Consider the following 72,089-nt stretch of genomic DNA (forward strand, 5'->3'; position numbering starts at 1 on the left):
TAGTATTCACTAAAAGCAGGAATTACTCAGTTGAGCTTAGGAAAGGCAGTTCTTACTAAGTCTTTCTTTCTTTGAGTAAGTCAACATCTAGTAACTACATAGTAAAGTGAGAGTAACTGCACCTAACACTACATTCTTAACGCGACAGCGTACAGGGCCCCGTGCCACAGAAAATGCTGCGTCGGGGCGGCATTTTCAATTGGATAAACATAATTCCGAAGGACGCATACTGGAGCATGCAGGCTCCCCGCGTGGGGCATAGGCATTACTTAACTGAATTTATCAAACTAAAATGCGGCAGAAAATGCGTAAAGTACGATATACACACAACCCACAGGCATAATAGCGCCGGATTGTAATTTAATATGAGAGAAAACATAATTCTATTGCATGGGAACTAAACACAAATCACCTCTTCCAGCTGCTGTTTGAGGTCTGTCTTAGTGGCCATGGACGCTAGGTTTGTGTACTTCAGACCAAGCGAGTATGTTGTTGTCTTTAACTGAATAAAGTGTGTTACATACATGTACTGATATATACGTGAGCAATAATGAATATTCTATGTATGAAGGACGTAATTATGATAAGTAAATGGCGAACGGGGTCAGGTAATGCCATCGCGTTCGACTCTTAAAGAAAAAGCTTAAGAATCCTCAATGTTTACTAAATTTTTCAAAGATTGTGCGAGTGCTTTTACAAAGCTGATAACAGCTTCAACTGTTTAGAGTCGTTAGAACTGTATTTTGAGCACAAATCACAAAGACGACGCTTTCCGGCAGAAAATATACCACCTATATATTTCGAGACCGCTACGGGAGACGTCAGCAAGATCCGCAATTACTCGACCTTTTCGATTGTTTTTCTTCCTTATTGAAAACCCATGACGAAATATATTTAAATCTGCACTTCTCGTGCAGTTCGCTCAACTTCAATTCAGGCAATTTTATTATGCACTTCAAAGATCAGTTAAGCTGCCACTTATTTTGAACACAATTTCCCATCATGCTCTTTCGTTATGTGTAACGTCCATTCTCAGGGCACAATCGAAAAAAAAAATGTTTCCTCTGCAAAGATCTGCAACCAACTGCAACCAACTGGCAGAATAATGTTGCAAGTTATACAGTGTGCGGCTTAGGGAGAAAGTTGAACACCTTTCTAATTCATGCTCGTTTTTTTATTCTCACAGCATTCGAGATGTCCGGAACGGAGTGCAAGTGTTCTCTCCACGTCATCGTTCCACGTGACCTGCATTCGCCGCTTTCACGGGACCTCAGTGACTAAATTAGTGCTTAGCTCGTCCGACATACTTCCATAGCAATAGGTGTATTCTTAAAAAAAATTGATGTGCACTTCCATATGCATTCCGCACAGGTCTTCGCAGCTTGTCTGTTTGGATGGGCATTCCATTAAAGAAACACTTTGATTAAGCGAATTGAGTCACTTACGCATGCATTTCTCACTAAACTTGTGTTAAAGGTTGCGCAAACAATACACATGTGGCGAAGGTATTACTCTTGTCGAGGTGACGCGACATTACAAAGACCGAATGAAATGACACATCTACATGAAGCATGGGAAAACCAAATACGTAGTAATGGCGCTGCATCATGTATTTCGCCATTTTTGGGGGCAACCACCTGACTAAATTACCTTGAACATAACACATCTGATCTTACATATCTTTAACATTTTATTGATTCAAGGACGAGCAAATTAGTTATATATTTTTTGCCGCAATAGAGAGGATCACAAAAGTAAGCGTTCTTTTCCCGAAGTTCGTGTAGACTTGAGGCAACACTCTTGTTTCATGACTTGAGTGAGCTCAGGTCTAATGGAGCAAGTGAAAAATATTGGCCATAGCGCAAAATCATAAAAAGCCTATGGTTCGTGTTTCCGTGAGGGAAGTTAGCATACCTGTACGCACACATAGGACCGGCATCATCTAGTAACCGGACCGGCATCATCATCTAGTAATCCGTACAGGCATTCGTCGGCAATAAAGGCACTCACGGTTTCGTACAATAGTAAATCACCTCAATTTTCGGTACCCCTTAAAGGGACACTAAAGGTCACTATGAAGTCAAGCTAAAGTGATAAAGCAATGCTCTAGAACGTCTAAGGCGTCAATCTAAATGCGAACAGCGCTTTAGTAACTGAGAGATTGAGGTAAATGCATGACACCACTTGAGACCCCCAGCGACATTCCGGTACTAGTCTGATGACGAAGGCACTCCTCATCATAAATTGTCACTAGTACTGATCTACTCGCATTAAAAAGATCATTTCATTAGGTTATAAGAAGGAAGAAAACGCTACTTGTCTACTTCTGTACGATTCTAAGAAAAAATGACATTTTGACGTTACCCTTCAGTAGTATGGTTTTGTTTTCGCTCGACTCTGAGAGCTCCACTCTGCGCCGTGCGCGCTTTGGAGTTTCTGTTGTTTCGTTATGGCGTCGTGCTTCGCTGGTTCTGCTGGCTCATGAAACTTTCATTTGGAACAAGCAGCGAGAATGCCATGTCCATGTGATGTCGTCGGATGCGCGAACAGTCCGCGGAACTTGGCCAAGGGCAGCTGCAGCGGCGAATCCAACGTTACTTATCACTGTGTGCCAATGAGTGAACCTCTCCGTTCGAAGTGGTTAAGTGCCGTACCTCTGCCACAGCGCGTTGACAAAGAGTGGAAAAATCACATAGTGTGCTCACTGCACTTTCGTCCAGAGGATTACGAGTTCAACGCCGACTTGTTGAAGTCGTGTGGAGCGTCTTTCAAAGCAATGTTTTCCCGTAGCGCTGTTCCGTCGGTCTTGCCTGCATTCTCCGAAGCGCAAGAACAACTGCAGGTGGAAGACCTGCAGTGTGAGTGCGGCCTGTGGGTGCGGCATTTGGTTTTCACAAAGGAAAAGCTACAAATGGGCGAATATATGTATGTAGTATGTATATGTATGTATATGTATGTAATATATGTATATAATATGTAGTACGCAACGACGCCGGCAGCGCGAGCCCTCAGCAACAGGTTACGTTCATCAGTGCTTAAATCGCTGAAGTCGAGCCCAGCATCGCGAGCCAATGTGTGTTTGTCAGGGTCGTCCATTGCAACGAGCGTCAAAGTTGGCTTCATAAACTAAAGAACCCGCTTATCGTCACGCGCGTTCCTTTCCGCTAGGCTCCATAGTTCCGCTTTCGCGCTGCTGTCGGTTGTCTTGGCTCTGTTTCTGGCCGCGCGTTTGCGTTTTGCGCAGAGAAGCCGTAGCGCCGTCTGCAGGTGCCGTTTTACTTACCAACGGCGCAACGTCACTATGATACCATGGCGTCACCACTGCTCGATCTGAGGGCGGGCGATTTGAACTGCGCTAGAGGTACGCGGACCCTTCAGAACGCATTTTCTCTTAAGTCTATTCTTCGCATGAAACAAGCTTTTCGAGGTTTCTTGGATGGGATTTCAACAGTCCACGTTGATTCATTATTAATCTCTAGTGTCCCTTTAAGGGAGGCACAGACGTTCGTGTTTTAGGTCTGCATTGTTACGCCATTTTCCTATCATTTGCGGGAGGCATGAACTTATCAATATAGATTCCCGCACTTCAGAGCCTCTTGAATGCAATTTTCAGGAGATTGTGGCCGTCATCACTAAATGCTTATGCAGACATCGCCCAAGCCCAGCTGGGAGACATGCGGTATGGCAGCGCACATGTACATGTTGGATATTCATGCAGTCTTTCTCGGTAACGCAGGGATAGCAATCGTGCGGATCTATGGACTGCCGCGAGCTTTCCGAGCATAAGCTATCGCGTACGCGTGGGCGCATAGCACGCTTTAATAAAGGGACACTAAATCCAAATACTAAGCCGACGTAAACTGGCTAATTATAATTCCAGAAACCTCGCAGTGCTTCTTTCGTGCCAAGAAAAGACTTGGATTACGAGAAAAGTCCGTCAGAAGAGTGCGAATACCCTTATCACTATACAAATCTCCAGGCACCTAACCGGGGAGTGGCGACGTTGCATACACCGTCACTGTGTATTGAGTAAAACGGCGCCTGAAAGACGGCGCTATGGTCTTTTTGTCCAAAATACAAACGTGCGGCCGTGGAAAGACAGAGCCAAGACAGAGTGGTGGATTCGCTGCTGAAGCTGCTTTTGGTCAAGTGGCGTAGAGCGTTCGGGCTTCCCGCGGCATCACGTGGAAGTGGAATTCGCTGCCACTTCCCGTTTGCGCGAGTTTCGCGAGCCAGCAAAACCAGCGCAGCACTACGCGATAACGAAACTACTGAAACGCGCAAGCGTGGAGAGCGCAGAGTTGAGCGGGAACGAAACTTTTCAACCATCCATGTCGTTGTCGAGGGTAAGTGCAATGAGTTCTCTTTTTCAAAAAAGAAATAAAACTGTACAAATAGCATTTTCGTTCACTTTGTAATGCAATGGTGTTTTTATGACGAGTGGTTGAGAACTAGTGAGAAAATTTAAATGAGGAGTGCCTTCGTCATCGGCCACGTACTTGAATGTCCCGGGGGAGCCTCTAATCGTATCCTGCATTTACCTATATTTATCGGTTAGTAACCGCCGTATTCAAAAACGCATCCTAACATGACTCAAGTAATGTTAGGTCAAGTATATTAATGTCATGTTAAGTCAAGTCAAGTGAAGTATATCAAGTCAAGCTCATGCTTGACTTGATATAAATGACGCCTGGTGCGAACGTGCCCAAGAAGCTCATGAGCTCATTGCGTTTCTTTTGGGGCGTTGACGACAGGCGACATTTAAATCAAGCCAAGCGTGGGCTTCAAGTTAAGATGCGTTTCTGAATACGGGGTAACGCTGCGTTGGCGATATTAACGCGAAAGCGTTAAGGGCCTCGTGTCGCGGAAAATCCGGCGTCGGTGTTGCCGTCCCGCTTCCGGCATCCGAGGTCGCTTCGGAAAAAAACTATTTCGAACCAAGTTCCTAACCACGCATACCCAATTACTCTTCGACCACGAAAGTTGCTCATACCTTGTCTTTCATTCTTTACAAAGTTAAAACTAGGAATTTCGAGAATGGCAGCACGCAAACAAACGTAACGGAAAAAATGCCGACAGCGCATATCTTTTAGGTTAGCTCTTCTCAGACTTAAATATTAAAAATACGAAACAATAACAATAATCGACCCATGCAAGAGGCCACATTTCTACTGGAAAGCTTGGCTTCGTGCATAGTGTTCGCTGCGAGCGTTTCCCGGTAAACGTTACGTTTACATAACCAACAGTTGCCGGGAAGCATGAAAAGCAGTCAGGGGTCTTTCACTGCTATGGCGTTTCACTCTTAATGGCGAAACTTAAGCGGCCTCCAAATTTCGTAACGTTCGACCGAAAACGAAACCTTTCCAACGCCCATATAGGTGTTAAGGGTTATGTCAATGAGTTCTTTTTTCTAGAGATGAAATAGAGCTTGACAAGTATTTTGTTTCGTCTTATAATGCAGTGCAATGACGTTGTTATAACGAATGGTTCAGTACTGTGACAGAACTTAAATGAGGAGCGCCTTCGTCACCAGGCAAGTATTCGAAAGTCTCGGGGAGTCTCTAAATGTGTACTGCATTTATGTCAATTTCTCATTTACTAAGTTGGCGATAATACTGAAAACTTAGAGATTTCGAGCACTAATCTATTACTTTAGTTTTACTTCATATTTGCCTTTACAGTCCCTTTACACATGAAATGTTTTTAGCTCCCGTTTTCGGTGACTTCTAAGTGACCTTGAGCCAAAAGCCAGAGTTGTATGCAGGCACTCAAGCGAGAACATACCGGCAAGCTTCGAGAACAACACATAATCCGGGCAACCAGACAAAATTAAAAAAAATGCACTCTCTGGGCCGCAATCTTTTGTACAGGAGCCCATAAGATTTGTTACTCCCGGAGAAGTTACAAAAAAAATATTTCTTCCGCGTGCTTCGTAATGATTGTTCACAATATCACTCGAGCTGTAACTGCTGCTACACTGGTTTTATTTATCTTTTCCAAAAGCGACGTTCAAAAGACAGATGCAGGGCACTATATACTTCCTTGTCAACTTTTGGTGCTCAGCGCTGAACGCCAGAGGGCCACCAGTTCCGCGGCACTGATTTCGCATCGCCTCGTGCTTCTAAACGTCTAGGTGGCTAAGCACCGAGGCATCTCTACCGGGAGGGCAAGGGGGGCACTTGCCCCCCTCCCACTTTTGAAAGCGTGCACCTTCGGCTGGGCTCCGAAAAGTCCAACAAAGCAATAGGTGAAGCTAAATTTTCTTTCTTGATGGAGTGACTACCTAAGTAACCCTTTTCTTTACTACGCATCCCCTGCTTGGACATCGAGGATTGTCTTTTGCGGCTTCTCGCGACACCCTGTAGTGGACGACGCCCGGGGTTAATCATACGCACTCGCATTGCGGAGAACGCCTGACGCTGGGAACTTACCGCCCTAAGAAATGTCAGCTTGCGCAACTTGCATCACGCCCAGTATATTGAGACCACTGTTTCCGTGTTTGAAAACACAGTCAGCTTGGTACATTTAACCTGTGCGTGACGGGAAGTTCCGGATAATGTATTACCATCTGCCGCGCCCAACGACTGGTGTGCCTTACGGCATGAAATCATTGATTTATGAAATGCTGGAACCGTTTAATCTCTGTCTAGTGAAAGCCTACATAGCGTTGAAATCTTAGTATATAATCACGATAAACAATCTAATTAAATCTCTCACAGGTATAACTGCCGTATTTCATCGTGAAATTCCGATTTCTCGTAGATGTGCCCTTAAAGATGACCCTGGTTGAACGTGCAGAGCCATTTCAGTACCAATAAAACACTGACTTAAATTTTTTCTTAAAGCATGCGTCACTTCTGGCTTTCGCGATATCATTTGCAGGATGTTGCTAAATTAGAGCACGACTTTTCTTCGTTTCCCGGTAGGAGCAAAAACTGCAGATATTTCGTATTTTGAAAAATTTAGGACCACTTTTTGGTGACGTGTGCCGAAAATTTGCACTGTGTAGGTTGCTTATGTGCTTTGAACACATTTACTGAGAAGTCACTTTCTCCCAATTTTTATGCGTTATGCTCGACTTTTAGTTGCTTTGCCTGAGTATCCTCGGTAATATATATCTACATGTGGGGAACGGTGTTTGTACTTATTCGAAGTGCGTATCAGTGTTCTGACTGACGAGCGATACATGTTTATTCTGTGTAGATTCATTACGGCCTTTGTAGAAAGTTGCTCATTGAAGCAATCGAGGGTGTCATACTGCCGCTAATCGAAATGTTTGCCAGACTTCTAAAGCAACACCATGAGAGACGGTTGAAATTCCGTGACATTAGAGCGAACATTGAACGCAATGCGATGCAAAACTGTGACTTTCCTGCTTTAAATGCAAGTCTTACAGATTAGTCTACCAAACCACCCGCTTTTCCATCTGTTTTCGTGCATCATACGAAATTCGTAGTTCATTTCTCCGGTGTCCCCTGGGAGGCAAACAAGGCGTCTTCTTTATATCTGGGATAAATTAGGGGCAAGGTATGGCTAATGTGTAGGGAATGTTCCAAATGGGATGGGCTAAGTGTTCATTTTTCAGTAGAATATGTCTGGAAGTGTTCGATAGCGTTATTAGTATGTTTTACTAGCAGTGCAATACTTACACGGCTGCGCTGGCATAACTACATCCACAACTGAGGTCAAGAACGATAATCAACTACTTGTAGGTAGTTGTGTCCCTTTAACTAAACTAGTCCATTCCTACTTCTTGCCATGGTTGTTCTGGAGTCTTCGTTACCCACAATGGCTCACTTTGCGCTCTTGTGACTGCACCCTGTCTCCAGCGAGTGACACTGTGCCATATTTGCTGCGAAAGTCCATACCACCACACGGAATCCTTCGCCCTTAGTCGGCATCGGTTAGTTCGCTGGTGGCTTTCATGGATAAGTTTGAGTGTATCCTTTTGCAGCAAAGCTGGGATGACAAAGTGATTACCTTTTAGCAGGACGCCGTTGCACAAAGAGAGATCACTTCGATGGCTCCAGTACTTCTTCAGATATTCCGGAAGCCTGTCTCGACGAGGCCAGCCTTGAGTGCAGTATTTGACGAGCTGGTTGCATTCCCAGTCCAGTTTCGTTGCCTGCGAACGTCATCTACAGTAACCAGCTTCGTGTCTGTGACCATAGCAACTTGAAATTCCACAAACTCCTCTACACATCCACCAGACTGATCGAGGGCTTCTCATCCGCAGCCCTTGAAAGAGTATCCGCAGTGGCTAGCTGTTTGCCAGGAACGTAGACCACGCTAAACTGGTAGCGCATAAGTTTGATGCGAAACCTTTGCATACGTGGGGGTATCGTATCCAAGTCAGTGTTACCAAGTAGTGTTACCAGCGGCTGGTGATCGGTTTCTAGCGTGGTTTTGGCCACGCACGTATTGGTCAAAACGGTGCACTGACCATGCCACCGCCAACGCTTCTTTCTGTGTTTGGCTGTAGCGCTGCTCCGATTCAGTAAGCGACCTCGATGCGAACGCTACCGCGCGTCGCTCGCCTGATGGTTCCTGCAGAAGAACCGTGTCCAATCCAAATGAGCTCGCGTCACATGAGACAATGGTATTACGACCGGGATGATACTTAGCGACACACAGGTCCGAGGTGAGCGTCGGTTTTACCTGATTAAAAGTGGTCTCTTGAAGCGGTCCCCATTGCCATGCATTTCGCTCGCCTAGCAAGGTGCGAAAAGGGGAGGTTGCCCGCGAAAGGTTGGGCAGGAAGCGAGCAATATGATCAGCCATGCTGAGGAATCGCCTAACCCCAGCAACGTTCTTGGGTGGCTCCAAGTTGCGCAGTGCTTCGAATTTGCTGGGACTTGGCGAGATACCGTTGGCACCGATCACCACACCCAGAAAGTCTACTTTGTCTTGACCGAAGCAGCATTTTGACTTGTTGAGTTTAACTCCGGCTGTCTTCAGACGTTCAAGAACCTCCACAATTCGCCTTTCGTGCTCTTCTCGGTCTTTTCCAAAAACCAGGATGTCATTTATCACGTTGACGATGTTCGGTTGCCCCTCCAGAATTCGAGCCAATTCTCTCTGAAAATATTCCGGTAAGTCAAGCCAAAAGGTAGACGACCGTAGCACCATGGCAGTAGCGTCGAAATGGTGTACTGAATGTGGTATACTCTTGGAATTCTTGGGACAATCACACTTGGTGAAATCCTGATGGTGCGTCCAGTTTCACGAACACTCTGGCGTCGGCCAGTTGCCCGAGCACCCATTCGACCGTTGGGACAGACATGCTTTTCACGGAGAACTTCTTTGTTGAGCTTCGTTAAGTCCACACATATTCGGATGCCACCTGATGCATTTATACTGCGACCAGACCGGCACACCATGGCGTCGGCTTCGTAATGCACCTGATGACACCTTGTTTTTCCATCTGGTCCAGCTTCTCCTTTACATGGTTGTACAGAGGAATGGGAATTCTGCGAGGTACACTGAGAGCGAATGGCCTGGCATTTAGCTTTAGTCGAATAGTGCACTCCTCCCCTACGGTACCAAGCCCTTCGAAGATGTCCTGGCCAGGAGCAGGATCGCTTGTAGAGCTAGCGTGCTTTTCAGGTCACTGTGCGGCATCGTTGAACTTCACGACTCCCCATGCGAAGATAGTATGGTAGCCTAGCAGAGGTGTAGACTGCGAAGGCATGACGTATATTGACTGTACGCAGGTGCGGCTCTTCAACTCCAACGTAGCTTTGAATTGGCCTGCTACTTTCAAGGGACAATTTCCTGGAATGGTGAGAAGACCCTCCTGTTTTTCGAGTCGCGATGGTACTCCTGAAAAAGTGCTTGGAACGACGGTAACTTCCGCTCCTGATTCGACCTTGAACATGAGTGGCACTCCATTCACGTGGACCCAAAAAAACTTAGCCTTTACCTCACGACTTCTCTTGACCGCAAGCGTCTCTATGGCATGTGACTGTCGGCTTTGCGAGCGTTGTTTGGCTAAGCAAACTGCTGCGAAGTGCCCTTTCTTTTTGCAAAACTTGCAGACAGCTTTGTTGGCAGGACAAAATTTCCGTTGGTGCTCTTCTCGTCCGCAGAAGTGACACGATCTGTGCGCGCAGGCGAGGAGCGTTTCTCTTGATCCCGACGCTTGATTACGTGGCTGCCTTCTCGTCGGCCTGTGTTTCGCTACATCAACGACGACTAGCCCAGATAACTGGCTTTCTCGTTCATGTTTTTCTTGTTCGGCATCTTCGTGCAGCCGTGCATGCAGAAGCGCTCTATCAAGCGGCAAGCCGGAAGTGTGGCAGAGTTGTTCCGATAAGCTGCTGTCCAACAAATCAATAATAAATCGGTCTCGAACGAGCCTGTCCTCGATGGGCGCTGAGCCGTAGTTGAATCTTTTTACCTTGTTTCGCAGCGCGGAATAATCGTCTCCTTGCTGAGTCCGCTTGTGAAAACGATAACTCTCGTGAACTTCGTTTAGCGGGTGCACGAAATGCGAGGTGAACTTGCTTATAACAACGCTGTACGACTCAACCTCTTCGGCCGCCAAGTTGAATGACGCCAGCACGCGTCGAGCTTGAACACCCATGCAATAAAGAAGCCTTCGTACCCGAACCTCGTCGGTAGCTTGGTGCAATCCTCTAGCGTAGGCATAGTCCTCGAACTGCTCAATCCAGGTAGACCATGCACTTGGGTAGGCGAAGTCGAAGCTCGATGGCTGTTGGAGTTCAGGTATCCCGGCAAATGCAGCGTCCGCCTTGTTCGCCATTAGAGAGAGCCAACGGCGGCCACTTCGACACAATGTACGATGTGGGGGGGAGGGGGGGGGGACAGACGCTAGCCGCGTGTACACAAGTGACTCGGAGCCGAGTTGACCGAACGAACGCCCACACCTTTATTCCGCAACCACATACATGGAACGCATGGCGCGTAGCGCCCTTTACAACACTGTCTTCAAAACTACACGTCCTGTAGGCGAATGGAGCAGAATTTGAAAAATCTTCGACAACCGTAAACCTGTCACCGCTGCCCCTTGCACTGAGCAGCTATAGCTGTTCTTGAAGAGCTCGACATTACACATCTGCTGACCTGGGTGGCTGCAATAAACGTTACCATTTGGTCATAATCGCACGTAGACTTCTCCAGTACGAAAAATACTCTCTGCGTAAGATTGTTGCGCCGTTGAGTATGATGATGATTTCGATACTATGGCACATACCCGCAATGGGGCATCAGCCAAAATTTGACCGGTGCATTTAAATTAAATAAGCGTAAAAGAAGAAATACGAGCCATTATAATATGGTTGTGATAGCGTAACCCAGGTGCGCGATATTTAGAGCATTCCAATACCACTTCACATACATTCCTACATGTGCACTGGATACGCATTACTTTATTTCGTACTGCTGTAGCAACAACCCGGTAATTGGCGAGTCAGCAGTAGTGGGTATGCGCCATCCTTCGTTTCATCACCATCATTCAAATCTAACCGTTGGAAGCTCCACGGTCACGTCCGTTGTTCAGACCCGACTTAGCCTTTCCAGGTGAGACACTGGCTTTTCTGTGTGATGACGTGCTTTCAGCGTCGACGCTCTTTACTTGACTGCATGACGTATCCTGCGACAGTTTTCGCTTCGCGTCTGCGGACTTCTAGGACCAGTTTTAAAGCGAAAACATTAGTGGCCGCGAACTTGCGATTTCGCCGTCGCGGTGCTCCGAGGAGGAACATGACGTCACACCGCGTTCCTCGTCGTTGAGTTCACCTCCGCTCGCTTCCCCAGCTGCGTCGCATGCCTGATGACATGTCGGACGATTGAAAACGAGAGCTCGCGTGCACTGAAACCACAGTTGAGGCGGTAGTATGGACGGCGACAATTCTGATAAGCAGGAGGAGGCCTGGAATCGACATCGGAACAAGATGAAGATGAAACTAATCGCCCAGGAAACAGACGAACAGCGCGCCGAACGACTGGCTAAACGCCGCAACATAGCCAGACAACAAGACTAACTTCGACTTGCAATCAAGATTAACCAAGGCTAACCATGCTATGCCTTAGCTTTCGCTGCGTATATCCTGACATAGCCGAGCTAAGCCACTGTCAATTTTTTGTTGCACACGAGAATGCAACCCGTCTGGCCCTTATCGGTGTATATAGTGTAGCGCTCAACACCGAAGCTGTTACTGCCGCTTTACATGGCGAAGGATCTTTACCCAAAGACGCAGAAACGAGTTTTGGTGAAAATTTGCTTTGAGAACAATATCCCAATAATTTCAGGAATATGCAAGGAATGGTTGGAGGTAAAAGCAGGGTGTGAGACCGGGCTAGTTGGTATTCCAGACTGAAGGGACTAGCCCAAGAGTGGACACTGGACACTAAAAAGGCGGCAAGAACAAGCGCAAACTTCCAACTGGTGTTTATTACAAAAAGGTATGTGCACATACTCTCGCGCACTTGATCGTAATCAGTCACAATCGTGCAACACAAAATAGGTCATCACAAATAAACAAGAACGCACCATGGCCGCGCCGAAGCTTAAGGTGGCCTCCCCTATACGGACCCCAGGAATGAAAATTCCTTAGCAGTGAAAGCTAGGGGTGGTTTGCTAACTGAGTTGCCTTCTGCGATAGCCGCTGCCTCGATGATGAGTCTAGTGTTTTCCTGCCCGATGCTTGCTATTATTTCGTGTTTTCTTTTTTCAAAGAGTGGATGACATTTGCATTGGGAGCAATGGATTCCAAGGAAACCCTCTCTCCCTTTTGTACTTTCTGGTTATGTTCTTGTAGTATCACGTTTATGCACCTTCGGCCTCCCCTATACAGGCCCCAGGAATGCAAATTCCTTAGCAGTGAATGCTAAGGATGGTTTGCTAACTCAGTTGCCTTCTGCGATAGCCGCCGCCTTGATGATGAGTCTAGTGTTTTCCTGCCCGATGCTTGCTATTATTTCGTGTTTTTTTTTTCCAAAGAGTTGATGAATTTGCATTGGGAGCACTGCATTCCAAGGAAACCCTCTCTCCCTTTTGTAATTTCTGGTTATGTTCTTGTAGGCTCACGTTTATGCACCTTCCTGTTTGTGCCATGTAACGCACGTAACTCCCACGTAACTCGCAGACAGGTCTTTTGAAGGCTGTTGGCTATCCCAGCTGCCTTATTGTTTCCGTTTCAGTGACACTGCGTGAGATTTTGCAATCTTGTGACGCCTCTCCCAGTCCACGTGACACTGTTCGCAGGAATCGAGCAGTCATCCCATACACCCACGCTATCTCGCATGAACTAAAAAAAAATAGGCCAAAGGGTGGAAGTGTCGGTGGTTTTTTCCGCACCCCACAAGTTATCTCAATTATGCGCCAGAACTAGCCCTGTCAGCAGACAATCAAAATCATGCAACATTGTGTACAGAAAGGGTTTCGGTGAATGCTCAAGAGGAGTAGTGTATGGCATACCTCTTTCCTGCGGGCAGCGTTACGTCGGACAAACAGGAAGGTGCCTAAACGTGAGACTACAGGAACACAATGAGAAAGTTCAAAAAGCAGAGATGGTTTCCTTGGGATCCGTTGCTCCCAATGGAAATGTCATTTACTCTTTGAAAAAACCGAAATAATATCAAGCAACGGGCAGGAAAACACTAGACTCATTATTGGGACAGCGGCTATCGCAGAAAGTAACTGCGTTAGCAAACCATCCCTGCCAATGACTGCTAAATAATCTGCATCCGTGAGCAATGTATGTGGGAGGCCACCCTAAGCTTCGGCACAGCCATGGTGCGCTCTTGTTTATTTGTGATGACCAATGTTGTGTTCCACGATTGTGACTGATCACGATCAAGCGCGCGAGCGTACATATACATATCTTTTTGTAATAAACGCCAGTTGGAAGTTTTCGCTTGTGCTTGTCGCCTTTTTAGTGTCTCGTGTCCATTCTAGCGCTAGTCCCTTCAGCATGGAGGTAAAAACTGCGGTGTCCTGAATTTAGGTATGAACAATAGTATACGAAATGCGAGAATACTGTTCAGTCAATTTGATATTCGCTTTCGACCGCTTGAAATTGTGTTAGAGTACGTTCATTTGTGTTAAAATGTAGTGAGACTTTTGGGGATAATGTGAAGTAAATTTCTAGAGAAATACTAATCAGTTCGTGCGCATGGGACATGCAATATCAATTCATGATCAACAAATAAATTCTGGGGTGTTATGCTCAGAAAACACGATCTCATTATGGGGCACACTCTGATGGGAGACTCCGAATTATGCCTGAACAGTTCAGTTTCTTTAACGTGCAGCCGATACATGGAACATGAGTGCCTTTGTTTTCCGCCCTCCTATACTATGCAAACTCGGGTATCTATCTACTCCTGGCTCCAGCTCCAATTGCTTCATAAGCGGAGATATAAGCATCTATGGTGGAGTCTTATGTCGACTCTCTGAGAAAAGTTTACGCCCTTTGGAGTGTATATTTGCCACAGAACAGTAATCATGATCTGTCCTGCCCATATTTCCTTTCTTGAAAACGCTACGCTCATTACTTTCCTGTCGGGAATGCTATGTCATGCTGATAACGCGCATGCCGTTTGTTACTGAAAAGTACCGGCCTCGCCGCGTTAAAGAAAGGAAATGCGGGCAAGGCAGATGACGATTATTGTTGTATAGCAAATATACACCCCAAATGGTGCAAGTGTCTTTAGAGTGTAGTCATGGCGTCAACACGCCCAACTACCAGCGCGCGTGCAGCTGGTAGGTGAGTTTTGACGATGGCAATTGCGACCGCGTCATCTGCAAGGCACATACACAGCACTGATGCGTCTTTGAATGTCACATAAGCCTTCATAAAGAGCATTCAGAAAAGTCGATAATTGCTCTACCGTGGCTAGGATTAGATAGACAAGGCTAGCTAACCAGAAAGTCCTACAAGACAAGCAAAATTAGCCGTGGGATATTTCTAACCTCCTAGGAATGCTCCTAGGATTTTAGAAATAAACCGGAAGTGCTTTGACGGCAGTAAGTTTCTACAGTATGATGTCGTTGGTTATGCAGCACTGCTTAGGTGGCAGGGTTACGTAAACACTGGCCAGTAAAAACGAAAAAAATTTTATTTGTGTTTCAGTGTTCCTCACGTTGCCAACTAAGCACCGCTAACTACTTGATAACGTTCACCACAGCGGCGTAGTGGCTACGGCTTTGCGCAACTAAGCCAGAGGATGCGGGATGAAATCCAGGCCGTGGTAGTCGCATTTCGGTGGGGGCTAAATGCAAAAAAAGCGCGTGTATCACACATTGGGTGGAAGCAACAGAACCAAAAGCGCTCAAAATTACTCCGGAGTGCCTCACTATCGCATGCTCATAAACAGATCGTTCTTTTGGGACGTAAATCCCATAACTGAAATAATATAAATTCAATTGCACGATAAAGTTAGGAAGGCGCACGGGTGCAGTGATGTTCCACGGGAACTAGAAGTGTCTGCTGTCATAACTAAGAAGGCTGCGCAAAGTAGCATACCAAACGCTAAAACTTTTTTACCTTGAACAGTGCTGTCGTTTAGAATGTGACTCAGCCCAGTTATTATAGAACAGCGTGGCTCTCTTTCTTTTGTTTTTTTGTAATATTGCATCGAATTCCCCCAAAACAACGAGCAAGGTACTTATAAGATGATTGTAGATAGGGCGATAACCGATAACCCAATTATATATCACTAATGCTGAATATTTCCCGCTCGCGGTATCGGGCTTCATGATTTCTCAAGCTTGTAGAACTGCACATGCGCACCAGGTGGCTCGCCCATACCGTTTACTACGTGCGAGAAGCATTTGTATTCCAAATGGTTGGAAGCATCAGCCGGTCAACCATCGAGATAAGCAAGATAGGTATAGAATACTGCTCGAAAAAAGCAGTGAAGAGATTGATATGACTGGCTCCTTCACAGGTACAGTTAGCAGCACAAGGCAGATATAGGAATGTTCAGGAGCATAAGAAATCCACAGTTTTGCCAGAACGGCGAAGCAGTGATTGCGACACGAAATTTGTAGAAAGTTACACGAAGTAAGGATAGTAGTTTCACCTGCCTTATATATTTGTGAACATTCGCTTACTAACTAAATTGACTAGCGTGATGTCCGGCGCGCACAGGCAGACACAATCACGTTTCACTCGATGAGCGCGGTCACACTATGTGAAAATGCTGGCGTGACGAAGAGCTGCAGCAGTGAGTGAATCGGCACTCGTGTGCGCTCTCGCTTCGAACTAAACGGCGAAAACAAAGCGCACTCGAAGCTATGAGTGCCCGTGGTACCTGGACTTTGGAGTCATTGCAGATCGCTTTCAAAAGATATGGCCTGCAACGCCGGGCCGCATGCAGCAGTCGCCGGTGTTGAAGCCCTCCCCCCCCCCCGCCCTCTCTGCCCCCGGTGCCTTGCGTGTGACAGGAGACAGTGCGCTTCCTCCCCACCTTCTTACCTTGCGCGGGTGAGATTGAGCCGCCCTCGTCGGTTCACCCTCGCAAGCTTTCTTTCGCACGTACAACATGCGGCACGCGGCGGAGATGTTATCGCCCTTGGACTTTATGCGGGACATCACGGCGACGGCAACGCCAAAGACGACGGCAGAAATGCGCGTGGAGTGTCCATGCAATTGGTGTCGCAATAAACAGATTATGTAGATGTATACAAACTGCCGGGATGAAAGCCATGTATAACATACCCGCCTAAATGAAGTTGGCTAGTGAGTATTTGTCACGGCACTGTCCAATAGGCGATGCCCGTAAAGCATCACCATTGCCTGCTAAAATGAGAGAGCCTTATCTTGTATTCACTCATCGCGAAGTGATATTGTTCCGTTGTCGGAAGTGCAAGTTAGATTTGTAAAACGATAACCATTCACTGCAATCAAATACATGAAATCTACTTTTCAGAACCCTGTTTGCCATCGCCTGATGCAGTGGCACGGAGTCAGAGAGGGGAATAAGGGGCTCCGAGGTGTTGGATTTGTCGTTAGTGGCAGCAAAATGGTATAACAGGCAACTGAGGCGGATGCAGCGTAGGGGAAGGCGATTGTCATCCATAATTGAAATGTAGAAATAATAACGCAAAGAAAAATGCAAGTTGTCGAAAAGATACATTTCCGAAGGTGGGGACCACAGCCACATGTTCCCCATTACGCGTGCCGTGCCTTAACAAATAAGCCAACGCAGCACCATCCTCACGTTTACTTTCTTCAGTATTGGTGCGCATGATTATCGCTCGAATGTCAGCCAGCGACCCTCAGGGCCAAGGCAGCGAATATTTTAACCGCAGCCACCACGTGATAGCGAAGGAATTTCACAAGCAGTGCCTGTACTGTTCGCAGGTTGCCCCAGCACACGGATCTCTAGGAGAAGGATACTTCGCAAGCAGCGTCATCATGGGTAAGCTTCAAACCGAGCGGAACTCTCAGCCACTGCACTGATGCCGCGTTCGTTCTGCCTCGCGTGATTCCCGCTGCCATTGTTTCAAAAAATGGCGGGGGCTACGAGCCAGTTTACGTCTTCTCCCTGCACGTTGTGATGGCTGACGTGCATAATTTCAAGGCACTGATGATCGACTCTGTTTGCTTCAACAAGACATGTTACATTACTGCAGATCTGGGCCACTTGTGCCATATGCGTTACCCATTGGCCCTGATTTACCGCTTCTACTAAGTAATCGTCTAAAGCAACATTGCGGTTTAACACAGCGTTCGTCCGTGCAGTGCTTCCGTTCTGCAGCGTAACGAAACGAGGGTAAATAATTCAGTCTGGCTAGCGTAGGCCACTTCCTAATTGCCAAATGCGCTTCGCTGCATTACACAATTGCCGGACTCGTGGCGGCTGCAGTCGCGCTTCAAACGAAAACTACGTGCTCGCAGCATATGCTGAGGCTCGTCGCTTGCGCATGGTTTTGTCACGAGAGCCACGTCTACACTTCCAGGTCGTGGAACAAGCAAAGTGCACTCGTATGCAGTGCTCGCGAAAGTGGACTACGCCACCATAACGGTCGCGAACTGTCTAGCGAGTGAGCTACATTGACAGCTATGAAAAGCTATGGCTCACCATCCAATGCGTTTGGCTTCGAACATATTTCCAGCTTGTTTGGATATTAGTGTTAAAATGCATAAACTTATCTTTATCGCAAGTGCTCAGTGTGATGTACCGGGACAGGTTAACCAAAATCTCGAAAAGGCTCATGTCCAAGAAATAGTAACAATTTTTTTCTTTGGCAGAGCGATTTAGTGGATGCCGACAACGGCGTTCCTTCAGCTGACAAAACTGCGAGTCTTCGTCTGCCTAGACTCATTTCTCATTTGCGCAAAAGGTTAAGCCATTAAGTTAAATATTTACCTCGGGAACACTACAATTTCCCTAATGAAACACATGTAAGATGCAGATATGCTATCATTATACAGCCACTCAAGGGATCTTAATTTAATTTGCGGCATTTACCAGAAGGAATTCACATCTACCGGCTGCATGATTAAAACATTTCGTGTAGGCAATAATCTTTGTACTGAAATCGCAACACATTGCTAGATTTATAAAAGCTGAGGCGCTGTTTGCAAATTACGAATTCTTCACCAAAGACAAATATTTCAGTTCTGCAAAAATTCTCCGTTAGAACATCTTATGCGGACAAAAGGGGCAAATATTAGCACAGTTTCCTAGAATTTTTTTTTACAATATTTTCGAGAGCTTTGCAAACGTGTTTTTTATAAATTATTGTCACATTTCCGAACGTGTATAACGTATCGGAGTTTCACCCATTTATATGTCTCAATAAGCACAGCTTACAGAACATTGAAATGTTTTTTTATGCTCAGTGAGGGAGCACATCGCTAAATTCTTCATTTTCTCTTCAATGTTGAGATATCCAACCACATCTTGATGAAACTGGTCACCTAAATAAAAAAATTTTCCACACAGTTCGTTTGTAATGGTTATGTCATCTGGAATTAAATTTTATAAGCTACCTTTAAAATTTAATTGCCCATGACAGAAACGTTATAAAAATTGGCTAGTGAACTCCGAGAAAAATATTATCCTATTTACCGTGCATTTAGAGGGAACCATGACGCAAAGCTTCCTCTGACATGACGTATGATATCCTTAAAAACAGGATTATGCGCCTCCATCCACTACTAGTGTGTCGTTTCTTTCTAGAGGCTCAAGGTAGGTTCTGTTCCTAGTATGCACTAATAAATTTGTTGATGTTCCGAAATGTCAAACGGTGCTGCTTACTTACAATTATAAAGGTTTTGGAAGGCTTTGTGTTTATCGAAATGGTAAATACAAATTTCCACTCAGTTTATATAAATAAAGTGCTGGTTCAAAACCCTATTCTAAATATTGCGAGTTAAGGAGTTTGCAAGTCAAAGAGGAAATAGAGGCCAAAGTTCGAATTTTCGGATTTCGAAGTGAAGCCCTACAGCCGGCACGTCAGTGTGATGTCACAAATCTCAGAAAACGTTTAGTATTTGGGCCATTGCGGTGTGAACGGTTATTTAAAACTTTGCTTTTCAAATTTGCTAGGTTAAATCTTCGGCTCTTTTTGAGTAGAGTAAATTCACGTTTTACCCATAAAAATTTCTGTGGCTGTTCCAAGCAACCAAAAGCACTGTCAAACGCTGGGAGACCTACTTGCATGGTAACACGTGCAGAAGCTCCGCCCCCCCCCCCCCCCACCCCGTAGCTCTCCCTTCATCGCCACAGAAAGAGTTGTCTGCGAGTATAACCATTGAGAGCTTCACTGTGAAAAAAAATTATTTCCTTCGTGGCACACACGGTGGAACTAACTTCAAGGACAACGTTGCAGCTTATAATGTGCGCGTCTAGGTGGGAAAGCTTAATCCCTTTCTAATTCGTGCTTTTTTTTCCATGTCGCAGCGACCGAAATGTCAATGATGTCCGAGATGTCCGGAATCGAGTGTAAGTGTTCTCTCCACATGGGTGTTCCACGTGACTTGCACGGACCGCTATCGTGAGAACAAATAATGGTGCATCGTTCGACAGGCATGGGTGCAATCGAACATTTATTGAACATTTATTCGAAATACAAATAAATGTTCATGATCACATGCTGTCCGCACAGGCTTTTGTTCATGTGTGCTTGGCTTGGCACTGAAGTAAACAAGAGCTTTCCTCAATCTAATAGAGCAACTTAGAAGATACATTTCTAACAAAAACTGATGTAAAAAAATCGAGGACGCTTAAGCTTCGGCTTTTGGACTGGAGCGCGATAGCATTCCCTGACTGCTTGTCACACTTCCCGGCAACCGCAGCTTTCTTGTAGAGGCGCCGAGGCGAGCGCCATCTGGGTGGTGGTGTGGCAAGGAACGGAGCGGACCACGTCGCTGTATGAATGGCAGATACGTTGGAAAAGGTGTTTCTGTTTGAGTTTTCGGGAAACAAAAGTATTTTCTGGTGTATGCAAATTTGACCCTATGCTATCATGTCTGCGGGTTGTGTTTAGGTCGTACATTACGATTTCTCTGACGCATCTTACTTTGAGAAATTCCGTTACTTCAGCAGCGCCCCTGCGCCACATCGAAGACCTGCGTGGTTGTGGTTGGGAAGGACTTTTCGCGAGACGGCGTCCGACACCCAAGCCGTATTTTTTGCGACACGGGGTCCCTAACTCTGCCGCGTTAAAGTTACTGTAGCCAATGGACGTGTGGGAAAAGTACTACTGCAGTCTATACAAAACTGACATGCACAGTTATAAAGGCCAAACGAAGTAACAAATTTACGTGGTGCCTGAAAAGCCTACCAATACAATGTAAACGCTGCTTCTTGTACGTCGACGAATTATAGACAAGTTCGTGCCTATTTTACCTTAACATGGCGCCAGTATTCTCTCAGATCTTTAAAATTACAATTAGTGAAGTGTGAGAAAATTAATCACATTTTATTGCCATTAATCGTGGTGACAAAAGACCAAGTTCTTTTCCAGAAGTTAGTGCGCATTGGAAGATAGAGTCCGGTTAAATTTCTTGCATAAGCTCAGTGGAAGCAAGTCAAGAAAAGTCGGCGACAGCGGAAAATGAGAAAGAGACATGACGATAGGTGTTTCTCTGTGAGCAGCTTGCATACCTGTGCGCACGCATAGAGGCGCAGTAGTTATACGTACAAGAGTTTCTCGGCAACGGTGGGTCCTGCTGCTTCGCTCAATACAAAACCTCGATTTTCGCACCTATAAAGCAAGGTACGGGCGTTCATGTTTGAGTCCTGCATTGCAGCGCCTTTGGGAAACCATTTCAAGGAGGCAACTTGGGAAACTAGGGTTCCGCAGTTTTCTGCCCGTTGAATACGATTTTCAGCCTTTTGTGGCCGTTGGGGACAAAAGCTTGTGCAGACGGCGGCTTAGCCAATTCAAGTTTATTTGCATCTATACCTGTACAGATCACAGGAGTACAGACAAAAAGCCAAATGAATTCGGCTTGACGGGGCCTGTACCCCCTACAGAAATGGCACTGTGCACAATAAAGAGAACACAAAATTACAATAATGGATAAACGAGAAAAAAGTGAACATTGGTGAACATTGTATAACAGAAATGCATACGGGTAAAAAAAATCCACAATAAAATGCTGCAAGAAATTATATAACAGAAAGCCAATAGTATCAAATGATACAAATAATGCAGCCTTGACATTCACATCTCTACATAATAGGTTTTTTAAAAGCAGAGAAAACTGGCTAAGCATTCATGGCGTCAGTGTATACCAGAGCAAACCAAAAAAAAAGGAATCCACAATGAGCGCATTAAAAGGAGAGATAGGTATCTATTGAGTTTCTAATGAGTTTAACAAAGATGGCAGTGGGTGGCGTAACATTTGTTGACCGTAGTTAGTGCGCGCTTTAGGAACGTACCATGTTTCTGTGTGACGTGTGTTTAAAATGTTAGAATTTTAGCCGAGCTGGGAAACGGCTTTTATGTCCCGGCCATGCTTCCAGAAAACAAGGCATTCCTTCTTGGTGTCACAAGGAAAGCTACATTGTCAATTCAGGTGACGCCACGAGCTTCCCTACAGCGTAAGCTATCCCGCACGCGCGGGCACACAGTGACGCGTTATTTTTCGTGTTCTCCAGGCTTTCTTTAATTTGACGGAAAACTAAACACCTAAAGTTTACTTCGCAGGAAACAACTCAATGTTACGTCTCCTACCGGCATCTATACAATTGCTTAAAATATAACGATTAAGTTTAATAATTTGGCTAAGTAGTAATCGGCGACAAATCTTGCAGCCATACGGCTGTGATTGCATCCCATGCTCGCGGCCACAGCGGCGTCAGTTCGCAGAACAGTTCAGACAACAGCAACGGAGGCTGTCGTAGATAAGCTTTCGCCTATCGCAGTTTAGCTCAGCAAAGTGCCCATAGATTTTTTTGCAATTGCTAGTAGGTACAGCGGGGAGTGGCGATTCTCGCGGTGGTCGACGTTTGTGCGCAGGCGCAAGTAACAGCGGATGCGAGAGAAAATTTTGGGGCCTTCGCTCGTTGAATATGTGACTCTGCCTAACCACTACGGTGCAGAAGTGTATTGTGCGTGTTGCGTGTGTTTGTCCCTAGGCGGCCAGGCATATGGCAGTGGGGTCGAGTTTGTCGCATTGGGGTTGCCGCATTGGGGTTGTGCATTGGGTGCCGGCGCGGTGAAACAGGTGAAGCTGCGGTGTCCTACGCCCCATGCATTTGGCGATCGCTGTGCGTGAAGGTGCGTCGGACAGACTTTCTCACGCGTGCCGCGCTGGTGCTCAAACCGTCATGCAGGAATATAACTTTGTCATGCCTTACGGCACTCTACCTTCAAAAAAAGCATAATTGATTTTTCCCGGAGCAGCGACAGGGGCCGTAGTATAGGACGGGCCTGCTCCCCTGGGCTTTTCGGGAGTATATTTTAGTGGTCCCGTTTGAGTGAAATAAACGCACAGCCCTTTAGCACCCGCGGTAGAACGCGATTTCCTTATGTCACACCATGAGGAATATTGACTTTGCCTTTCGTCCACGTTAGGTTAAGTTAGCTTAGGTTTAGGTTAGGCTTAGGCTAGCTTAGGTTACGTTACGTTAGCGCCATAGGCGTTAAGAGTGCCACGGCGCATTCTCAAAGCTTTTAAGCCGTGCGGATTGTTGTCCTTGCGTTTCGGTGACGTTACATGACGTTAGGTTAGGTTAACGGTAGCTTAGCTTACCATTAAGTTATGTTAGCGTAAAACGAGTTAGGGGGCGCGGCGTATTCTCGTCGCTGGTGCCTTTTCAGCCACTTGCGTTCAACCGCAGTTGCTAAGGTGCTCTGCGTTCTAGATTTTCAATATTTCCGCACCGGCTTGTTCTGTGTTCCCTACTTCTCCCCCGCGCTAACTTCTCCTCCGTGGTGCCTCGGCAGACCCAAATATTCAAGGAGCAAAAGCACCTACATTTTCTCTCTCGCACCCGCGCTTACTAGAGTATGCGCGCAAACGTCCGGCGCCTCCGCAAGTACCATGCCTCGCTGTACTTCCTAGCAATTGCGATGTCGCCACTGGGAAGTATGAAAGTGAACGCGGAGGTTAGCGGGAGCTGAAAGAAGAGAGAGAGCGAGGATGAAAGTTAAGGAGGAGGCTATAGTGAAAGTATGACGCGGAAATGTAAGGTGCAGTGGGGGATGAGATAGGCTGCGCATGCCCTGAGATGGCGGCGGCCAGGGCATCCGCAGCCGCGTGGGTGATCTGCGCTTCCAAAGGGGAGGGCAGGGTGGCGTGGCGTGGGTGGGCTACGCTCGTCCGCGGCACTCACGTGTGTGACAGTGATCACCACTCCTGCAAGGGGCGATGGCGAGCGGCTACGAGTAAGGTTCCATGTGGTGTTCCCTTGGGTTGGTCTCACCGCTGACATTGGTGGTACGATTCCCCGTGACGCACTTGTCGTTGGTGGAACGAAAGCGTGTGAAGAAAAGCGCAGTGCTGCGCAAGGCGGGCTGTGCGGCGACGACGGCTACGATGTGGTGCCAGAGCAGCGCGCGTCGTCCGTATGGAAACAAATCGGTGCGTGAACGGAGTTCTGTCTGCGGCGGCTGCGGCGAACCGCGCCCGTGCGTCACCCACGCGCAGCCTCTCGCGATCTCCCGATTATCGAGGCAGTAGCACCACACCTCGCTCCGTGTGCAATGTGCTGCGTGAGGCAGATCGTCCGCGCCAGCTACGCTACTCGCACAGTTCGCTTTATAAGCCGTGAACGCGTGCAATGATAATACAAAATAGTGACACGCGCAATTGAAAGCACGCATACAGCTGCGCTCATATTTCGCATTAGCCACTATGGTAATTTTCGGTGAATTTTTTTCTTTAACTTTTTTTGTGTGTACTAGTGCGCTTTCATATTAGTTCATTATTATTTCATCTAACTAGCCTGTCTGGCCATCTCACTTTATTCATATTTGCCGAGCATGCTGCGCCCATCACCGGATTCTTCGCATAGGCCGAACTATGCATTGTCTAGTCCAAGTAGCAGCCGAAGAAACCGGATACCATGTATACCTCTTGGGTGCTCTTTGCGGTGCTTCTCATGATGATTTATTGGAATCCGCTTTTAAACGTTGCGGTGAAAAAAATGTCACCTAGCCTATATCCTTTATTGATATGTGCTGGGTATGCTTACCATTCTAGCATTTTTGTAATATATATTATCTTTTTTTCTCTTCCTTCAAGCTTCTCTATCTACAGTGTACCGCTGCCTAAGCCTGTAATGCATCCGGTCGCAACAACCTCTTCCTTTTTTTTCCTATACGTCCCTTGCTTATCTCCACTGCTGACACACTGATGCATCCATTCACTCCAAATCCAAGCTCTTCTTGAAGGTGTACGTTACCTATGGGTCTCTATGGATTGATACCTTCGCATTCCCTTGGGATTTGCTGATTAGTGTCCGGGTATTCGCTGCAACACGCACATACTACATCTCTAGCCAATATTTGCTCAGGTTTGTTTTGCTCTTATAAAAGTAGCTCTAGCCTCAAACGACTGACCCTTTCTTCGTTCAGACTTTCCCTTCTAATTTATTTTTTGTCATTCTTGTAAATTTACGTGGTCTTTCTTGCATTTCTTGGCATGGAATTCAATTTCTCTGTTTGTCTCACTTTCTTTTTCATGACTCCTGGTTGCCTAATTGCGCTTTCAGTTAAGATGCGTTTGGCTTCCGACTTTCTTGATCTCTTCCTCAGTTATAGGTCCATGATTTTCAGGTACATATTTTTGTGCACTTAAGCGGCCCATTTGTTTTCATCCATCTTCCTCAGTCTGACTTGAAAACAACTTTTACTTTGCGCTTCCCCAACTTCACTCGCCGTGGTTGCTTTGTGGCTATAGTGTAGGGCTGCTAAGCACGAGGTCGCGGGATCGAATCCTGGCCACGACGCCCGCATTTCGATGGCGCCGAAACGCGAAAGCACCGTGTACTCAGATTTAGGTGCAAGATATGAAACACCAGCTGGTCGAAACTTCCACAGGGGCGTGCCTCAGAAAGTGGCTCTGGGACGTAAAATCCCATAATTAAATTTTTTTTTAATTCCCTGACTTCAAATAAGGTCCAACCGACGTCCGCCTGCACTGCCTCACTTGTCGTTTGCTGTGGGCTGCAAAAGCCAACCGGCCTACCGCTCTTTAGTTAAATTGGAACCCCGACAAAATACCCGAGTCGTGACACCCGCTCCATCTGAAGGGTGTCAGGGCTACTCCAGAATCGTGTATCGTCGAGCCTGCGTCTAGAGAAGGTGTGCTGAATTGGTCCACATTTTTCACTACGTACGCATCTATAGTCTCCTATTTTGCAGCGCCAGAAGCTCATTACCATAGCCGTGCTCTTGCATGCTTGTAAGGAAGCTTTGAGAGCCGCTTATATCACATGGTCTCCATTTACAGCGAGCATGTCTACGCGTAAGTAACATACGTTGTATTTATGGGATGCCGCTTACGTTTAGCAATGCGCGTATCCTATCTTTAAACTTCATGTGCTTCATGAAACACTGACATGTGGAAACATGTGAAACCCTCCGAATTCGAGTACTTTGTCCAGTTATGCTTATTTAGGTTGTCCACTGTGCATTTACCAGCACGTGTACTTGCGATATTATTCTCTGTTCTGTACAGTATTGTTAATGTAAATGTGCATTTGGTAGAAAATTTCGCTCTCTCCTTCATGAAAAAGCGTGTGTTTTTGAAATGCTATGTTCCCCATTAAATTTTCGAAACTTCGTTAAAATCTGAAATTTATTGCATATTAATATTATAAGTATATTTAGGCATGAAATATATAGAGAAATAGGGAGAAATATATAGAGAAATACTCTACGGTCGAGACCTCCTGTTAATACTTATAACAGAAAAATAAGAGATGTTATTGAAATTGAAAGTAAATAAGATATACATGAATAAAGTAAGAGCATAAATATGTGATAAATAAGGAAACATACGTATGAAAGAAAATAAAGGGATACAAAAGAAAAACAAGGATACATAAAATATATAGAAAGTCAACTTTATACTTAAAGAAGGCTAGAAGGTGCGCAACTCGAATTTATGTGAACTAATGGCAGAATATTCTTTAAGCTTAGTGGGTCAGGCGTTCCATAGGGAAGGGGAGGCAAAATTAGCGTTGACGTTTTCATTATTAGTTCTTGGTTTAGGCTACAAGAAGTTATTCTGTGAATCGATTGTCGTGGTAGCGATACGGGGGAACTGATCTGGGTTTATAAGGGCTATTGGGAGTTTTCCATGGAATAATTTGTAAAATAAAAGGGCGAGGGAGTTTATAAGTTATCCAGTGGTAGTACGTTGGGATCACGAAGCAACAACAAAACATTAGCTGTTGTATCGCTAAAAGTTATCATACGTAAAGCCTGATTTTGAATGTGCTCCAATGGAGACATATGCGAGGGGTAAGTGTTACCCTATGTGAAGATGCAGTAATTAAAGTGACTGTGAATAAATGCGTAAGAAAGTGACAGCAGGGTGTTAATATCAAAATATGACCTAGGCTTTAGAAGAATTCTACTGCCGCATACTGACTTCTTCATGAGTGAGTTCATATGCGTGGTTAATTTCGGATGCCTATCCATTTTCGCCCCAGGAGGGTAGCATTGTCAGAATCGAATATGTCATTACCAATGAGAATAGATGGAGTGCCAGAAACGTACCTATTGTGCGAAGAAAATATAATAAAGTTAAACTGCTTAATGTTAATACTTAGCCCATTACTCCTGCACCACTTCAATACATTGGCGGCGTCTTTGTTAATTTTAGATAAGAGTAAGTCTATATATTTACCTGCACTTAGTATGGTAGGGTCATCAGCATAGAGTGTACAATTAAATGACCTTAGGCATAATGAACGGTCATTGCTATATATTAGAAATAAAAGAAGACCAAGAACAGAGCCTTGAGGCACACGAGTATTGGTTACTTTAGGTAGTCAGTGAGTACCAGATATCCCTTGCGCCATTAAACGTCTAACATTCATTGAAGTACCAGATATCTATACCGATTGTTCTAGATCTTGTAACTGCGGAGGAATGTTAAAGCTGGGCCGGTTATTCCAATCGATTCTGCCTTGTGAAACAATATGCAATGAACAATCGAATCGAATGCCTTTGAAAGGTCAATGAATTACGCAGCAATAATACTACCAGCATTTAATCGGTTGCATTTTACGCTTTCTCACTTCTTTTTGTTTTGTTTTTTGCTTTTTTTCTTTACTTTGGGGTGCCACTGTATACTGTGCAACTAAGATATGATGAAATGACGTCGCATACACGTCCTGCAAGCAAGCTCTTTCACATACAAGCCCAACCATCTCTATAGTAACATCTGTGTAAATGCATCATTTACGCTAATTACAACAAATGTGGGACATCAGACGCGCGAGACGCTCAACGCCCTCTCTCGGCGGGCCTCTTCTGGACACCGGGCAAGTGAATTGGCGTGGCAGGTGAAAAATGGTACCTCCCAAGAAAGCACAGGTGCAAGATACTTGTAGGTGTTACAGAATAAAATGTAACCGATTGCTATTACGTCTTGAAAAGATACGATTGATTACGGTTGCCAATTCCGGCACCACGAAACTAACAGAGCAATTACGAAGGAGCAGTCGATTACTTTGGCGTTATTTTGTAACCTACTTTTAGCCCCTCAAAGCCCAACATATAATTTTTGATACGCTGAATATGATGCCTGATAACGCTGCTTTGGAGGTCGCAAACCTTATGTACACCCTATACTTGCGTTTATGGTATTCTTAAGGGAGCGTATACAGTGGTGAATAGTTCACCAAATGTATTACTAAATAAATACTTACCATACTAATTACCCTTTACTCAACCATTTATATATTCTCCATATTCTCCGTGGCCGGCAATGCTTGGAAGTAAGTTATGTTAATTTCCTTTGATGTGGAATGGTGTTCGAGCGTTGTAGGGTTAACACCATTGCAGAGATGTACCGTAAATACAACGAACTGGACTGATCCTTTCAATGCCTTCTTTGCAATCATTCAGGCGTTGCTCATTTTCACTAAACACTCGTTTTCACAGTTTTCTTAGCTAAGCTTCCTTTCGTTTTCTTGAGAATACATCTGCAGTAACACTGAAAACTCGCTGGACGCTCATGCCGGAGAGAATGACTTTGTTGTAACGTAAGAACAGTTTGCTCACATGATGCCTTTGCTAATACACCACCATGGCTATTTAGGACAAGGCGCATCGATTGTATTAACTGTACTGCACGCGAAGAGACAGTAGGCACTCAAAAAGTTTTGTCAGAGGGACAAAGCAGAGGGACGCGATGCATGAGAATCTACAAAAGGGAGACCTTCCGCATACGTGCCTGCAACACCTTGTATTTCCACGGGGGTCCATACAGCCCGCGAAGAAGGTTTGTCTTCTGTTTGAATTCGCAAGAGAGGCTCGTTTTTCGAGCATGCGGAGATATACAACGGTGGCGTTATTACAGGCGCTAAGGTGTAGCAATTGCCAACCTCGATTACATGGCGAATGCCACCTGTTGCTTCAACATATTAAGAGCATACCCTTATGGTTACTCGATGCCGCGATGCCCAGAACTTCTGTTGATGGGGTTTGGGGAAGTCGTACGCATAAGTCTTACATGGTTGGTTCCCTGACATAGCGCCTGAAGTGGCCTTCGCTATCGAGCCACTAAAGCGTTTCTTCAGTGCCGGCCAACATCTACTGGACCTCCTCCTGGTGGCCATCACTGGCGTCACTGGCTCGCCATTTCTTTTTAAATGACTGGTTGTAAAGGACGCCGTCCACGTTGCTTGAAAAAAGTGGTTAAATCTGTGTGATAATTTGCCATAAAGCTGCACATTATTATCCCAAGGTTACTGATCGTATAGAAAAGTCGCAAAAATAAGTTTATATTATTCACGTATATATAAAACAGATGCAAGCCTACATTTACCGACACAGAACTTCTGTCTATATGGGAGAAGTAGACTGCACTACGTCAGGAAACATTGAACAGGAGCTGCTACCGAAGGTGAAGGGAGCTTAAACGTGCAGCCAATGGAGGCATAGAAATGTATACCAGGAGGAAAACTCCGAGTGAGGGTGTGCGAATATTGAAGCCTGCCACATTGAGGTGCTCGAGGCGTAGCTGCAGGATGCTAACTGTGGGAAGAAAATAGCGTATCTGCATGTTTTGAACGCTTTCAACACTGTAGCTCCCACCTAACGTGAGTCCTGGAAGCTGAAATTGTAACTAGTTACATGGTAATAATTGCTAAAAGAGTAATTGGATTACAGTGAGTGTTAACGAAAAGGCAGCGTAATCATCAGGCTTTAATATTACCGAAAATGTAATCTATTACAAGTAAATACTAACATCTACTAAGTCTAGTTACCAAATACGATTAGATTGTTGTTTCAGAAAGTCCCCTTTGGGAAAAGCCATTTCGTATTCGGCGCTCATAAGTTCCCATTGGAGCCACAAAATTCCCAGGTTATTACCAGAGCGCTCAAATTTGCGTCTAATATGTTGTTAAATTGGTCTTTTTCATGCAATAATGAAAATGTCATTGATAACTGAGTTCCTTGCAAATATTCGGTGCGTTATGTGCGGTGCTCATTCAATTACGTGGCCTCGAGCGGACATCCACCTGAGGAGGGAGTGGTGTGTTTCGGGTGCCACGTGTCCCGCATTTTTGGCCATGGGCTTTTGAGGGGTTTAAAGGTTCGTTACGCATAATGGACATAAAGACACGTTTCACTTCTTTTACAGAGCCTGAAGGAGGAGAGTAAGTTCGTCTTTCTGCACGCACCTCATCTAATGGTGCACACATTACTCGTATCATTGAACGAACCCTGTAAAAGGGCAGGGTTACTCTGAGAATCGTCTGACGCTCTTGCCAATGGCAAGATAAACGCTTCAGACAATGTGAGAAATTTTCAGGCTTGTTCAACGCAAACGTGTAGCGCTGCACATTTAAAAAAAACTAATTTATCTCTTTGTAGCAATGGAATTCTAATCTAACATCTGGGTCTACATGTTCCAATAACATTCCGAATCTACTCCAGTCCGGTGTATGTGGACGTCACGACGGATGTCGGCGCTGAAAGCAGGCAGAGCGCTAGTTCAATTCCACGTGCCTACGCGTCTGCGAGACACACCTTGATAGTAACTCATGTCGCCGCAGAATTTTGAGCGTCAATTTCTGTTTCGATACTCATCTTGCCCCCTTCATATATATGTCGATTCCAAATTACTTTTCCCCGCCCAGAGCAGCAAAGCGGACATTTTCTCACCAACCTCCGTGTGTTTTGCATGTTTCCCTTGACATACTTGACCCATGCTTCTCGCATGCTTACTTTAGGCTGCTATAATTATACAGCTGTACGCGCCCTTTCTTTTGCCCGACATTGCTTTTACGCACACTTCGAAGCAGGAATTACCGCTTACGGCTCTCTTGTAAGGCATAAGAATGCTGTCCTATTGGACCGATTACTTGCACATAGCAACTGCCATCATCAGTAGGCCCGGAAATTCCGGGTAGTTTATAGCTACATGGCAATAATATAGGCGTGGACTCCACCGAACCGCGTGTGCCAGAGTAATGTATCCTTTGCCGCGTGAGTCGCCCCTAACGCCATTTTTTTTAAAGAAATATGAGCTACGGTGCAAGGAAGTGCCTTTAAAATGCGTAAAATGTCTGTCCAGTATTGTGTACTGAGGTATCAAGAAGGTGCGTTGATGAACGACTGAGAGTTTATATGATGAAGAGCGGCTTCGCTTGCAGTCGTAAGAAGAGCGGGGCCTCATCGTCACCTAACGATTCTTGTGCAGTGATTCGTCGACTAAGTACGCCATATTCGGTGCCTTGGCTTTAATCCTCCTGCTGGCAGTCGTAGCCTTCCTCGTCATCGGCGGTTTCGGCGGTGAGGTTTCATCATGTGTTCTCATTAAGTAGAGTATTTAGCCTTCGAATCCGAACACAAACCGTTGCACGCGTCACGGCGCACAGAGGTCACCTGCGGTCGCTGCAATGAACGGCACAACACGCAGGTGACGAAGCACCCGAGGGTGAGGCGGACTCCGGAAGCTTTGGAGGAGGAGGAGGAGGTGGAGGAGGAGGAGGAGGAGGAGGAGGGGGAGGGGGAGGAGGGGGAGGGGGAACTTCACTTCCAGCAATAAGTATACGTGTTGGCACCGGTAAAACAACAAAGCGGGACAGTAGCAGCGACAATGACCAAACAAACGCCGATCCGGACGGTAGTCAACCAGACCCCGACCCGGACGCTAACCAACCAGCACCCAAGCCGGCCCCAGACACACCACCCGAACGTGAGTCCAAAGCACTTGGTGCCCCAGATGAAGCAAAGCGCGCAGTCGAAGACACTTTACAGCCGCTGTAGAGGCTTCTTTCACTTGGTGTAGGCGCCGAGCTGTCGGTGGTAAGCACGCGTTCTTCTCTCGCATCGTATTGATGTCGATATTTTGCGCGGAGGTAAAGTTCTATGCTGCTGCCACTGAGACTTATGACTGTTTAGCGCTTCATGTTTCGTCGTAAGGAATCCCTACATATTTAGCGTGGAAATAGTGCATGCAAATGAAATAAACAAAATAGGCGTATCAGTCACGCTCTAAGAATGATCTCTCCGCGTGAAAAAGAAGGTTCAGAGTGCATAGCTTACACCTTGAGAGGATAAGTTAAACTTTAAGATGTGTTTCGTACGAAAGCATTCACAAAAGTTGGGTAACCTGCTTTTACAACGTCTTTCTCCGGTTACCTAATTTGCATTCGTTTATCATTTACAGCAAAGAGATGAGCTGGTTGGAATCTGGACAAAGACATGTTTAGTTGCACGCTTGGCGCACGCTTGCGTTACGGCACCATAGCCAAAGAGCATTTCGACGCACTATTTGTGATAGTGGAAGCAGCTGGTTGGTTGTACATACGCCTTTTGTGCAGCCGTCAAGGAGCTCATGTGCACGGTGGGCGGCATCGCGGGTGCGATCAAGAGGTTTCCTCCTGACGGACTGTGCGACCACATCTTCTACACGCACGTGTTCATCAACTCGAACACAAAAGAACTCCAGTCGTTGACCCCCGTCTCCAGCTACACCGTGTTCCAGGAGCACATGCAGTCATTCAAGAAAACCAAAGGAGGCCTCTCCTTCGACGTACAGTTAGTGCTCACCATTCAAGAGTTCACGTTTCTAGTACCAATATTATACCATACACGGTACCGAACTGGTACCGACAATGTAACTGGACCGGTATTAGAGGTGGGGCCCTGCTAGGATTCCAGCGTCACTCAAGGGTCCCTAGCCGACGCCATCGGAGTCCCTCAGTTAGGCGTGACTGGCGCCAGCTACCAGGGCGTTACGCGGTGGCCAAGTGTGCCGAAACGATCGTCCTGGACTTCGTGCCGAGAGTAGCTTGTTGTAGGGGAGTTAATCGACAGAAAATGCAAGAAATAGCAGAGGCATTATTTCACATATGCGCTAGTCGTTATGGCCACACTATGTCTAAAGGGTATGCTGAAGTGCACCTGGGGCGCTATAACGTAAAACTATTCAAAACTTTTCTATTCCAATTCTTCAATCAGCCCACCGTGCTATGTCGAAAATTTTTTTCCACCGCCCCCACTTAACCTGTCTGCCACGCGACGCTACGAAAGCCGCGATAGCTCCCCATCTGATATGACGTGTACACACCGATTATGCATACTTTTTGCATACTGCAGGAGAGCATGGGTTTATTCGCGTGTTATGAAACTTTTTGCGTGGCCGTGTAACGTTTTTGAGAACTTTCGGCACGTTTACGACCTCGTTTTGCCAGCTCTTCTTTGCTGAGGATCCGTTTTAGCGCCATTCTTAAGCTTCCGTTGCATGCCGTCGCGATTGTCGACGAGCCTTAGCTTGCGGTGGCTCGTGGACCTAGAGAAGGTGGGCTATCGCAGACGCCGACACCACCCTCTTTATCCGATTATCGATATTCAATGCAGTGGCTCTGCCCCATCGAATCCCTCCCCACTTGAGCATGCTCCTCGCCTCTTGTGAGCCAATTAGATAAGACAAGCCGCTCAGTCCAGGCAATGCTATTCGTTTTTCAAGCAAACGAAAGTGACCTCCTATGAACGAGGGGAGCATTTGATTGGTTTGTTCAGACTACCCTGCTGGTGGCCGCTCGATGCTTGCGTCGGTTGTTACGAAAATTTGACGTCAGGAGATTGGAATAAAAACATATTGGAGTAGTTTTGCGTTATACGGCCCCAGTAATACGCACGACGATGTGCTCCTAAATACCCGTTGTCATACATAGATGCACATATTTGAAAGGTCGCTGTTCCACCCAAAAGGCAAACGGTTTATTGTGATAGCAAGGTATTGGGCAACAACAAGAAGGTCTTAGTTTTATCGGCCATAGAAATTACACTAAACATTCGTCCACTAATAGAAATAACAAACAAGGTGTCACGTCCGCACAGGAAAACATGATCAGAGCTCATTTACTTCCAGCGAACACGCGCTTTCCCAATGTTTTCGTGGCGAAAAGAGCCGGCCACGCAGAGCGATCACCTCCGGCTGCCTTTGGCATTTAGTGTCTCCGGATATGCAGATTAAACGAGCTACAGCGCTAAGCCCATGGCAAGACAGCCAACATTAAACGACCTGCCGTCGCGGCTTCCCCTGCGTTTGCAATACCGCAGATGACCTGCAGAATAGGGCGCGATAACCGCGAGGCGCTCATCCGCGCATACGGCCATTCAGATTCACTCGCCCTTCCCTATCCTCCCGTTCTCCACAGCCCACGATTGATCGTGTTACCGTGGTCTGAAATCCCTTTCCCTTGCACCCTCTCTATCACGTGGCCTGCAACATTAGGCACGCGGGAGGCTGGCGCACTTCGAGCCACAATTATTCTCGGTTGGCTCACCTCCTCACACTTACCCTCACATCCACTAGTCTAGAAACCTTGCCCACCACTTGCAGCGTGCGTCTTATTTCACTTAGGTCTTATGCGAAACCTCAAGGCGACGGATAAATTTTGCCTGAAGTGTTTGTGTAATTAAAGGGCCCCTGAAGTGGTTCGGACAAATTTTGTACGCGCGCAGGGTAGCCTAAGTAGAGCATTCGCACCACAATTTAAGTGAAGCGTTATGAATTAATGGAGCTACAAAAGATTACAAGTTACCCTCCTCCCTCGCCATGCTTTCCCTCCTCAACTCGTTCGCCGAGCGATCAGAGCTAAGCTCCGCCTTCACTGGTTCTGCGTCACGACGCGACGTCACATCGTCCACTTCCGGTTGTTTTGGAGCCTACCCCCGCCCGAGCGAAACCTCTCTGCTAGCCGCTTGGCCATCCACCCCAAGCGAGAGCTATCGAAGCAGCGTGCGTTGCGAGCATTCTGTCGCAGCGCCGAACGTGTCTGGTATTCCGGTAACCACACACTGGCTGAACGTTTCGACGGAACGGTGGAGGCATAAACTCAAGCTGATGAAGGAACTTTAGTGTAGACGTACGTGACCTGCCTGATCGGTCTCCACGGTCCAGCTACCCGTGGCACAGAGCTTAACCAGCCAAAGAAAGAGCTAATATTGATCTAACCAAGTGTAAAACATTTTAAACATTTATAAAAACAACGTGTTAACGATTACACTCCTGTGAAAATTTAACACCAGCAGCAAAGACGAATACATTTTGTTACTGCTGCTGTGTCTGGTTGGGCTCTAGGCCACCAGGTGACTGCACCGTGCAGACCATTCGCATTTGCGCTTCTGTTCATCTCATGAAACTAAAGCCCCTCCATCCACGCGCCAGCTGGTCGGCAGAAACGTGGGTGGGGGGGCTTTACATGAAGCGACACGCAAGCGGATACGGCCAGGCTTTGTCCCCTTGCGCTTGCGTTTACCCAAATACCGGACTCGTGAAACGCTATTGCGTTAGTAATCTTCCGGTATAAAGTGACGGCCGCAATCGCGAAAATCCTGGCGCCCATCGGATAGCGGCAGTCCGATGCGCTGCAGCCAGTCCGCTCGTCTACTGGCTTGCAGAGGGACACGATGTCGCAGCTTGACATATTGCCAGTCGCTACGTTTGCGGCCAACAACGCCAGTCGAATCATAGCGCTCGCGAAAAGACAGACGGACACTGACGGCGGAGCTCTCGTCAAAAACGGTGCAGGTTGTAACACAAGCAGATACCACTTGCCGTGTGCTGGAAGTGCTTAGGTGTACTGAAAAAATGTTCTTGTGCATTCCATTTATGTTACTTTCTTTTCATGAAAACAAATGAACTAACATTCCAACTGTTACGAACATCATTTCTTTGCCGTAAAGTTGGAAAAATTATCGATCACACGCCCTGGTCAGCCAATCGGATAGCTCGCCCCACTGACGCCATATGGGTGATTTGCGTCATATGAGTAGGGGCGGTTTAAAATTCCTCCACGCAGTCTGCTGCGATCGGCAGTGACGTGCATTTTAAAACTTTGTAATGAATTACACGCTTTACGCGGAGCACTCAGACGCGTCAAATAATGGTCAGAAGGACCTACTCTAACGACTCAGTACGTTTGTAGAAAATCGTCATAATCGTTTCAGGGTCCCTTTAGTATTGCAAGACAATGGGTGTTGCGATTTGCGGCCAGTCGGGTGGCCAGAATCTGTTGTAGAACTGTGCTTGTTGCGGAGTCTGTCATCGCTGTTGAGAACAAAAAGGAAACATGGAGGGAAGAACGCAAGACTTGTCCCAACGATGCAAGGGGGAAAAGGTCAACTCAGATTTGTGCTTACCTTAAATAGTGTACTAAAGATAATCTACTTTACATAGTGCGCTTCCAATTTGGTGTTAGACATTACAAAACACTATTACGTACAACGAGAAGAAAGGGGGCTAACCGAGGCGCCCGACGTTTAATAATCATATCATTAGAAGCCGACAAAGACACCAAGGACGACATAGGGGAAATTACTTGTAGTTACTAATTTAATTAAATAAATGGTAAATTATTGGCCATGAAAATGGAGGAAAAAGCAACTTGCCGCACGTGGGGCATGATCCCACGTCTTCGTATTACGGGCGTGATGCTTTAACCAACAGAGCTACCGCGGCGCCGTTTCCGCGTCCTCTTTCTTGCGTATTTAATTTATCCTTTCTGTAATTCAATTACTTTTTACAAGCAATTTCACGTATGTTGTCCGTGGTGTCTTTGTTCTTGGCTTCTAAAGATGTTAATACGTAAAGTAACTTAAATAGATTTCTGTGGTATTTTGCACTCTTACGTAAGGCGTATTACTAAAGGCGTGGTTATTGAACGGGCACGATATATCCTATGGTATTATGTTGACTATAGTTTTTGGTAGCAAAATAGCTCTTCTCCCGCTTCTGGACCATCTTGCAAGTGTTCTCTAAATCAATACTTTCTAGGGCCCGCAGACGCGGTAAACGTCTATGATTACATTTCCTACTTCTCATAGGCTAGTATTTGAAGTTCTTTATCCACAGGGAGAACAGTAGTGCCTTGGTATGGGTGTATTTGAAATCCACACCCCCGTGACCGTTGCTTCATGGTAACAGAAACGTATATACAGGCTTTGACGTTACAGTTCTGCGGAAATCCGCAAGGCGTAGAGGCGTAATTAATGAAGGGAAAATTAGACATCCACCCAAACGTGGCTAAGCGCTACAAAGGAAACCCATACGGGTTCCTCGAAAGGAAGGCTTCGGAGTTGAGGAAAAATTTGTCCTGGTCCGGGACTTGAACCCGGGACCACCGCCTTTCAGGTGCAGCCGCTCTACCATCTGAGCTAACAAGGCGGCTAGCAGAAGCAGGCGAAGTCGAATTTATCAACAACCTTTGCTGCCGAGTTGTTGATAAATTCAACTACATTAATGTTTGCTGCTGACATTAATTTATCATTCCTTTAATGCCATCAGTAAGTACGCATTTCTTCCCTATGTTCTCCTTGGTGTCTTTGTTTGTTGGCTTCTTATATTTTAGTTAACAAAAAAATCTGGCCCCTCGGTTTCATTTCTTCTTGTTTCAAAATCAAAGCATTTTGTACACTATGGAGCATTCTTTCGCGTAATATTCAGTATCTCATTCATAATTTTTTTAATGACCTTGTACATGTCTGGGTAAACTGCACCGCAGGTTCTCCAAGAAAAGGCACCACTCTCAGTTAGCAACTTCGGTCGATGAATGGGATGGCGTGACTAACGTGGCCCCTTTCTGTGGTGGCAGTTAACTGGCCATCACTAATACTCGGCTTTGGATGTTTGCAGATGTGTTAGGACCACTACTAAAATGACATCTGCTGGAGTTTCTCGAGGAAGTACTGAGAAGCTTCTGATCATTGCGATCTCGGCGTCGAGCCGCCGAATTATCAGGTCCAGGTAAACGAGGTCATGTGCTGAAAGTCTCTGCAGAGGGGCTTTACATTGATCAACCGTCCTTCTACTGAGATACCGCAGTTATCAGCCTTACACTGATCACGCCTGCACACACCGTCCGGCTGCATCGCCAATTGGTAACGCCGTGAATTTGTTGCACATTCGCATTGATCAGCGGAGTATTAAATGGATTTCGCCGGCTAGGCTCATCATTTGCTCGAAAAATTTCCGCACCCAAAATGCTGCTCTACTGTGCATTCGTATGCGTAAATTCTTTAAAGAAACGCCTGTCATTCGCTTTCATTGCAGTGGGGCAGACGGCAAGCTGGTGGCGAATGCAAAGTCAGCGCTGCAGGATCTTCAAAAGAAGAATATCGTACACTACGGTTCCCTGAATGTCATCGGTGCAGTGCAAGACCTTAACAACATGGTTCAGAGTGCCTTGGATTTGCTCAAGGTAGGACCGCTTTAGTGCGTCAAACTATTAACTTGTTAGCGTCGGCCGGTTCCACTGGACCACTGGTTCATAGAACCTGATTCTGAGCCTCGTTTGGTTCAAGCTGAAGGCAAGGCCTCTCGTTCGACACCCTTGCTCGTAACGCGAAGGCGCTAGTGACAGAAGCAACTTCTGCGCTTGGGCGACAAGAGTACCGTCCTTTGTGCGTTTCTTCATTTCACGGTAAGATGACGGTCAAAGCAGGGACAGCAATACCATTTGATTGCTACAGCTGTGTGGGACACCCTACCCTGATACACATGCCGCATCTCGCCGGGAACTGCGGCAGATATGCCGTGCGATCGACCTTTTCACTTAAGGTCTACTCCACTGGAGCGAAGAAAGGAATTATCGATGCTGTGACAATTGCGCTTTTAGTGTGTTTCATATCACCATAGGATGAAAAACGCCAGATGCGGCGGGGTCATCTCGTAGATTCAAGTTATAACGCTTTTGCCTCTGCTAGCATTGTAGGCCTAATAGCGTCAACGCAAACATCTGATCTTAGTAATTTTACAAATCGGTGGTAATACGTTCCTTAGACTAAGATACCAGTAAGCTATGGCTGAATTTACTTTTGCTGACATGACGAATAGCAAGAAGTGAGGGTGAACTGTAGTTAAAGTGTGCCGCCGAGAAATCAGTCGTTATCTGACCATAGCTTGTTCATATTTATTTAATTATTATTTATTTAAAGATACCTTGCACAATGTCTCCAATTGAGGCATTTTGTAAGGGGGTATTGCATAAAAAATACATAGATAATACTTAAAATACATAGAATATATGACATACATAGAACAGTAGAATACATAACGCAACTATAGCAACAACCGAGGTGCGAAAAATTACTTACGGATGAATAGTAAAAAAATAGTAACCAGGACCAGTTCACACCGAGTATTTTCAATCCACTCGCGTAATTACCAAGACCAGAGTGTTATAGAGCATTAACAACGGTACTAACACAGCATAGCGATATAACGGTAATAGCGCGACTACGAGGTACAAAATATAGTGCAAATACAAGAAAGCATGGTGCGACAACCGTAAAATCTCACATTTTATTAGTTGTATAGTCTGTCCGGGCGTCATGGAATGAATCGCAGTTGGACAGGCATGCGATGGTATCCGGGAGAGAATTCTAAAACTTGACGGAATGTGTACATTCTTAAATGCGTTCACAGACGAAATTATTATGAAGCTTGGGTGACGTGGATTAGGGTCCTTTCAAGCATACTGGTGTTAGAGCGGAGTGAATGGATTTGTGAAACTTAAAAGGGCAATATCTCGGAAAGTGTTCAAGGATTGTAATGAAAGTTTCCTTTTTTGTTGCACTGGGTTGGCAGCTGTGATCGCGTGAGATGAGCAGGCTTGACCAGTTCTGGATTCATTTGAGCATTTCAATTAAGTATATTTGCGATGGACTAAATGGGAGAAGCGTACTCGAGTCGGGGACGAACTAGTGTTAGATAAGGTTTCGGGCGAAAATTACAAGGGGTATTTCTTAAGTTTGGTCGCAAGCATCCCAGCGATTGGGAGGCGTTAGCTGAAATTAATGTTATGTGCTCTGACCAAGAATGATTCGATGAGAATAGAACTCCTAGATACTTACATTGTGTAGCCATTGCAACAGCGTAATTATTTATATGTTAAGTATACGGGGAAGTTGTCGGCTTCCCGGTGAACGACGTTTCTTGGCATAATGAGCTACATAAAATCCTTACCCATTTATTGCACCAGCTCATAATTCATTAAATGGCTAGCTGAAGAACCAGAGGATCAACTGAACTTTTAATTGGGCAATAAATCAAGCTGTCGACGGCGGCTATTATTAGTAGTAGAGGACACAAGGTGCGGTAAAAGCAGCGGACCGAGACGCCACCCTGTGGTACACCAGAAGACGCGTCTGTTACGAAAGAAGAGTAGTTATTTTCAATAGTGCACTGTTGAAGATTAGGCAGAAAGTTACGGCGCCATGACTAGGTAAGCCCGTGCCACTTGAGTTCGGAGAGTTCTGACATTACGCGAGTCTTCGACGCGGTCAAATGCCTTCGAAAAATCTAGAAAAAAGTAATAAATTTGTAACTTATACCTAAAGTTAGTGCGCATATCTGTTGTGAACTCAAGTAACTGTGCCTCGCATGAGAGGCCATTCCTAAAACCATGCTGGTTGTTATATTTCCGGACACCTGTGAGCACTGTCAGCTCGAGCCGATGGGAGGGGCGAAACCGGGTGAACGTACTACAAGCGATCCGCATTTAGCCAGCCAAACACGTAGCCGCACTTCAGACCACTTCTGAGCGCTCGAAATCAATCGGCCGAAGTTATCGGTTCGATGTCGCTTCAAGCTGGCCGCTCAAAAGCAGCAGCAGCAGCACGCTCGGCCGGTCTGTCAGTGCGCTGCGCCGTTTTCGGCTCCGGGTGCAAATCGCTCGGCCGTTTATGTTCAGCAACTCAGGGGCATCCAAGGAGCCGACAAAACCAGGAGAACGGTCATCGCCATCGGTGGCCTCAACTACGACAGCGTGGACGCGTTTGACGCGTACCAGAACGCAATCGAGAAGGCCGGAGCTTATAATTCCGGGGCCGACACTGTGATTGCCATCTCCTCCACCGACGCCTGGTATTACGACATCGCCAGCTGCGTGGTCATTCCACCGACAACACTCATTTCCACCGACGCACGCTTCCCGAGCATGGTACGTTGGTGTGTCGTTGCCTAGTGTGACTCTCGTGCCACGTTGTGCAAGAAATTTCTCGCTGAATCTCAAATTGACCCAGCTTCTTCTGCAACGAAAAGAGGTGCAGACATGTAATTTCTGCTGTTTACAAAGGGGTTCAATGAACTTGACTTTGACTGCCACATTCACTAGTTTTTAAGGTGCTTTCGAGTGTAATGCGCAAGCAATTTTCACCAGGAGAAATGAAACGTTTATTGCTGGTGAAACAAACACGCAGCGATATTTTCGTAGCTTTAAAACTTATAAACAAGATCGCTGGTGAAATCGCAGCTTTTTCTTCAGTAAGACATAGTGAGCAATCGAATGCGTTCCTAATAAAAAAAAATCACTGCCGAAACTCACCAGTGGGACTTCTCGGATAATGCGTATGCATTATTTCAAGCCGCATAGCTTGCACTCATGCAACCAATAATTGATTTAGTCACCCAACTAATGAATCATCCATCAAGGAGCTTTGTTGGTGGGACGTATAAAACGTGTACACAATAAAAAAATTATATTCATGAAGCTATTTCGCGGTTCATAGCTAACTATATCTACTCATAGGTTACCGGAACGAACTTAAATATGAAAAGAAACGTGGGATACGTAAAAATTGAATAGTTCGATATACAAATCAATTGGTCGTGAAAATTGAACATTTTCATATACAACTGCCTGTAAGCTTTCTGGCAGGTCACTCGAGAATATTTCGTTTATTTACGTAAAACAGCTTAGATTACAATTTGAAGTTTCTGGCATTTTTTAATGTAAGTGGTAATTCTTTCCAAACTTAAACACCATAAAATGGATCATGTCTCTGGCCCTATAGGGCCACAGACGTGTTCAATTTGATGGTGTTGTGGTAATGCGTCACATCGGTAAATTGCAGTTAACATGTGATTCTTATCTCGCATAGCAAAGTGCTGACATGAACACGCTAGAAGGAAGTGGACTATGGTTATGTTATCTACCAAAAAAGTTTTCTACTTTTTGCACAGAACAGTGAATACGTAACTCCTTATCAATAGTAAGATCTTGATGAGGGCTAGTTGGTTCATACTTAGTACTGAGGTGAAACAGTGCGAAAAAGACGAGGACACAAGTAAACAAATACCACAGACAGCAGGATGAGTGAGCGGTGTAAACGCGATTATACGTAGAGCTCGGTTTTGTAGAAAACGTAGTGGTGATAAGTAGGAAGCGTGTATAAAAACCCACGACTCTGCGCAATGGGGAATGTGGCTGTAGAACAATGAAAAATACAGCACTCTCAGTACACTGCAAGCAAAGTATGACCGCGATTTGTATGAAGTTAAACAAGCGGAAGGTATTTTTACAGACGCTGCCTGTTTGTTTATTCCAGTTCAGGTATTCATCGAAAATGACTTCTAGAGACTTCAATGCACATACCGCTTCAATCCGGCGACCACGTGCATGAGCGCAATTTAGCAGCAGCAGAAATGATTTCTATATATTTCTCCCGGAATTAAGAATTAGAGTTCTTTTTTTTACATTTATTGTTAGGTCGTTTTGCGAGAACTAGCTAGAGACAGCATGTCACTCGGAGGTAGTATTATCTTGTAGTTGCGGAAGCGAATTAACCAACTATACGTGAGTTGCATCATCTGCATATTTTAGTACATTAGAGGTGCGCGGAGTTTTGGGTAGGTCGTTTGAATAAATAGAAAATAAAAGCGAAATTGCTCCCCACGCTGATCTTTGGGACACGCTGTATTATGAAGAGTGGATGCTTTCAAAGGACACTTTCTTCTTCCGCAATGACAGGTAGCTTGTAAGGAATTGAAGGGTGTTGCTAAATACGCCATACGATTCAATTTCTTCAATAATATGCACTGGCCAGCTTTAGTGAAGGGCTTTTCGATATCTAAGTAAACAACTATTGCAATTTACTGTTATGATAAGCACTGGCAATGTGTTATGCCAAGGTTATTAAGGCTTTAGAGGTCGACATGTTTGCTGCGAAGCCATATTTCTCAGGTAATATTAGGTTATTTTCACTTAGAAACTTACTGAATTGTAATAAAATTATTTTTAAACACTAATAATTATACGGTGCACCGAAAATCGTCTGTAACAGTTTGCATCGTTTCGATCTCAATACTTATACGGTTTTTTTTTAGCCGCACCAAATTTGTTAAACATTGTCTATGGTAGATAGCACAATTCTAACCCTTGATCCAAATTACTCAGTGAGGTGGCCATTACTTCCATGAGAAATCAAAATGTTTAATTGATAAATTAACGTATTTCTTGATTTACTTCTTGATTAGTTACTTCGCGCCAAATATTTACACCTACGAATTATAACCGCTGAGCTCGCGTGGCGTATCCACTGGGAACAAACTCTCTCGACAGCACCATTTCCTCGATATTAATTTTCAAAGCGTCAGACGACATGCTATGGCGTCCCAACTATTTTTTTACGAAGCCGCTGTTTCATGCATTGAAGCACAAAGGTAACTGGAACCCTAATTCATTTCGACGGACACTTCGAAAATTAATATCATTGTTATAAATTCGTTAGCACTCGAGTTCAGGGGGCGATGACCAACACTTCCTGTGATGCCACACTTTACACTGGTAAACAGCAACTGCATGGCTTGCAGGCTGCGTATATTACCTGCTAGCGCGACGTACTCCAAATCATTTCTATAAAAAGAATCACCGACGATTGCGACCCTTCTTAATGCGAAATTTGATGGCAGCTCTATACCTGTTTTCATTTCGCGGTATATTGGCTGACACGAGCAATCACGTGGCACGCTGTTAACGGAGCAAAGTGTGGCGCCGCCGCCTCGCTCATCTGGAGATCGCGATCGCCAGCGCATGGCTAACGCGCGGGCGCGATTCGCGGTAGCCGCCACCGCAGACAGACCTCCCACACTACGGGCGCTACTCTGGCGCCATCTCGTAGCTGTCGTGGCCGCACTACGTTTTTTCTTCTCAAGCTTGCGCCTTACCCTCATCCGCCACTTTGCTCCCAATGTATTTCATTCCCCACACCCAGGTTCGCTCCTTCATTCTTCTCTGTGCTCGTTCACTGGGTTACTCCGACGCTCGACACGGGAACGGCCGTCTAAGAACTATGCTCTAACATGCTAAGCCGCAGCCACGCTTGCAGCTGGTACAAGATTTCATATAGTAGACTCAGCGATGTGGCCTTTTTCCACTTTTGTCACACACATCATGGCTCCCTGTGTCATGGATGACGCAATTTCATTGAAGGATTGAGATGACCCATGGCAATCACATAATTGGGGAACCTATTAGTCGGAATCATATTTAGTGGGCGGAATTATTGTAATTAGAATTGATCTGAATTATATGTAAATATTCTTTTATGAAAATTGTTCGATATCCTTATCAACCATGACTGTGCTTAAGTAGTGTAATCAGAACACTTCTTATACTAGGCTAAGGTCATCTTGATTTCCCTTGGTTAAACCTGGTTAGCCTTATTCAGTTTAATGCCACTCAATTGAAAATAAGCTAAGCAAAATATTCTTAAGCACTCTTACATAGGCTTGATTAGGCGTAATAACTTACTCTGAATATTGTTGATTACACTTAGAAATTTTTTAAATTCCCATTAGGCTACTTTACGCGCCCCTAATCTTAAGAAGTTTTATTTAGCCTTAGTTTCAACCTTATTTACTCTTAATTATGCTTCAGTACACACTCTATATAGTCATAATCATAAATCTCAGTAGTCATATGTAGTCATAAAGCATTCACATATATAACGCCGTACAGCCCCATGAATACCTATAGAATGCATCGTGTCACCCGCTACAGACAGAGAGACGGACGGGCTGATATATTTCCGAGGAAAGTAGCTGTAGAATTCTTACGCATTAAAACAATTGGTAGCTGTAGAATTCTTACGCATTAAAAGAATTTCTTGTATTCAAGCAAGTGTGAAATAGGCGACAATCATCGTCGCAAGCCTCCTAAGCTTTATAAACAGACCCGGAGCAATTGATCTTTGGTGTCATGCATGGCATTTCAGATACCCCATTCTTTAAACACCATGCAGACTACGGCAGCTTGAATATACCTAGAGCTCTACGTAGCTACAAACGTTCCTCCAGCTATTTCGCTATCCTTGACACGGCGAAATCACTCATGTCAAATTCCGCCATTTTGTTAATTTGTCAATCAGAAAAGCCGTAGCTGCTTTTTCAACCAATCAGGAACGTGGCCTTGCCCAGTCCATGAGCACGGCAAAGCTTGACACTGTTCGTAGTCGCTTTCTGCAGTCGCAGTTCATAGTCGCCAATTCGTAGTGGCTTGTTGGCGTCACGACTGATTAGCGGATATTTCTGATAAGAACATCATTATTAATATCCCCATGTGTGGTATAGAGCCCCCAGGGTAGACGACGCTCAGTAAAAGCGAACGCTTAACAATAAATAGTGAACGGCTCTACACTACGCAAAACAACCCTCCTTTGAAAATGCCCGAAAACCTGTCATGCCATATACATTGGGAGAACTGGCGTGACTTTCCCATATAAAGTGTCACAGGATGGACGTCTGGTCAAGAGCACCTCGACATACTGTATATGAACATTATAGACGGAAATCTCTAGTGAAAATCGACCCATTAGAGACACAGCGTCAAGACAAACATCCATACATACTCAGCAAAGTAAACATGTTAACTTATTTAGGGGTAAGTAAACAGTGCTTGGTTGTCCCATGCCTAACACCCTCTCGTTTACCGACTCAGATCTCGAGCTCATCAAAACTCCCTGCACACCGGCGCGCTTGTCACCTCATGTCAGCCGAATAGATAATAAGAACAGGTGAAGGATAGAAAAGCTATTTTCTGTCAAAGCAAACGAAGGTGACTTCATATAAATGAGGAAAGCATTTGGTTGGGCTGTTCAAACAATGCTGCGGTCGCCGCCCGAAGCTTTCGTCATCGGTTGCGTAAATTTGACGTCAGAGCATTGGAATCGTTTCGCCATGGGATAGGTTTACCTTATATGGCACTGGTTTCCTTAGTGGCTGTCTAGCTATCTCGCCAAAAACTTGGGCAGAACCAGAACCTTGTGCAGCTTAAAATGTTGGCCGTTCGAAAGGGTGTGTGCCCTTGGTTAAGTGACGCGCTTCATTGAACCTAATAAGGTAGAAAGCTGGCTGAGCTGAAGCGGATACATATTTGAAATAAGCGCAAAACGATAAACAGACAATGGCCTTCCATATGCAAAGGTGGCATGACAACTGTGTATTAGAACGTTCTATCTCTCTGTAAACGAGTGGAAACGAAAATACATGCTGATCAATTCCAGGTAACCTAATGGCATGCGCACTCAGGTGCGGTTTTCTTTTGTCTGATGTTCTAAATAAATTTAAGGTGGCAAAAAAAATATTTCTGGGTTTTTACATTTATTACGACGCCCACCCCAGTGGAGGACTTCAGGTTAGCTTTGACCAACTGTGGTTATTTTTACCTTGGACCTGAAGAACGGTGCACTGGGCGCCTTTTTTTTAACTTTTTTTTCATTTCGCCCCTTTGTCCAAACGTACATGCCGTTCCGCTTTCGGGTTAGCGTCGTCTTCAGCGCTGACTTCAACGAACCTCTTTGGCGCTAACGTGTGCGTGTGCCACTGGGTATGCGCGTGCTTCGCAACGGCACCGCCAGAAGGCGCAGTGTGTCCGAAGGAAAGCGCGAGGCAGGAGCGTGGCTCGATTACTCGCACGTGACGCCCTTAGGCGATTCAGAAACTTGGGTAGCCACCTTGGATGGGTTCTGTCTGAATAATCTGCTTCTACTGTGTATCTAGAATGCGTCTGGGATCGCTCTAGTCAGCTGGTCTGCCTTCTTGGGCAGACCAGAGTGTCCCAATTATCATACATCAAGATGTAAGAAATATGAAAAATGCCATGTAGCTGGACAGAACCAAGGTAGCGGTGTTTGCCGTCACTTGGAGAGACTCAGAGTATTCTTGCCTTCCGCCTAATTACATAATTAATCCTGAGTATTTAAGCAGCTTCTCAAGTAATATAATTAGATGAAAAGTGTCAATCACAAAATTGTAGAGCGACACGAAAAACTCCCGATATAGCTATCTGTTAAAAAAATGTCCTACATAAAAGCATTTTTTCCGAGCGTGAAAGGTGCGAAAGGCGAAAACACCCATGTACTTAAATTTAGGTGCACGTTAAAGAACCCCAGGTGGTCCAAGTTTCCAGAGTCCCCAACTACGGCGTGGCTCATAATCAAATCGTGGTTTTGGCGCGTAACACCCCATAAGCTATTTTTTATCGAGCGTGAAAGAAGCCCACGAATACGCGCTATGGCCCTCGAGCGCCATGTCGCGCGCACTTTTGAGTGTGTTCGTGGGCTTCTTTCACGCTCGGAAAAACACTTTAATGTAGCACGTATTGGGGCAAGAGAAAGCTGTATCGGGAGGTTTTCATGTTCTTCTACAGTGTTTTTCTTGTCGCTTGTCATCTAATTATATTGTTTGAGATGTTGATTAATTAATTAGGACTAATAATGGGATTAGAATAAACGCAATAGATATTCTGGGTGTTTCCATACGACGGCGAACCACATTAGTTTGGCTCTTTCGAGCTACGTGGCATTTGAATGTCTTTGAATATTTGTGCATGAGACTTGGGACACCCTGTATAAAATTTCTGTGCAATTAGTCTGCTGCTAAGTGACCGGTCATTGCCAGTTTGGACAAGCATGTTGATGCTTCAACTATGTTAACACAGTGTTAATTATTGCATATAACGGGAATAAACGACTGCTCTTCTTTCACACGATACAGTGTGTTCCCGTTTTTTGTTTTTTTATCGCAGCCACGTTGGTTAATTGCAACAAGTTGCTTACGGGAACATTGCAACATCTGTCTGAATTTGCTTTTGCCACTGACTTGGGAAGTGGTAAACTGCTCTTACTGAGGCATTAAGACTCCGTAAACAGAGCTGATTTGTTTCAGCTAATATATTTATGCACTCCAAAGCACCCTGCTTGCTTCAACCATATTGAAAAGAACAAGTCATCATAACTTTTCTTTTTTCAGTTCAGGTTCTCTTTCAGAAGCGTTCATGAAGATACATTCTTGTCTAGGTTCGAATTCGGTGAAATGGTGGTTCGAATAAGGCCTTCGATTGAATTTGAACTACAGTTCGACACTAAGGAGGTAAAGAATAAATGAGCGTTGTTATTCCTAATAAGGAGAGGGGAGGGGGAGGTGTTCGCTGAACTTTTTTAGTTGTACTACGAGCATAAGACAACGCTGAGAAGTTCGCATAGCTTAACGACATTTCGGTGCTCGCGAATGATGTTCGCAGAAAACTTCACTGCTCATACGCTTTGTTGCACAGTCATTGTGGAAGCTGCCTTTCTAACATGGCTTCATACGGCTTATCGCAGGTGCGCAACCTCGAGCTGGTTTCAGAGAAAGGCCGCTACATTTCGGACCACACCATAGCGGGCGTCTCCATCGAGATGGGCGCTTTGCTCTACACTTTCGACGACGAGGTCGATGGCTCGCTCGACCAAATCATGTTCAAGCCCTGCATCGGAGCCACGCTTGCACATCTGGACATGGTATGGAGCAGTAACTTTTAGAGTGATCTAAGCACATCATTCGGTATGGTTATGGCGGACCGCCTGCGCTAAATGAGCGTTCGACTATGGAGATCATCCAGACGCTATACTGTCACCAATTACGGAATGCTGGAACATGCGGAAATGCGACCGGCAGCAGCATCATTGATAGCGCCATGTGGTGACGCCTTGTTCAACCACAATTTATTAGAAGCGCTCTGCATCATTGTAATTCAGAAAAGAAGTGCCACTTCGTGTTAATGATCGTTGCTACCGACGCCTTTGCCATGGTCTTTGAATACGACAAACCAGTTCTGCGAAATTCCTCAAGGCAGATGAAGGTTCATGAAAGAAAAAATTCACATCCACCCGTATGCAGCACGAAGCTACAAAGAACACCAACGCGGATTCTCTGTCTTGCTACGTGGCAAATATTATGCGAAATAATGTAGAACACCATTAACTAATCATCGATATAGAAGCTCACACTTCGTTGCTGTTCCGTCATATTGCGAAAGGTGAGATTCAATGCAGGGAGCCTCATGCTTCGCGTAAACTAGTAAAAAATACTGCGAGTGCGTCTGACAAAGAGTGGTGACTGCTACAAGGAATGGCACAGTACGGATGAAAAGACGTGCCATGCAGTCAAGTTTGTCTCCATGGCGCCGAAAGCACCCTCCGGTGGCATACACACTGCGACGGGGGATAATAGCGCTCTAGCTTTCCTATTGTCGCGTTGTAGTAAAGGCGAAGAACCAGGCTGTGCCGAAACCGTGTGTCAGCAATTTTCCGCTGCATTGGCTAAAGCTGTGCTCATAAAAACAGGCCACACTTTAAGCACAGCGATAGCAGCGAGCAGAATGTATAACCGGTCGTCCAAATCTTGTGTACGGATTAGGTGTGTGACCAAATCTACGATTAGATTGATTAGATTAGATTAGATTAGATTAGATTAGATTACTCATTGATTAGACGGGTGATTAGGCGGGTGATTGTACTCAGTGAAATCACGTTCCAGATTGAGCTCCACTATTCACGTCTTGTACTGAATCTTTTATAGCAACATTCATTCGCTATACTATCGGCAATGACATTCGAGAAGGTTCCAATACATGAAGGCGTGTCCTGCGCCGAGCCATAACTTTAGGCCTAAGTTTCATGGAAGAAAGATTCATGCGAACTTGGCGCGTTAGCTAAAAATGCGATGGCATACTTCCCGTTGTTTACTGGCTTGTGTTGCATGAAACTAAAAAAAAACGTGTGATCTCACTGTCAGTGTGACGTATACCTGCTTCTTGACATAAGGGCAATATTTGTGATTGCCTGTTTAGAAGCACTCAATCTGCAGATGTAACGTCACCGGGTCTGCTCTTTTTTTTTTTTTCTTGTTCACCTTCGAGAACCATGATGTCTGAAACTTGAAGCTCTAGCTGTTGTAGTACGCTACCGGACTTCGCCTTTTCACATATGTGGGTTTATTGACCAGTTGCCTTCACCCGAAAAGATCACGTTCTCGTGACGCCTGCGGCAAAAAAGACGTTCCACGTCCGCCGCCAAGGTCTGTGTGTGGGGGCGCTGGCTAACACTCCCAGGGTTCTACTAGTACACATAAATACCCAAGAAAGTGGATGGGGAAACGCCGCCGCGGTAGCTCAATTGGTAGAGCATCGCACGCGACATGCGAAGGTTGTGGGTTCGGTTCCCACCTGCGGCAAGTTGTTTTTTCATCCACTTTAATTTCCAATAATTTATCATTACTTTATTTCATTTATTAAGCACATGCAATTTCCCCTATGTTGTACTTGGTGTCAGTGTTTGTTGGCTTCTCATTATATGACTAATAAATATCGGGTCCCTCGGTTAACCCCCTTTCTTCTCGTTTATATATATATATATATATATATATATATATATATATATATATATATATATATATATATATATGTTGTCTTCTGAGCCACGCTGATGCATCCTGCTGAAGTTCGACATACCGCAGTGGCAACGTCCAGAATCACTGGCTTTCTTCGCGTGTGATATGACAACGGCGCCTAACCAAGGCAATGTTCGTAATCTAGGACGTCTGCTGCAGGCTTGCGAAGGTGACATATCACGGCGGGTTACTATCAAGGACGTCAAGGTGGCTTTCGGCAACAGCACGAAGAAACAGGTCCTCTTGTACGACGATCCCATCACAGTCAGGCAAAAGGTGAGTCCCATAGTCCGTAGCGCCCGAAAAATGTGAGTGACACGAACATCCCGCTGCGCAGGCGAAGAGCATCGTCCGCAAACTTGTGCGGCAGCGGGTTGCGTGGATGTACTACGACGTGCACCTCACCGACTTCATGAGCAGATGTGGCTTCAGCGACCCGTATGAGCCGGTTCAAGTACTGCGCGAAGAATTCAAGAAGTAGTCCGGCAATAAATGCGTCGATGGAGCGCAGTTCCTTTACTATATGCACGGTGTTTCCGCTGACGTTTTGGTGGATTCATTTCCCCTCTGTGGTCTCGACTATAGCAAACTTGCTCTCCCGACCCTATCCAGTACCTGACACCTAGAGAGCAACGAGACACACTATAGTTGGCATTGCCTATCACCGTACTTGGGGATGAATGCGTTGGGGTGGTCGTTTTGTTATCGTTGTTTCTCTTTTTTTTAGACAACAATAACAGGGTGCAATGGCTCCCTCTATGAACCACATCCTCACATTAAGTAACCTGTCTGGAGCATTGTCCGTGCTATCTTCATTAGAGTTTCCCTTTATTGTCCTAACAGGCCCCGGGAGAGGGCATAAGGGCGGGTTTTGCATATGTTCCACACCATTTTCATATCATTAACTATATTGAACGTCTTTAATTATGTGTTGTCGGTGCCAGGACGGGCGACGGATGGTAGCAGGAAGGCCGCTGTGGTCCCTCGCAGTTCGAGTAATGATCGAGGCCGGGAAATGAGCAGCACTGCCGCGCTGGCGTGTCACTTGCTGCGGACGGCTGGTGCCGTCGGAGATGCCGTGCCTCGGCAAATGGTGTGTCGTTGGGAGATGGTGGGTGTTGAGCGAGAGCTTGTGTTAGAGTTCAAGACTGGCAATACTTGGGCGATTAGATAAGTATGTTAACCCGGACGACTGTTTCGCTGCATAAATACCGACGTCACATGAATAGTGAGATAGATTAACCTAGTAGCGCGGCTCCGAGCAGATTCAACTAAGTGGATTACATATGTTGCTTGTGGCCTCCAGATGTAAGATGTATATCCCAGTTTTGATCCAACGAGTGATCTAGGGGAAACCAATTCTACGTTTTGTCGGCCATGACGGAGATTATACTTAAAAAAACTTGTTTTTTTATTAGCAGATGGTGCATGTGACGCTAAGAGTAAGTCTGTTTCATGACAGATCAGTCCACTGTGACACCGAGGCAGCTGTATTAATGTGCAGGACCAGCAATACACTTTTAATCAGGCTTCGCAGGATTATTGATTCAATGAAATTACAATTTTTTTGCGTTAGGGGTCAATAACCACTTATGACACCGGTATATTCACGAGGTCATTCTAAGCTTTCCATAGCAGGCCGAAGATGCCGCCAGGGCCCAGGGGCTCGAGGCCGTCATTTAGGTAAAGAGGCCCAGGTCTCAAATCTTCTGTTCACAAATAAAGTTTATTCCTCCTCCTCCTCCTGTCTTTCTCCCGACTCTGACTCCTTCGCTGTGTTCGCTTGAGCACAGAACGACCAACCGGCTTGTATACGGCTTGTAGACCAATCTGTATACCGGCTTGTAGACCGGACCAACCGGCTTGTAGTCGATGACTTCGCGCCGACGGCGAACGAGTGACAAGCCGTGACACAAGGGAAGTCGATTTGGTTTGGCATGAAAGTGTCAGGGTCATAGTACGTCACTTGGCAAAGGGTGAATAAGGAACGCTCTGCTGCGAAGCGATCCAATTCCACAGTTAATGGAGGGCAATTTGCTAAGACATGAAGCACCGATGTACGTACGCATCGTATTATAGGCGCCCATCACGGCGACGAGAAGTGACCGCTGGGCGGATAAGACACGCGTGGTAAGGCGTACAGAGATGAACTGAGGCCACCAACCGCAGGCAGCAAGCACCTGTCTGTGCAACCGACGAATAATTGCTGGATGAAGCATGCGATGTAAGCAGAAAACTTTAGAATCTAGCTACCAATACCTCTGATTTTCTTTTAATATATTCGACGTGGTCGAAGAAGTTAAGTTTGTCATCAAAAACCACACCAAGTAAGTTGATGTGGTCTTTGCACTGCAAAAAAGCTTCATCCAGTCGGATGGACGGCCGCCGTTTAGACGTAATGTGGTCGTTATTAAAAAAGATTAAAACTATTTTTGATGACTGATTTTGACCTTGTTTTGCCGAGACCAATTACAGAAGGTAAGGACCGGTTCCGCTAAGGCCTGCTGTTGCAAACGCGAATTACCAGTAATAAGTATAATGGTGTCATCCAAATAGGCTTGTATTTGGACGCCCTCAGGTAGGTCAAGATCAAGCAGCGAATGAATGACAACATTCCATAGGAGTGGGCTGATAGGTGATACCTGAGGAGTGCCAAGCAATGAGCGTGCTGTCACCTCTCCTGCATGCGTTCGAAATACAACCTTTCGACCCGTCAGTAATGAATAAAGCAGGAGGTAGAGGTTGACAGGCCAGTGCTGTTTTCGGAAGAAAAATAAGACCGCGTCGTGCCCCACGCTGTCGAAGGCCCCTGTGAAATCGAGGGAGATGAAGACAGCGGGTGTCTGATCTAAAATATAAGTAGATTTTAGGGCGCACTGCCGCTGGCGCAGCACATAGAACGCCAGAAGGGCACCACGTGCATGTGTTAAGCCAAATTGTGTAGGATGAAGGAGATTGCGGGAGTGTAAAAAATAATACAACCGGGAATTTAACAATCGTTCTAGAACTTTCCCAGAAAGAGAATTCAGTAGGAGAGGTCTGTAAATGAAGGGTAAGTGAAGGGGACGACCAGGCTTTGGAATAAAAATGATCCTGCCAATCTTCCAACAGTAGGGGATGTGGCCCAGATTAGGAGCGCCATTAAAGACGGACAAAAGGAAGTGAGGATGCAACTGAAACAGATGTCGGACAAACATGCCGGTGAGTCCGTCCAGCCCCGGCGCTATTTCCCTAGTTACCTAGGGAAATTGCATATTCGGCCTCCGTCATACTAAACTGACGGTGCTTATGCTGCGAAGGGCACGGGCATGTGGTGAGCCGCCTAAGGCGTTGATGGAAGTCGCTGTCAGTAGTAGGGTCATCAACAGCCACATGCTCTCGCAAGAGCAACGTGACGACGTCTAGTACAGAGACTGCCGATTCACTGCCTGAGATAGCGAGTGGAGGAAGAGGTGTCGCCGGTACGAGCTTGCCGAACGCCAGCTGAAAAGGCTTGGCGAAAAGGTTCTGCGGGTTAAGTTCACGACATAGAGCTTTCTCAAAGCCATCCTTTGCCAGTCGGATGTTACGCTTGTATACCACGAAGGCACTGGCATACTGACACCTGAAAACCTCTCGTAGGGCAGAATCTCTTGCTTGCTGGACACGACGGCGCATCGCGCGCACCCCTCGACCGCTCCTCACCCAACTGTGGAGTCCACCATGCGTTCGCCCGCGTACATCGCTGTCGCACTACACACATATACTTTCAACACAAAGCCTCGTAAATGCGGTAGAATTGCGCTAACATCAAGTACTGCGACAGGGCCGAGGAAAAGGCACAGCGATTGACGTGGTCGAACCAAGCGCAGTTCTGCAATGACAAGAATCTGGCAGCGTGCGAAATTTGTTAAGCGCTTTACCGATATGCGAGGACTAGCGGAAAGGGAGAAGTCAATGTATCGATGACACGATAGCGTGTCCGCATCCGATACCCACAAACAATACCCTTTCTGCGCTAAAGGAACGGACACCATCGTGACGTCGATCCACAAGCTGGCGTAAGGTGTGTCAAATGTAGGAGGGGATGTCGGGTCATTCAAAATGTGTAACCAGTTGGCACTTGCAAATTTTGAAAGCTGTACGCCACGTAAATTACCAGCGACAGGGCCCCAGAGTTCATGTTTGGTATTGAAGTCCCCAGCAGGAATAAAGTTCCAGGGAGAATAGCGGGAAAAGGGCTGTCATAGCTCTTCCAATATAGGGTCAAGCGGTCGGTGAGTGGGGGGGGGGGAGGGCATAAGTTACCACGATGATAAAAGCCTGCCCCGGACAATCGCAGCTAATCGCCACGACGTGCTGCGAGATATATAACGGCAAAAGGCAAAGCCGGGAGCCCGTGCCAGCAGCATGACACGTGGGCTTACGGAGCATGGAAGCTGTTAAGGGTATGTGGCACGTTCGTAATTTTTCCATCTCGTATGGGGATTCGGATATTATTGCGAACGCAAATCCTCCCCGATCCACGTATATCGACCAGCACCTTGGTCGCAATGCCGGTGTGGCCTATGTTGGCTTATAAGAACTTGAATGCATGTGTACTAGCCATAATCGTTTGCTAGACACTTATACCGGGAAAGTAGATCGTGCAACCAAAACCACACCCGCAAGCATATGCATGAGACCCGAAAACCCGCTCTAAATGAGAACCATGCTACCGGTTCGCCGCACACATAAGCCCCAGGAACGAGACGGCAGAAATCATAGTGTAAAGGCATCGGAAAGGGAAAGGCAAAAAGAAACCACGCAAGTGCATCCAGCACAAACACGGGCAAAAGCATGGAAGAATAAAGGAGGAAGGATGAACGAGTGAAGAGAAAGGAAGCAAGAGGAATGATTGCACCAAACGGCGAAAAGAGAAACGAGGAGAGAAAGCAAGGAGTCATGCCCGAGACAAAGGGGCGTGCACGACGGTCCCAGTGGATGCATCCGCCGAAGCACGCGGACGCGGATTACGCCAGCCACTGTCACCGCGCCGAGACTGCCGCGCATCACTCCAGGAGCGATGTTGACAAGGCTAGCCATAGTCCATCCTAGCCCACATGTGGACAATCGGGCTAGCCAGAAGAGGGCAGAGTCGGTCGCGAGTGGGTTGAGAGCTCGGTCGACCAAGCTCTCCGACACTCGCTGCAACACACTGCCGCATCACCCATGCGGACAGTGAAGCGAAATTGTTTATTTGCCATCCCGTACATTTACAGATGGAGGGACTGTAGATAAAAAGCTGTCCTTCAACAGCTTGACGTGTCTACAATCCCCATTTCTTCAGGGAGGCAGCATGAGATATGCGCACATACATATAGATAAATAAATATAGCTGTATGCATAGCTTCACTGACATATTTCTCACTCACACTTTGCTTCATGTCAACAAACAAATGCAAAAATACAGATACATAGCGCTACCAGATATTATATCGAAACCGTATACATCAGTTTCAGTTTCTTGCGTGATGACGTAAAAAAATCAAATCGGACCGAATTATAGTAATTTAGCAGTGTTGCTATTATGTATTTAAAGCATTGTTTCCCATAGTTTGAACGTGGTGTTGGTACTAACCAATCCTCAAAGTACCTTGTAACGTAATTTGTAGCTTTTCTCTGAAGTTGGGCTAGATTACGCAGGCTGCTGATATTTCGGTGGATTTACAGTTTATATACATGACTCAGACGATATCTGTAGAGATTGTGAGCTGGGATCACACTGGATTAAAGACGGTTATTGTCGATGCTGTGTAGGAAGCGCTATATGCGTGGCGGAGATACTTCTTTGTAACAGGTGAATATGTTCTAGATTGGTAGATGTTGTGTTCCCCCGTACTAATTAGCAATAGTTTAAATGTGATCGGGAAAGTGAATTGTACAGCAAGAGTTTAATACGTGTAGAAAGAATGTATCTCATGCGGCCTACTACGCCGGTTATTCTACTTATTTTGCTTAGAACGTATTTGACGTGACTGTCCCATGACATGATCGCTGAAAAGATGACACCCAGACATCTGAAAGTCTCGACTATTTCAATACTTCTTGAGTTTAATACAAGGTCTTGATGGGGAGGTATTTGCTTGTTTTTCGGTCTGAATATAACTGCTTTTGTTTTGTTTGCATTTATCTTCATTAAATTCACTCTCGACCATTCCTCTAGGGATTTAATTGCATTGTTGCAATGTTCTATGAGAACATGAATATTATTACCAGTGAAAAAAATACTCGTGTCGCCCGCATAGATAATAAACTTTGCTTGAGAGTTAGTATTGACAATATCACTCAGATAGATATTAAAAAGCAAAGGCCGTAAAATACTTCCCTGTGGCGCTCCACAATGGAATGACACTTATAGGGCATCGCGCTCCCAGATGCTGGCCCGCACAGGACGTACTACATACAGCCCTATCAGCCTGCTACTTCACGGGAGAAGCGCGACGAGCATGTCCATGCGTCGCACGGAACGTGCAAGTAGGTACGTGTAAATCTTCGACCACAGCCGCAGACGTACAGCCCACCATGACTCGGCTGCGGCTCATGAACGAGCGGAATGCAGGAGGATTCACCTCGAACACGTGGCAAAAGTCTCCCAAGCGCTCTTCACGCGCACGGAGCACAGAGAAGTGCCTAAAGTTATATCAGGAATTCAGGCATTTATTCGTGCAATGAAGTTAGAGGCGGGATATCCGGATCGACCCTCGTTAACCTAACATACGTTTTCCTTTTTTGTGCCATGCGGGTAGACAGGGACGCGTTTGTCACAGTGTTCCGCTCAAGAGCGACCTTGAGCCGGTAAATGGAGGTTTTCTCACTCGAGAGGATCGTCAGTCCGTCGGGTGTTTTTCGGATAGTTATGTCTCCTAAGTTTTCGTTTAATAGGTCAGTGTTCGATTTTATCACGTTGGTTAGGTTCTGTGCGGCGGTGGATGTGGGTACAAGTGGTGTGAGGAACATAATATGACCTGACCGAAGCGTCGTCGGCAGAGATGGGCGCGCGGTGACCACCGCAGCATCTACGGTTCCAACACCGAAAACCGGCCCCGGAACTGCGGATGCACCCCTGCGCCCCCTTGGGCAACAGCAGCATTAGAGGGTACGGCCGCAACCCGGGCAACAGCCCCAGGGCACAGCGCTGCGCTCACCCGTGCCTGCAACAGTTGCTCGCGCAGCTCGTCCGCACGGCCACACTGCCACGCTGCCACCGCTCGCATGTGGCCAGACTCCTGCAAACTCTTTCTCAGATCACATAGAATTTGGGACCGTTGACGGAGGAAGCCTAAAAGCAGTGAAGAATAAACTAGGAATAGGCAAGAATCAGATGTGTGCGTTAAGAGACAAAGCCGGCAATATCATTACTAATGTGGATAAGATAGTTCAAGTTGCTGAGGAGTGCTATAGAGATTTATACTGTACCAGTGGCACCCACGATGACCCAGGAAGAGTGAATAGTCTCAAGAAATTTGACATCCCACAAGTAACGCTGGAAGAAGTAAAGAAAGCTGTGGGAGCTATGCAAAAGGGGAAGGCAGCTGCGGAGGATCAGGTAACAGCAAATTTGTTGAAGGATGGTGGGCAGATTGTTCTAGCAAAACTGGCCACCCAGTATACGCAATGCTTCATTACCTCGAGCATACCGGAATCTCGGAAGAACGCTCACATAATCCTAATCCATAAGAAAGGGGACGCCAAAGACTTGAAAAAGTATAGACCGATCAGCTTAGTGTCCATTGCCTAAAAAGTACTTACTAAGGTAATCGCAAATAGAATCAGGAACACCATAGAGTTCTGTCAACCAAAGTACCAGGCAGAATTTCATAAAGGCTGCTCAACAATAGACCCTATTCCCATTATCAATCAGGTGATAGAGAAATGTGTGGAATATAACCAACCCTTATATATAGCTTTCATTGATTACGAAAAAGCGTTTGATTCAATCGAAACCTCAGCAGTAATGAAGGCATTACGGTATCAGGCTGTAGATGAGCCGTATGTAAAAATACTGAAAGAGATATGTAGCAGCTCCACAGCCACGGTAGTCCTCCATAAAGAAAGCAACAAAATCCCAAAAAAGAAGGGCGTCAGGCAGGGGGATACGATCTCTCCAATGCTATTCACAGCGTGTTTACAGGAGGTATTCAGAGGCCTGGATTGGGAAGAATTTGGGATAAAATTTAATGGAGAATACCTTAGTAACTTGCGATGGTATTGCCTTGCTTAGTAACTCAGGGGACCAATTGCAATGCATGCTCACTGACCTGGAGAGGCAAAGCAGAAGGATGGGTCTAAAAATTAATCTGCAGAAAACTAATGTTCAACAGCCTCGGAAGAGAACTGCAGTTTACGAGATGTAGCGAGGCACCGGAATTGGTAAGGGAATACATCTACTTAGGGCAGGTTGTGACCACGGATCCGGATCATGCCAATGAAATAATCAGAAGAATAGGAAGTGGCTGAGGTGCGTTTGGCGGGCATTCTCAGATCATGAACAGCAGGTTGCCATTATCCCTCAAGAGGAAAGTATATAACAGCTGTGTCTTACCAGTACTCTCGTACAGGGCAGAAGCCTGGAGGCTTACGAAAAGGGTTCTACTTAAATTGGGGACGACGCAACGAGCTATGGAAAGGAGAATGATGAGTGTAACGTTAAGGGATAAGAAAAGAGCAGATTGGGTGAGTGAACAAACGCGAGTTAATGACATCTTAGTTGAAATTTAAAAAAAATAAATGGGCATGGGCAGCACATGTAATGAGGAGAGAAGATAACCGATGGTCATTAAGGGCTACGACCCAGACTCCAAGAGAAGGGAATCGTAGCAGAGGGCCGCTACATGACCGGGGTAGTTGGAGAAGTATGGGAGAGGCCTTTGCCCTGCATTTGCCCTGCGCTCACTCTGTTTTCCGTTTCCTTTGATTACCCCTACTTCCTTCCTTTTTTGCTCTTCCGAGCTGCGCTACAAGCCTAAAACAGTCATGACATACCAACTCGCCCAAACTGCCACGCTATTGACCTTTGCCCTGCAGTGGGCATAGCCAGGCTGATGATGATGATGATTAGTCACCTTGCAATTAGAATCAAACAGAATGTCAGTGATCAGTTGCTGCAACTGTGACAGCACGATGGAACGATGCCGTCGGCGTGCCGTCTACACGGCTCTTCTCGGAGAAACGCAGCTTGGCACAGCCCGGTCGGGCATCACGATCGGCGACAGCAACCGGCGGGCCCTCGCCTCGGGTCTGCACGCCCACATCGCCTATCACTCCGTCCCCATCCGAGGAAAAGAGAGAGTAGTTCGAACGCGACGAAGGCCCCGCCGAAGGGGAATTGCTGCCTGGAGGCACAACAACAACAGGAGGCCTAGCATCAGCCACACCACGCTAGTGCATATATGAGCCATCAGCCAAGCGGCCGATCTAAGGCCCTCTGCCAAATACAGATATTAAGCAATATTACCGCCTCCCAGCAAAAAATACCGGCACGGCCGGGAGCAGGAAGCGCTTACGAAGGCCTGCTGACGAAAACGTTTGCGGCGGAGAAGGAAAACCCTTACCTTTTCGAGGAAACTGCCATGAGCGAAGCGGCCAACGGACAGGCAGTTAGTGTGTCGAGCCGGCTCGGGCGAGCGTCGTGGGGCGCGCGGTGCATCGGAGCCCGTCGGCCGCGTCCGCCAGTGCATCGAACCATCGGTCGAACTATAGACAGTGTTCAGCTCGCAAACGTCATATAACGCGTGTGCGCGTTCACGCTAAGCAGAACTATATTTAGGCCTTTAGAAGGCTCTGCATTTAATACGGATGCAATACGCGAATCATATCGCGAAAATTAAAAACCGAGTACTCGATTTCTGAGTCTTGCACGGTCATTTTCGACGAACTGCACCAACAGGAGGTCGAGCCTTTCTTGCGAACCGCGCCCACTTAACAATTTCTCAAAAACAAAGTTCCTGTTTTTTGCTATGCATTCCCACAGTGTTGTAGGTTCCGGGAATGGCTTCTGCGCGTTCACTTCATGCAGCAAAGCCGAATCGTAGGCCATGAAAAAATACAGCCTTCCGCTGGTCGCCTTTGACACGACCATTCTGTGAAACTGCTTTGTCTCGTGCTCTCCCGAACGAACAAGAAACGCGAGAGCACCACGCAAGGCTCCCCAGGTACGCACGCAAGAATCGGATGCCTGCGTACACGGCGGCCGCATACGCACGCTCGTGTTGCGTTCTGCACATGCGCACTTTGCAGAAAGTAGCGATCTTACGTACGCAACGCCGTTGCGTACGCAACGTACGCAGTACGAAAACCATCTGCTGTCTATTATAAAAAGATTTGCTTGATTTGAGTTGCGCAGCAGTTCCTAGAAATCATCCCGCGAGCTTCGCTAAAAAATATGTGTTGGGATGCCGACATGATAAGAGCGGCAACTTGATTGGTTTGTTTCACAGGTTGTGGTTTCCCTGTGCAGCTCATGGTATCAAAAATTAAATAATGGGATTGCCGAACTACGATCTGATTATGAGGCACGCCGTAGTGTGGAAGTCCCGAAATTCGGACCACCTGGGGTTCTTTAACGTGCACTTAGGTCTAAATACACGGATGTTCTCGCATTTTTCCCCCATCTAAATGTGGCCGCCGTGGCCGATATTCGATCCTGCGAACTCGTGCTAAGCAGTCCAACACCATTGCCGCTAAGCAACCGTGGTGGGTAGCTCTTGGTATCAATACACCTCTTCACATTTTTCTTTTTTTTTTTGTAAACTTATCTGTAGGTCAATTTTGGTTGTTTGAATATGCAGACTATTGTTAACTAAAAACAGCGGGAGTACTATGCGCTTAAAAAAACACATTATTTCGTCAGAGAGAAAGAAACAATCTTATTTGCCACTGCAGGGTAGGAAGTTAGGGCAGGTAGGCCTAGTGTGGCTCCCAGGTGGGGACAACGTCTTGGGCCCACAAGACGAGTGCCAGTTGCGTTTTCTTGTCTGCTCTTGTCAGCAGCTGGTTCCAACCCTCCTCGGAGGGAGCTGGCAGTAATGATTGTGGGGGAGGGTTACCCTCGCGTCCCCAGAGAATGTGTGCCCGAGTGGCGAACACTCCATGGTCGCACTTAGTACATACGGGGTCGTAATTCCCTCCAGTGATTAAATAAAGCCTAGAATGACTGAGAATTGAATCAGTCTGCAGTCTGCGAAGCATGGTGGCTTGCGCTTGTACGAGGTCGGGGTGGGGAGGCGGGTACACGCGTCTCGTCTCCTTGTAGAAATTTGTAATTTCAGCATAGGATTTGGGGGCCTCTGCGAGCACATCTGGGTTCGAGGGGCCGGCCTCCCGGTTAGTTAGGCCTCGGGCTAAACGGTCGACCCCTTCGTTCCCAGAGTTCCCCGCGTGAGCAGGTACCCACACTAAGCTTACAGTTCTGTCGAGAGCGCAACCGCGGAGGATGTGTGCGGCGGGGAGACAGAGTGAGTTTTTTGAGAAATTTTGGATGGCTTGTTTGGAGTCACTGAGGACCGTGCTTGTGCGGGGATCCGCGATGGCTAGCGTGATAGCGACCTCTTCGGCAGTGGTGGAGGAGTGCGTGCGCACTGTAGCGGCACTGATGAGAGTGGTGGTTGGCGTCGCTACGCAGGCTACGCATGTGTTAGAGTCGCATTTCGCCGCGTCCACGTACATGGCATGTTCGTCAGCGGAGTAGGTGACGTCTAAGGCTTGTGCCTTCAGTTGGCGGCGCCTGTGGTGGCGTCCGGGTAGCATATTCTTGGTCATGGGTTTGATGACCAGCCGACTGAAGACTCCAGTAGGGAGGGGAGTAGTGGGGTGGATGTCACCTGTAGGGTTGATGTTAACACAGTGAAGAACGTAACGACCGTGTTTGGTGCCAGAAAGACGATGTATCTGTGCAGTCTTGTGTGCCTCTATCAGCTCTGTGAGAGTGTTATATACTCCAAGCTGGAGCAGACGCTTTGTGCTGGCGGACTGGGGCAGTCCCATTGCCGCCTTATACGCTGAGTGGATGATGCTATTTACCGCCTCTTCGTCTTTGCGGCGGAAATGGTGATAAGGATTTGTGTGGACAATCCTACTAATGAGATAGGCTTGTGTGGGGCGGCAGAGGTCGGTCTCCCGCATTCCCCTGCGGCGAGTGGCAATGCGTCGGATTAGGCCGTTGATTTCGTGGGCTGTGGTTCGGAGGCGTTCGATGGCTTCCGAGTTCTGCGTGTTGTTCTGCACCAGCATGCCTAACACGCGGATGGTCTGTACGGGGGCTATGGGGTGGGTGGCAATATGGAGCGTGATCGGCTCTTCAGGGTCGGGGACGGGTCGGCGAACACGTCTGTCTCGTACAATTAACAGTTCAGACTTGGTGGGCGAACAAATGAGACCGTTTGCCTGCACGTAAGCGTGGACGGTGTCGATTGCCTGCTGAAGTGAATCTTGTATCTCGCCGTCCGAGCCAGAGTTTGTCCAGAGGGTAATATCGTCGGCGTGTATTGAGTGCTTAATGTGGAGTATGGTGTCGAGAAGTGTGCGAAGGCCTCGCATAGTAATGTTGAATAGGAACGGGGACAATACAGCTCCCTGTGGTGTTCCTCGGTTGCCCATGTTGACTTTGTCACTGCAGAGGTCTCCAATGTGGAGTTCAGCAGTGCGGTTGTGAAGGAAGTTGGCGATATAGTTGTAGGTGCGAGTGCCTACATTCATCTCCGAGAGGTTGGCCAGTATAGAAGCGTGCGACACGTTGTCGAACGCTTTACTGACGTCGAGGCCGAGAATGGTGCGTGTCGCCCGGATGGGACCCGGGTCGAGTATGTCGTGTTGTATCTGCCACATGATGTCTTGAGTAGAGAGTCCAGCCCGGAACCCAAACATGGTGGGGGGGAGGAGATCCTCCTTGTCTGCGTGAGTGTGGAGTCTGTTCAGAACTACGTGCTCCATAACCTTCCCCAGGCAAGACGTGAGCGAGATGGGCCGGAGGTTGCCCAGATCGAGTCGTTTGCCTGGTTTGTGTATGAAGATTACCTTGGCATGCTTCCAGGAGTCTGGAAGGCGACCTTCATGCCAGTGGTGATTGAAAAGATCCGCAAGTGCTGTGACCGACTGGTCGTCGAGGTTGCGGAGCATTTTGTTGGTGATATGGTCATCGCCGGCGGCCGCGGTAGTCTTGATGCGGTTGAGAGCGGCGCGGACTTCCGACGGCATGATGTCTCTGTCCATGTCTGGGTTCTGGGAGCCTTTGTAATTTAAGGGGGTGGGAATGTCGGTGGAGGTGTTTATGTATTTGTCTTTCAAGGTAGCGAGGAGTTCCTGGTTTGTGCCTGGAAATGCGTTTATGACGCGGTTGAGATTCTTGTGTGATACAGACTTGGTGTGGGTCGGATCAAGCATGTGCTTGAGCAGAAACCATGTGTTCTTGCATCCCAACTGCCCGTCGAGTCGGTCGCAGGTTTGATGCCATTGTTCCTGACTAAGGTTTGTGGAGTGGGCTTCGATCTCTCGTTCGAGGCGAGCGAGGTGAAGCTTGAGAGGGCGGTTGTGTTTGCGTCTGAGCCAGCGAGCGTGGAGGCTGCGCTGGGCCTCCCACATATGCATGAGTTTAGCATCTGGGGTGGGGCCACCCTCCTCCTGGGTGACTGTGGAGGTGGCATTGGCTGCGTCGCGGAGCAGAGTATCTGTCGATGTGTCGAGGTCGTCTATGGAGCTTTGCGGACGCTGAGCTCGTACGTACCGGAAAGCGTCCCAGTTGGTGTGTTTGTATGTGCCGCGGGGGCCCTTGCTGTGTGTGGCTGTGAAGGTAGTGCTGAGAACATAGTGATCGCTACCTATGTTCATACCGAGATTTTCCCAGCGCGCATCTGGGATGTTGCGGGCGAAAGTGAGGTCGGGGCAGCTGTCTTTCGTGATGCTATTACCGAAACGGGTGGGCCGTTCGGGGTCGAGGAGGAGCGTCAGAGCCAGTGCCTGGGTAGTGTCCCAAACCTTGGCTCCTTTACGACCGCAGGCTTTGCTGGGGTAGCCCCACTCGGCGTGTGGTGCGTTAAAGTCACCCACTATAAGTAGCATCTCGTTCCGTGTGATCGCACACGCCTTGCGGAGGAGAGTGGCTACATTAGTGCTCTTGTCACTTGGGGGGCTGTACACGTTTAGGATGTTGAGTGGAGATTCGGTTCGGCTGTTCGGAAGGACCTGCATGAAAGTGTGTGGGACTTCCGGGTAGTCAAGATCGAGTTGATTGGCGGTGAGGTTGCAGTGTACAAGGATGGCGGTGCTCGGGCGGAGATCCGGCGCCACCGATTGGTTGTAAGCGGTATAGCTGGCGAGTTTGGTGTCGGTGTATGTTTCCTGGAGCGCTATAATGTGGGGTGTAAATGGCTGGGCCTGCAGGGCATACTCCAAGGCTCTCCGCTTTGCCTTGAAGCCCCTGCAGTTCCACTGCCATACTGTGATGGGCTCGCTAGCCATCGCCTTTCCTGTAGGGTTCGGGACGCTGCGGAAACGCTACGTCGGTTTTGATAATACCGCCAGCAGACGCGCGCGCGGCTGCACTCTCGGTAGAGGGAGGCGCACTAGGTGACTAAGTGGGCTTTGGTGTAGTGAGGGCGTCATTTTGCGGAGGGCCCGTGAGGAGATCGAGGCGTGCGGTTAGGGTGTGAATATTAGCTGCCATTTTGGTGCAGCCTTCAATGAGCTGGTCAATAGTGGGGGTCAGCCGTTTTAGGACGTCCTCTATTTTAGATAAGCGGGCGTCAAAGGTTTCGAATTTTGCATCTAGGTCAGCGGGAGAGGAGGGGGGAGCTCCCTCGCGCTTATTGCACTTTGGCTGGTCAGTGTCCATGTTGGGGTCATTGGTGGGGTCAGAGGTGGGAGCGCGAGCCACCTGCAGCAGCCGCGATTGTGGGTGCGCCTGCGCAGACTCAAGACTATGAATTTCAGCATTTGCCTGTGCTAACTGTAGCTGTAGTTGTTTAGCCATGTCTGCCAGTTCCCTTACCTGGGGGTTGGGCTGTTGGCTTGTGGCTGGTAGAGGGGTCTTCCACGCGACCTGTTTGGTGGACTTGGTATCCGGCCCGCCCTGGGAGGTTGCCCGGGAGTCCCGAGAGCACGATGGGGAGCGGCTAGGGCTGTTGTGACTGGAGCCGCTGCTTCGCAGCGGTGGGAAAGCGTCATCTACTGGGGGTCGTTGTTGGCGGCCGCGGCTCCGAGAGCGAGACTGAGGGCCACGTGACAAGGTACCGAGGTCAGTTTCAGTGTGCGTGGAGGATTTGGAAGATTTAGGTCGGTTCGTAGGCACGGAACGGTATTTACAGCTTCTACTGCCAGTGGGGTGTGAGCCTTTGCATGCGATCCACGTGGCTTGACAAGTGGGTGGTTGGCCGACCGGTTGACGTTCGTGGGCCACACCGCAGCGGCGGCAAGTGGGTTGACGTGGTTGTGGGCACACATCTGTTCTGTGACCTAGCTTGCGACAGTTGAAACAAGCCTCCCAGCGCCCCTTGTAAGGGAAGACCTCGAAAGTGAAGCCCAGATACCGCATGTATCGGGGCAGCTTGGTGTTGGCGAAAGTGACGACAAAGTGTCTTGTCTGGCCCATACGCCGCGCAGCAACGATAGCGATGTCGGGATTGCGAGCCCGAAGCTCGGCGAAGATTTCGACGTCGCTTTCGTAGCTGTAAGCCCGGTACAGAATCCCCCGCACGGAGTTGTCTGGGGCTGGGGCGTAAGCGGCGACCGGGACTTCTGTGGTGTCGATGGTGATGGCGCGGACCTTGGCGTAAGACGCTGCACGAGCACTGTCAGGCGTGCTCACTGTCACTGTGTTGTTAGTAGGGTGGATTCTAACCTGGTCGGTAGTAACTGCCAGGCGTTGGTCAACGTTGGCGGCTGCGTAAGTGGCAACATCCAAATGGGTGGGGCCGACGGTGTGGAGCTTGAGTGTGCCTTGCGGGCGAAGGACTATCTTGATGTCGCCCGAGGGCAGGCGGGGAAGCGGGCGCTTCCTGGTCGGCGGTGGAGGGCGGCCGCGTTGCCGTGCATTCGGGGCAGACAGCGTCGTGGCCGGCGTCTGGGCTCCGGCAGGTTGTTTTTCAGGTGGAGATTGGCGTCGATAGCGGCGTTGCATCTCGAACGCCGTCCATGTGCCGTCGGATAACTCCTCGGCAGTGATATCAGAGCCTTCTACGGTGCAAGGCATCTTTGATGCGGCGTTGGGCGCGGCAGGGTGCGGCGTCGCCACCGCAGCTGCGCTGGAACGCTTCGAGGTCGTGGCAGCTCTTAGGCTTAGGTGGCGCAGCAGGTTTGGCCAAAAGAAAAAGCTCGAAAAAACATGAAAACTTGCTTGCCTTGGTATGGAAAGCGCAACACCGGGTCCGAAGTGGTGGTAGCAAGTTCACAGCAACAAAAGTGAAAGTAAGTGGCCGGTAAAAAAATGGCTGTGGCTTAGCTAGAGGCGCTGCGATCGCCGAGGAGTGTGGACGTGCTCGCGTCGGCTCCGTGTTCGTGAAATGATTTAGCAGCATTTTCTTGCCAATTGTGGCCTAATTTTTACACCAGTCGATCCGTGAAGATACCAGGACTCCGTAGACGCCTCATTTTAAGGTGGGACACTCCATTTCCCTGTGCTACGGACATTTTCCTGTGCTGCGAACGTTTTTGTGAATCGCCCACGCCGCCGCCGCGCGTGCTCGCCGGGCGCACCGGATGCGCGGCGCGCACTCGAGCGAGCTCCGCACCGCCGATCAAGTTTCTCTGCCCCAGCAACGAGCATGGACCTCGAAGTGGCCGCCGAGACGGGCAGGCCTACAACTCGCCTTCGCCAACCGGCGAAGCTGAGGGACGACTCTTCACCCCAGAATGACTCTACCCAAACCTCAAGCACTCGTTCTCGTTCCAAGACCAGGCCACCAGTCAAGGCACAAGTTCTAAAGGCTGGACGCATGCCTCCGCTACCTTCCAACCAGATCAAGATCATCATTCGCCCCAAGGGAGCCCTCAACATCGCCAAAATTGGTAGTCCTACCGTGACTACAGCCGTTCTCCAAGCCGCACAGCTCAGCCCAGCAGATATTATACAAGACACGGTGTGCCCCAACACCCAACAAAATATTGTCGTTGTCTGTACACCAAGTCTGCAGAACGCCGACCGGTATGTCTGCATAAAATCTATTCAAGTCAATGGGGTCACGCACGATGTTAACGCGTATGAGACGGCCGCCGAGGACACCACGAAGGGAGTCATCCGCGGAATCCCCCTCTCCGATACCCCACAGCAAGTCAACGCCAATATCGTCAATACCCGCAACCCCCTCGCACTAGCCGCAAAACGCATTGGAACGACAACCACCGTTGTTATCGCCTTCAGTGGCCCCGACGTGCCATATCTGGTCTGTTACGGAGCTACCTTAATCCCTTGCTCATTATTCCGCAAGCAAATAGAAATTTGCTACCAAAGCGGCCGCCTCGGACACCGCATGGATGTCTGTCCTTTTCCAAAAAACAAGATCTGCAGAGGTTGTGGAGTCCGCAACCCGCCTCCCGATCACACGTGTAACCCGAAATGCTCACTGTGCGGCGGCCCTAATCCTACAGCGGACAAATCGTGTACGGCTCGCTACAAGACACCATACGTTATTCGCAAGCGCATTGGGGAACGCTGAGCTGCAATGCAAGCCACCCTTCAAGAAAGCGACTTCCCGCCCTTGAACTCCAAGCCCCGCTCCAGATCCCGGACTCCATCACGCTCGAGGCAACATTGTTCCCGGACCCCTTCACGTTCGAGACAGCGCCGTTCCCGATCCAGATCTACCTCTACCCCACCCGCCAAGTCTCCTATTAACAAGGTGAGCTTCGCAGAAGCCCTTAAGGGCGCCTCGCGAGAGGGTCGCAACACACCTTCTCCACAGTCCACGAACACCAATGATAACGCAGAAATAGCTCACCTCAAAAAAGAAAATGCCATTATGCGCGACCTAATTCGCAAGCTCTCGCAAGAGGTTCGCGATCTTAAACAATCCAAGACACCCGCCCCTACACCACCCGCCGAAGCGCCCCACTCCTCTAGCCACGACGCTCCATTGACACCAGCCCCCAAAAAGCGGGCCCTCCAAGAGGGAGCCACGGGCCAAGTGCGCTCAGAGGTTAAAGACATGCTAGTCTCACTTCAAAGCGCGATGACCACACTCCAGAACGCAGTCGAATCCATGCAACACGCCGTTCTCGCACTGGCACAGCGCGTCACAAACATTGAAACCCACCTACAAACTCTCCCCATGCCCGCTCCTCCTACCCTCCAAACACCAGCACTGCCCCTGACGGCATCCCCCAATCCCCATCATGGCCCACACTAACAGAGATACACTTATCTGGCAGTGGAACTGCCGAGGCTATCTCCACAAACAGCCAGTCATCCGTCAACACCTTCGTACCCTCACCCGGCAACCAGACGTCATCATGATTCAGGAAACCCATATCGATTCGGTCACCCTCCCAGGTTACCAACCTTTCATCCCGCCACATGCTTCTCGCCGCCTCTGCACTTTCGTCCACAAGAGAATCACCGCCATCGAACACAATCTCCACGACCGAAACATAGAACACCTTCTCGTTGAACTTATCCCCACCAAGAGACGTAAGGAAAGTATTTTTCTCCTTAACGTGTACAGCCATCCCTCTGCCAAAGTTCGAAGCCGTTTTCTCACCCTTTTCAAGAAGGCCCTTAACGTAGCTGGCACCAACCCCCTCGTTATCGGTGGAGACTTCAATCTCCCCCACACGGTATGGGGATATGGCTACTCGACGACGGCGGCTCAAAACCTCTGGAAAGACTCCCAAGACCTCGGCCTCACTTTCATTACAGACCCCACGTTCCCCACACGCCTCGGTAGCTCCACTTCCCTCGACACGACCCCCGACCTGACATTTACCAAGAACGTCAACAATGCTCAATGGAGCATGATCTCGGTAGTGACCATTCCATCATTGCCATACTTATCCCTCGGATAGCTGCAGTTACTGCCAAACCCCGTGAGTTCACTTGGGTTGACTGGGATGCATTTCGCAAGCATCGTTCCGCTGACCAGCACGCGGAACGCATAGCGGACATTGATGCATGGACCCGAAATCTCCACTCCGATACCAATGCAGCCACGCACACCGTTACCACCGATGCCCCCGTCGAGCGCATGGACAGTAGACTGGCCCATCTCCTCACGGCTAAAACATCCATCCTATCCCGCTGGAAGGGGCAACGTCTCAACAGGCGCCTCCGCACTAAAGTAGCCCTCCTCAATAAGGAAATCGAAGCCCATTGCCTCACTCTGAGCCGTCAGCAGTGGACTGAACTGTGCAATACTGCTGACGGACAGATCCATTGTCCCTCTTCTTGGAAGCTTCTCAAACACCTCCTCGATAGTCAAGCCACCCGCTCTTCCCAACAAGATCGCCTCACTAAACTTCTCTATACAGAAAGGAAGAAACAGGGCCGCGCCCAAGTCTTAGACTACCTCACCAACAAGTATCTCCCAGGGGGCCCAGTGCAATCTCACGGCTCCTACACCGGGGCCCCCAACCCCCCACTGGACGAAGACTTTAGTGTCGCTGAGATCCAAGCCGCCCTGCATAAATTAAACAGCCGTTCTGCCCCTGGGCCCGATGGGGTCACTAACAAAGCCCTCTGTAATCTGGATGATGCCTCCATCACCCACCTGACAGATTATATCAATGACTGCTGGCGTAATGATGCCATTCCGCCGGCCTGGAAAACAGCAAAGGTCATCCTAATTCCCAAACCTGGCAAACCTTCTAGCCTCGATCATCTTCGCCCCATCTCACTAACCTCATGTGTGGGAAAGCTTATGGAGCATGCCTTCCTCACGCGAATTAATAGCCATCTGGAAGACACTGCAGCGTATCCTCACTCTGTCATTGGCTTCCGGGCCCACCTGTCGACCCAAGACGTCATGCTACAACTTAAGCACCATATACTAGAAGATAGAACACGTACTACTAAAGCTATACTTGGCCTCGACCTCGAAAAAGCATTTGACAGCATAGCCCATTCCACCATTCTTGACCGCATCTCACGCCTTAATATCGGTGCGCGAGCTTATAATTACGTCAGAGACTTTCTCTCTAATCGCACGGCCTTCCTTTCGGTGGGGGATCTCCGCTCCGACCCCCAGACTTTGGGCAGCGCGGGAACCCACCAGGGCTCCGTTATCTCCCCAATGCTTTTTAATCTTCTCATGATCGGTCTTGCCAAGGAATTGCAGCAAGTGGACGGTGTCACCCACACCATATACGCTGATGATATAACCATCTGGGCCCACAAAGGCAGTGATGGCGAAATAGAAACGGCACTACAATCCGCCATTGAAACAGTCGAGACCTATATCCAAGGCACGGGGCTTCGCTGCTCCCCTGCGAAGTCCGAACTCCTTCTCTACAGGCCTACTCTCCGTGGCCGCCGTCCAAAATACTGCACCGCTAAACGCCATTACGAAGACATTGCGCTTCATCTCACGGATGGCAGCCCCATACCCCTCGTCACCAATATCCGTGTGCTCGGCTTGCTCATAGAGGAGAACGGAGCGAATGGCATAGCCCTCGCCAAAATCAAGATGAACACAGCCAACACCATGAGACTCTTGAAGCGGGTCTCCAACAGCCGTGGGGGTATGAAAGAGGAGAATCTGCTCCGATTATTCCAGTCATTCGTAATTTGCCACATCACCTACGTTGCTGCGTATCTAAACTGGTACAAGGCTGAACAAACCAAGCTCAACATCCTCCTACGCGGTGTCTATAAGCAAGCCCTCGGCCTCCCCGGTTGCACCAGCACTGACCTCCTCCTTCAACTAGGCGTCCATAAGACACTGGACGAGCTCATCGAGGCCCAACGTCGCTCTCAGCTGGAGAGACTCACTCTCACAGCGACGGGTCGCCATATCCTTACCTCGCACGGCATCACCTACCACCATCAACACGGCCATAAGCACCAGATCCCCTCCACCATACGAGCTTGGATTCACGCCGATCCTATCCCCAGAAACATGCACCCCGAATACAACCACGCACGTCGCACAGCACGTGCCACGGTTCTCACCAAATCCCTTACTCGCCACGACGGTGTGAGTTTCGTCGACGCCGCCGAATATCCCCACGGTACCCGCTTTGCAGCCGTCACCACGCGTGAAGGCTCTCTCCACCATGCTATCAGCCTAGTAACCCCACACGCTGAGGAAGCTGAAGAAGTGGCCATCGCGCTAGCCACACTAGACCCAACATGCCATACCATCGTCTCTGACTCCCGCTCCACCGTTATCAACTATATCAACGGCCGTATTTCACACCAAGCCTTGCGCATCTTGCAACAAGCGCCCCGCTCAACCGACCATCAGGTTACACTCGTCTGGTTCCCGGCTCATGTAGGCACCGTCCACCCGCACCTCCCCAACCTCAACG

The 72,089-nt window shown here is 47.4% G+C and overlaps 1 protein-coding gene across 1 annotated transcript; it reads left to right on the plus strand.

The window, feature by feature from the left end:
• Positions 1 to 11,443: 11,443 nt before the first annotated feature.
• Positions 11,444 to 51,145, plus strand: LOC135916831 (uncharacterized). Its single transcript, XM_065450263.1, has 13 exons — positions 11,444 to 11,541; positions 17,334 to 17,391; positions 19,882 to 19,923; positions 25,887 to 25,901; positions 30,258 to 30,273; positions 31,320 to 31,411; positions 31,539 to 31,817; positions 32,446 to 32,662; positions 38,184 to 38,331; positions 40,825 to 41,073; positions 48,515 to 48,691; positions 50,781 to 50,897; positions 50,959 to 51,145. Exons 2-13 carry the CDS (start codon positions 17,388 to 17,390, stop codon positions 51,100 to 51,102), a joined length of 1,500 nt encoding a protein of 499 aa, XP_065306335.1. The 5' UTR covers positions 11,444 to 11,541; positions 17,334 to 17,387; the 3' UTR covers positions 51,103 to 51,145.
• Positions 51,146 to 72,089: the final 20,944 nt, after the last annotated feature.

Source organism: Dermacentor albipictus, chromosome 7 (assembly GCF_038994185.2).
Source record: "Dermacentor albipictus isolate Rhodes 1998 colony chromosome 7, USDA_Dalb.pri_finalv2, whole genome shotgun sequence".
NCBI classification, from domain to species: Eukaryota; Metazoa; Arthropoda; class Arachnida; order Ixodida; family Ixodidae; genus Dermacentor; species Dermacentor albipictus.

Bases quoted from the DNA above. Each gene is read 5' to 3' on its own strand.
- LOC135916831 (XM_065450263.1), top strand. The intron at 31,412-31,538 runs GTGAGGTTTCAT...CACAACACGCAG, and splicing joins CGTCATCGGCGGTTTCGGCG to GTGACGAAGCACCCGAGGGT. The intron at 32,663-38,183 runs GTTAGTGCTCAC...CTTTCATTGCAG, and splicing joins GGCCTCTCCTTCGACGTACA to TGGGGCAGACGGCAAGCTGG.